Genomic DNA, 72,089 nt, shown 5'->3' on the forward strand with positions numbered 1-72,089 from the left:
CAGAATGAGCAAGATTCCTGCCACGTCCCCAAGATCGTGACATAAATTCCGGAATAGATTTGTAAGAGTTAGTACTAATCCGTACTAGGCGGTTAGACAGCTGTCCCAATAAGATTCTTTACTATAAATAGAAATGTACCTTATTTAGGGTTCCACTATTATATAAAGGGGACCCTAATTATTTGTAAATGACAAAAAAATATACTCTCTTACTTTCTTATTCAGTGTTCATCAGAATTGTCCTTTAACTTGATTATTCTTACTTTATTGTTCTTGACCCACCTCGAGGTCATCTTAGCTCGAGGTCGAGACTGGCTCGCACACTGGTTTGATTTTACTTATTCTCTTTATTTATATGTTAGTTTTTTTGGTTATTAATTAGCATTGAACTAAATCACATATCTTTAAAAACCATAAATCAAGTTTAATTATTACTTGTATTTTCGAGGTAAACAGTTTGGCGCCCACCGTGAGGCTAAAGATAATAATGGTTATTTCAGTACTGATTCTGATAACACACGTTATTTTCACACTTGTTCTTGTCAAGAATTTTTTGTTCTCAGGTTAAAGTATGTCAAACTTAAAAAACATACCTGCACACGACAATGATGGTCTTGGATTTCATGGGGAAAACGACAATATGTCGCTCCAGGGGCCGGTGTACCACCGGTTAACCCTGGGGAAGTGCCAAATGTGGAACCAGTCGATGTTAGTTTGCACATTGCTTTGAATGCAGATTTAGGCGCAGACCCCGGAGAAAGTGTACGTAGGGAAGTCCAATATGGTGGCCAAGGAACACAAGGTATGAGAGATGGGGGAGTTAGCCTCGAACTAATATTCGAGATGCTACAAGATCAACAGATTGCCATCGCTAAACTTCAAAGTTAGAATAAAACTCCAAGTGTGGTCGAACCGGAAAACACTCGCCGTACTGAGCCGGTGCCAGAAAGATCGAACGGTAATGACTCGGGGACTGATCCCATGATTATGAGGATGCTCGAGGAGCTCACCCAAAAGAATCGAGTCCGGGGAGAAGAAGATTGAGGATAATGACAAAAATGTGGAGACCTATAACTCTCGTGTTGATCAAATACTGGGGGCATCCCCAGTCTTAAAAGGTTTGGATGCCAAAAAGTTCATAAAAAAGTCATTCCCTTCGAGTGCGGCTTCGAAACCCATTACTAAAACGTTTCGCATGCCCGATATACCTAAATACAATGGAAAAACTGATCCAAATGAGCATATTACCTCATACATTTGCGGGATTAAAGGAAATGACTTGAATGATGATAAGATCGAGTCGGTATTGTTGAAAGAATTTGGGGAAACTTTGTCAAAAGGAGCCATGTTTTGGTATCACAACTTGCGCTCGAACTCTATCGATTCGTTTGCTATGTTAGAAGATGCCTACATGAAAGAACATGCCGGGGCCATAAAGGTCGCGACAAGCAAATCAGACGTTTTTAAGATAAGGTAAAGGGACAATGAGATGCTGAAAGAGTTCGTATCTGATAAGTAGGATTTTAACATGTTTTATACCCATACTTGCCTGCGCTTTGAGTGTAAATTGCTACAAAATAGTCCCAAAAAGCTTATAGATTGCGCTTGATTGCAGGTTTGAGCTATAAAGTGATAAATCATCAAAGATAGGCTCAAATTGGAGTGAAACCTGCTCAAGTGCCAAAGATCAGTAGAGTGAAGACATTCAGAACTTGGTGCGGACCGCACCATCATGTCATGCGGCCGCACCATAGAAGTTCGGAGACTATGAACTTACAAGCCATTCCCCATGTGGCGGCGTCCCAATTCATGCGGCCCGCATCTCCCTCATGTGGCCGCACAATTTTGCTATGCAGTCGCGTCCAAGAAGTTCAGGGAGTATTATATTCCAGAAGCAAAACACGCGGCCGCGTCCAACTTCATGCGGCCCGCGCTTCCCCCCATGCGGCCGCACTCTATGGTCACGCGGCCCGCATCAGTGAAGTTCAGAGAAGGTGCAAAACCTTTCATGCGGCCGCACAACAACTTTGTGCGGTCCGCGCCAATTTTCATGTGGCCGCACCCCAACTTTGTGCGGTCCGCGCCAGTTTTCATGCGGCCTCACCCCAACTTTGTGCGGTCCGCATCACCATTTTCAGAGAGCAAGATTCAGAGGTCAAGCAACCCAGTGTGGCCGCGTGCCATCTTTGTGCAGTCCTCACTAACCCGCACGGGCATTTTTGTCCAGTTTTTCCAGCCCACTATAAATAGAATATTTTACCATTTTTAGGTTAAGTTTTGTACAACTGATAGTTGTTGCACTCGTGAGACTTATGTTTTGGCCTATCTTGGGCATTTTTAGCTTAGTTTCATCATAGATTATTGTAGTTTAGCATTAGCAATTAATTAATATGGTTGTTTCATCTTCTATTTCTTCATTTTCTGCTTTAATTATGTCTAGCTAAACCCATTAGCTAGGGTTGTGGCTTAACCCTAGTGTGGGTAATTAATGGGTGTTGTTTCTTACTGATAGATTGATATTGAGTGTTTGTTATTTGGGTTAATTTTATGGTTTAATTAAGGATTGATGGTTGCAAACATTGATTCTAGCTTAGTGGGTCTTGACCTTTCTTGAGAAAGAGAGTCTATGACCCCAGAATTGACCCAACAAGGGATTGGGGTGGATCCATGAGAAATGGTAGTCCCAATTAACGGGTTAAACCTCGAGAGAGTAATCACCCTACTTGAACCCTAGTTGCTTGGTCTAATTGGCCTACCTAATTGAGCTCGAGAGAGTCAATTGGGCAAAATCGCTCTCTCTACCGAGAGGTGTGAGAGTAAGTACAAATGTGCACGGTTATAGCATTGATCCCAAATATGTCAATCTATTATTAGTAACCTCTACCCGTTAGTTAACCACCTAGGTGATGCCACGACCCTAGTGCCTTTCTCTATATTAATCACAACTTAGAACATACCCTTTTAGCATAAATTAGCTTAAACTTGTAGTTGATAATAGTAGTGATTAAACAAAAACCCAAAAAATGGTAGAAGTACAATTAGGAGCAAACACGCATTCCTAGTCTAAACAAATACGCAACTCCATTCCAAGCTCCCTGTGGAAATTGACCCCGATACCACTATTCGGGTAAAAGTATTAGCGCCCGCTCCTCCTACCGTTGTGTAAGGTTGAGTTTGCCGCGATCAACTTTTTGGCGCCGTTGCCGGGGAGCTTACGGTGTTGACTATTTGTGTAGCTAGAATTGTGTTTTGCTTCTCTTTCCTTCTTGTTTACTAATTTTGTTTGTGTCGATCAATCAGGTACAATGGCTCTTAATGCAAATGACCTTCTCGGTAATGTGATAGAGGGGGAGGAGGTAGAGGATCTAGAACAAGATGAGGTCTTACCTCAACTTCCACGGAGAGGCCGACATGTCAATATAAATGCAAATGAGAACAACAACATTCCAGACCCTCCTCCGATACCGCCGAGAGTGGCTCCCAGAGTTTAACCAAATCAAGGATACGCCAGTGCTATTGTTCCTCCCCGAATCCGGGCGGGGAACTTTCAAATCACAAATGTTATGCTGACCTTGCTCGAGCAAAGAGGTTTTCTCACGGGTGCCTCTGATCAAAATGCCTACAAGCACTTTAAGGGGTTTGTGGATACATGTTGGGGTAGCAAGCAGACAAACGTGTTCGAGGATGCGTTGAGATTGAGGCTTTTCCCATTTTCTCTTTGGCGTAAAGCATTGGATTGGTTAGAAAGGCTCCCCAATCATTCTATTACAACATGGGATGAATTGGCAGACAAATTTATTGCCAAGTTCTTCTCTCCAAGTCATATGGAAGCTCTTCGGGATGAAATTCTAGCTTTCAAGCAAGAGCCAACGGAACCTTTGCATGACATATGGGAAAGATATAGAACAATGGTGAAAGAGTGTCCTAATAACGATATGACCGAGGCTATGATTCAACAAACCTTTTTCGGGACATTAACACCACAAATCAATGCATCGTGAACCAATTGGCCGGAGGGAACTTTATGAAACTTTCTTACCAAGAGGCATGTGATGTACTTGATGAAATGGCCGACACCTCTTCGGCATGGCAAAGCCGAGCAAACGTGCCCCAAGGTGACCCCACGGTCATCCATTTGCACAAGGAGTTGCATGGTCATGGCCAAGCTATTGCCGAGCTTACAACAACTATGAATCAATTGGCAAAGGCGCAATTGCAACAAGTCCAAAACCCGCGCCAAGTCAACGCAATGGAAGGTGTTTCTATGTTGAAAAGGAGGCAAAGAGGACAACAACCTCAAGCTAATTGTGAACAATATGACAACAACAATTATGGTGGTGGTTATTCAAATGAGTGCTATGATGATCAAAGCGAAGAGGTCCAATATGTCAACAACTATCAAGGGAATAAAGGTAACTCCTCAAACCAACAATGGCGTCCTCAAGGTAATTGGGGCAACCAACAACAAGGCGGAGGTAATTGGAATAACAACAACCAAAACAAAAATTGGGGTAATCAAGGCAACCAAGGAAATTGGCATGATAATAACAATAATTGGGGCAACAACAACAATCAAGGAGGGTGGAACAATGGCGGGAACCAAGGCAACCGGGGTCAAGGTTTTCAAAGGCCCCCATGTACCAACAACCGAACAATCCACCCCCCTTTTCTTCTCAAGGTCCAAGTTCGTCCGGAAGCGAGATGGGGAGAATTGAAAGCATGTTCGAGCAAATAATGAAAAAGAACCAAGATTCCGAGGCCCAATTAGCTTCGCATAACACATCTATCCGGAACTTGGAAGTGCAATTAGGCCAAATCTCTCAGTCTTTAAATACTCGCCCAAAGGGTGCTCTACCAAGTGATACGGTAGTAAACCCCAAGGGTGGGCACAATAATCATGTGATGCCAGTGACAACGGGAAGTGGAAGAGGCGGTGATATGCATGCCTCAAGAGGAAACCAAGTTATGGTGGATGAAGATGAGTTACGAGATAATGAAATACCTTTGGTGGTTGAAGATGTAGTTGAACCAAGTGTGAGAGATGATGTGCGGATTGATGTTCATGAGGTTGAGGAAGAAACACAAGAAGCTGCGAACCCGTCTAGGGAACACATGATTGATATGCCCGAGCCGGTGGTGCCCAAATCTCGAGCACCCTTACCTCGACCTCCACCGCCCTATCCTCAATGGTTGGCCAAGCAAAAGGGTGACAACCAATTTAAGAAATTCATTGAGATGATGAAGAGTTTGACTATCAACGTGCTTTTGGTGGAGGCACTTGAACAAATGCCGTGATACGCAAAGTTCATGAAAGATTTGGTTACAAAAAAGAGATCAATGGAGTGTGAGACAATCAAGATGACCCATCAAGGGAGCGCAATTGTACATTCTATGGCTCCGAAACTTGAGGACCTCGGTGCATTCACTATCCCATGTACCATTGGAAGTGCTGACTTTGCAAAAGCCCTTTGTAACTTGGGGGCAAGTATCAATTTAATGCCATATTCGGTCTTCAAGACCTTGGGAATCGGACAACCTTGTCCAACTTCTATGAGGCTTCAAATGGCGGACCGGTCAATGAAGCGACCTTTGGGGATTATTGATGACGTCCCTGTTCGTGTTGATAAGTTCATATTGCCAGTCGATTTTGTTATCTTGGATTGTGAGGTGGATTTTGAGGTTCCAATTATCCTTGGAAGACCTTTCCTAGCTACTGGGAAGGCTTTGGTAGATGTCTAGGTGGGAGAGTTGACCTTACGTGTTGGTGATGAAAAGGTGGTGTTCCATGTATGCAAATCTATGAGGCAACCAAATAGCACCGAGGTGTGCTCGTTTGTTGACATTGTCACAGCGGTGATAGTGGATGACACAAGTGCAATGGTGAATGTTGAAGACCCACTTGAAGCCGTTCTCTTGAACATGGATGTTGATGATGATGCTAAGAGAGTTGAATATGTAAACGCTTTGCATGGTATGGGCTTGTATTCTTATGAGCCTAGGAAGTTATCTTTGGATCTTGAGAATCGCAAAACTCCCCCAACCAATCCATCTATTGAGGAGCCGCCGGTGTTGGAGTTGAAACCACTTCCTCCTCACCTCAGGTATGAATACTTGGGCCCTAATTTCACTTTGCCTGTTATTCTTTTGTCTTGTTTGACTAACGTGCAGGTTGACGCCACTTTGGCGGTTCTACAAAAGCGCAAGAGGGAAATTGGATGGACATTGGCGGATATACGGGGCATAAGCCCCGCCTTTTGCATGCATAAGATCATATTGGAGGAGGATGTGAGGCCCTCACTTGAACACCAAAGGAGACTCAACGAAGCTATGCAAGAAGTGGTCAAAAAGGAAGTTATCAAGTGGCTTGATGCCGGTGTGGTGTATCCTATTTCTGACAGCTCATGGACTTCTCCGGTGCAATGCGTACCGAAGAAGGGAGGGATGACTGTGGTAACCAATGCCAACAATGAGATGATTCCTATTCGGACGGTGATAGGATGGAGAGTTTTTATGGACTATAGAAAGCTTAACAAGGTGACTCGAAAGGATCATTTCCTGTTACCATTCCTCGACCAAATGCTTGATCGTCTTGCGGGTCGGTCGTTCTATTGCTTTTTAGATGGGTATTCGGGGTACAATCAAATTCTCATTGCCCAAGAAGATCAAGAAAAGACGACCTTTACATGTCCCTACGGCACATTCGCATTTTCGAGGATGCCGTTTGGATTGTGTAATGCCCCAGCGACCTTTCAACGATGTATGATGGCAATTTTCACCGACATGGTGGAAGATATATTGGAGGCCTTTATGGATGATTTTAGCGTGGTCGGAAACTCCTTTGAGGAATGTTTGACAAATTTGGACCGAGTGTTGGCCCGATGTGAAGATACAAACCTAGTCCTCAATTGGGAAAAATGCCATTTTATGGTAGAAGAGGGTATTGTGTTGGGTCATAAGATTTCGAAGAAAGGTATTGAAGTTGACAAAGCCAAGATTGAAGTCATTTCAAGGTTACCTCACCTTACTTCTGTCAAAGGGGTAAGGAGCTTTTTGGGGCATGCGGGTTTCTACCGAAGGTTCATCAAAGATTTCTCTAAGGTAGTTAATCCGTTGTGCAAGTTGTTAGAGAAGGAGGCCAAATTTGTTTTTGATGAGAAGTGCATGAAGGCTTTCGAGCTACTAAAACACAAGTTGACAACAACCCCGATCATTACCGCACCCAATTGGAGCTTGCCATTTGAGCTCATGTGTGACGCTAGTGATATTGCGGTAGGGGCGGTCTTGGGCCAAAGAATCAACAAGATGTTCCATCCGGTATACTACTCAAGCAAGACGATGAATGAAGCTCAAAGAAACTATACAGTCACCGAGAAGGAATTGCTAGCTATTGTGTTTTCCATGGAAACATTCCGACCGTACCTTATAGGGGCCAAAGTAATTATCCATACCGATCATGCCGCCCTTAGGTATTTGATGACCAAGAAAGATTCAAAAGCAAGGTTGATGAGATGGGTGCTTCTTCTTCAAGAGTTTGATCTCGAAATTGTGGACCGAAAAGGAAGTGAAAATCAAGTGGCGGACCACTTGTCCCGCTTGGAAGAAGAGGGAGGCCTTCTGACGGCCTTGAAATCAATGATGTGTTCCCGGATGAACAACTCCTTGCGGTATCTATGCATGATATGCCGTGGTTTACTGATGTGGCAAATTATCTTATGACCGGTATAATCCCGTATGAGCTCTCTTCTAACCAAAGGAAAAAGCTCAAGCGGGATAGATTGGATTATTATTGGGATGAGCCATATTTGTTCAAGATTTGCACCGATGGTGTGATTCGTCGGTGTGTCCCGGAAGAAGAACAATTGAGTATTTTGGAGGCTTGTCATTCCTCTCCCTATGGTGGCCATCATGGCGGGGTGAGGACGGCTTCTAAGGTGCTTAGTTGCGGTTTTTATTGGCCTTCCTTGTTTAAAAATGTCGGTGATTTTGTCAAGAGATGTGATGAATGCCAACGAACCGGTGGGATTTCTAAAAAGGATGAGATGCCTCTCAACACAATTCTAGAGGTAGATATTTTTGATGTGTGGGATATCGACTTTATGAGGCCGTTCGTGAGTTCTTGTGGGAACACCTATATCTTGGTAGCAGTTGATTATGTGTCGAAATGGGTTGAAGCCGTTGCTTTGCCCAACAACGAAGCTCGAAGTGTGGTGGCATTTTTGAAAAAGAGTATCTTCACAAGGTTTGGCACTCCACGTGCTATCATTAGTGATGGTGGCTCTCATTTTTGCAACCGGGCTTTTGATTCATTGCTTGCCAAGTATGGTGTAAATCACAAGGTGACCACTTCTTATCATCCTCAAGCGTGTGGCCAAGTTGAGGTTTCCAACCGAGAGATCAAGAATATACTGTCAAAAACTGTCAATGCCAATAGGACCGATTGGTCGAAGAAACTAGATGACGCTCTTTGGGCCTATCGGACAGCTTACTAGACCCCGATTGGTATGTCTCCGTACTGGTTGGTGTTTGGGAAAGCTTGTCATCTTCCGATGGAATTGGAGCATAAGGCTATGTGGGCCTTGAGAAAATTGAACTTAGAATGGGATGTCGCTGCGAATCTCCGGGTTGAGCAACTCAATGAGCTAGACGAGTTTAGATTTCATGCCTACTCCAGCTCGTCCTTGTCCAAGGACAAGATGAAGTATCTTCACGATAAGTATGCCCGGGGGAAGGAATTTAAAGTTGGTGACATGGTTCTTCTTTTCAACTCCCGATTGCGGTTATTTCCGGGAAAGCTTAAGTCTAAGTGGAGTGGTCCATTTGAAGTTGTCGGTGTAACACCATTTGGTGCTATTGATCTCAAAAACACAAATGGTGAAGTTTTCCAGGTCAATGGGTATCGTGTCAAGAATTACTTAGGAAAGTTTGATGACAGTACCGTGGTGGCACTCATTCATTTGAAGTGACTTTGATGGTAACATGCGTCGTGCCGCGACGTTAAATCAGGCGCTTCTTGGGAGGCAACCCATGTCTTTGTTTTTCTTTTTGATTTTTGTGGTAGATTAGTATTTTTGAGCTAATGGTTTGTGAGATGTTGCAGGAATTGCGATTGAACCAGTGCAAAAACAACTGTGTAAAACAACAGTCTCTGAATAGTGACCCATGCGGCCGCAATCCCACTTTGCGCGGTCCGCACCGACCAAAGAAATTATTGCCAAGTCTCTGAACTGTTTTCACGCGGTCGCATTCCACTTGTGCGGCCCCCGTAGTACTCATGTGGCCGCATCCCATTTCATGCGGTCCGCGAGCGTTCGCTGCAGTTTCAGGTAAAAAGGTTGAACCCCAGTGCGGCCCGCGGTCGTGTTTGCGCGTCCGCACTGGATGGTAAGTGATGGGTCCCCCCTTGTTTCCTATAAGTAGACCATTAAGGTCTTCAGTAGAACTTTTCGCAAAAATTCACTCCTGAGCCCTAAAAATTACTGTTCACCTTCACATCCTTCTTAGTGTTAATATCAACGGAATTTCTTTGCTTTCCTGGTAACATATCTCTCACATTACTCTTTACTTAGCATTAATTTAAACTTTATACATGTTCCCCTAGTCATAACTTCTTCAATTTTTCTTTTTTGATTTTCATTTTTTTTTCATGATTAGAATAGTTCTATAGTGTTCTTGTTGCTCTTTGAAATGATGGGCATGTTATAAATAAGTAGGGACAAAGTAGGATGCTAAAACATGAAAGATTTGAGCCCAGTAATTAAAGCCCTAGTTGCCCCTGTATTTTCAGCTCAGCGCGGCCGCGCACCCTGTTTGTGCCATCCGCGCCATACCCCACGCGGTCGCATCAGTCTGTTACGCGGTCCGCGAAAACCTTGAGCCCAAAGGATGATTCTCTCAGTGCGTCCACATGCCGAGTTTGTGCGGTCCGCGCCATGCTCCATGCGGCCGCATGCCATGTTTGCGCTGTCCGCATGGGTGAGGTTCAGAGGGCACCACTTTTCAATATTATGGCCAATGCGACCGCATGAGTAGTTTGTGCGGACCGCGTTGGCTCCTGTGCGGCCGCGCACCCTGTTCATACGGTCTGCATGATCCCTAATCAGAGAGGTGTTGAATTCCAAAGTTGGTCAGTGCGGTCCGCATGCCTAGTTTGTGCGGTTTGCACTACTGTCAGCTATTCTCTACCTGTGCTTCTATTCTGTACTTATATTCTGCGACTGCCTGAACTAACAATGTTAGAATTATTTGTGTGCAGAAAATGGTTAAACAACGAAGTCGTGGAGCTCAACAACCTGGACGAGGAGGTGACCCCTCCCGGGGAGGTAAAGCTAAATTGAAGAAACTCACTCCCCAATCAAAACTATAAACAAGAAAGCAGGTGGTAAGTGTGAAGAGCAGTCGGGGAGTGAGTACCTCCCCTCCCAGATTTCTCAACGGGTTCGTGGAAAGCCCCCGCAGGCCCTGCTAAAGCTCCAATTGTTTTACAACCTGAGTCGTCTGAGGGCTCAGAAGCAGGCAGTACCAAATACTCCACCTTCCCCACAGCTTCAGAATCCGGGGAAAGTGCAGAAGACAAAAACAAGAATGATGAGGAGGTCCCGGACAGTGGGGTACCTAGAGTTGGGGGAATTGAAAAAAGCAGAAACCCAGCTATATGGCATGACAAATATGTCAACGAGGTAGCCTTTCATAAATTTCGGGAAGTGTGGCCAAAGAAGAAGCTGATTCCAGAAAGAAGAATAGTCACCCGGGATTTGTTACCCTACCTTCCCAGAGTCTATGATCAATTTCTTACTAGAGTGGGGCGGGATTTCTTTAAAGATGTGTTGACCGATGCAAATGAACATATGGTGAAGGAATTCTACTGCAATGTAGCCCACACCAAAGAAGGGTCAATTGCAACCAAAGTGCGGGATAAGACAATAGTGTTTTCAGCAGAGGCGTTGAATGAATATTTGGGTTTCAACGAGGAGGATGACGCTTTGTACAGGGAGAAATTAGCGTTGAACGAGGAAGCTCGTCCTTGGGTGGCACAGGTCTTAGCTCAGCCGGGTACCATTCCGGAATGGATTCAGGTGGGTAAGAAAATACTGAGAAATGACCTTAATTTTGAGGCGAGTGGATGGTTAACTTTTGTATGCAACAGGTTGGACCCTTCGTCCCATGACCAAACCATTCCAATCGCCCGAGCGGTTCTCATTGCGTCCATCATGGCAGGTTTCCCCATCAATGTGCGAAATGTTATGTACAGTGTGATCACATCCATTGGCATTGATACAGACAGAAACTACCCCTACCCGAACACCCTCACAATGTACTTTAAAGATACAAAGGTAAAAAAATACCCCTTCGATGTTGAAGTCCGGCCGGTGTCCCCGTTCTCATGGTTTAATATTCAGGGGCCGGACAACCCGAAAGGGGATAAGAAGGGAAAAGCATCCACCTCTGCCCCGACTGGCCAGTCTGAAGAGCCAGTTACGGTAGAAGCCTCTATTGAGCCACCCACTCCCCGCTGCCACTACTGCTCCGGACATCCCATCCTCCTCTGCGGGTCCCAGTTCTTCAACTGGCCCAGTGGTTCCCACCTCCAGATCCAACCCCCTCACGGCCCAGCAATTAGTAAAGACATTGGCTAGTTTAAACAACTGGATGTCCGTCTCGACATCCAAGTTGTCCACTTTGGCTACCACAGTTGCGGCCCAGTCTGTTCTAGCCACAGTTGAGATTCCTCAGACCATTGAGGAGACATTGGAGACACTTCTGGCCAACTAGGAGAAGATTTTGGCTACCCAGGCTGCCTTGACAAAGGCAAGGATACTTCCAGTGCTCCACCAGATGTTCAGTCGGTCCATGACCCGGCCCCTGTCCCAGCAGCAAAGCAGCAGCAGGCCGAAAACCAGTCTGAGGTTCCCGCCAGTACAGAGGACCAGGGGACCACTGATCAGCCCATGACGACGGATCAGGCTTGAGGAGCCACTCTATATCCTTTCTCTGTTTCTATGCTTATTTTGGTAGTTGGCATTGGGGACAATGCCAGCTTTTATTCGTGGGGGTGCACCCTACTATTTTGTATTTTGATGGTTGATACATTTGGGATGACTGTACATATTTATTTGATTCTTAGCTTATGTTGCTAGTTGATAGTTGGCCTGTATATAACTTTTCATTCTAGTTACTTTTCTACTTTATGTACATATTCATTCCCCCCGTGGTATATTCTACTCTCATATTGTACATATTCATTCGTTTTTTTTTATTTTCGTTATTTTTTTTCGTTTGTAGCTTCATAGCAAGCTCGTAGCCTTTTTGTTTTGTTTTGGAATTTGCAATAAGCCCTTGGTTTTCTTAATGCCACGGTTCTTTCCAAGGGTAGAGTGTTGTGCAAACCGGGTGGCTCTTCCTAATGATAGATGGCGTGACAACCTTCTTAAGGGTTTGAGTCCGTTTTTGATTTTTCGTTTTTTTTTTATTTTCAAGTTTTGCAGTCAAGGATATCTCAGGAAAAGCTTCACTTGGGCCTAACACATTTGCCTTTGATCCCATGGTCAAAGACATAATGTTGTGCTTAGGATGGTGAAAGTCGTGGCCTTGAGACTCTTGTGTTGACCAAACAGTCATCATGTGGTCGTATTGAACCATTGTGCGCTTGAATCGTAACTAAGGTCGTTGTGGGCCCTTGACTCGACATCTTTAGCAATCCTTGAGTGTGTGTGGTGAGAATTCGATTTGCGAGTCCAGGTCCCAAGCCGATGGTCTAGAACTTGCCCCGAATATTTGTTGAGGCGTAATCCTAGGTGAAATTTGGCTTGAGAAGTGATTGTAGGCTCTCCTTGATCCAAAATGCTAAGATTGAAAAATTCCATGACCTACCAATGAAATGATCCCTAGTTAACCCTTTTGAGCCTTAAACCTTCTTCTTTCAAAAATCGAAGCTACAAGCCTATACCCGTTTTTAACGATACCCTCTCGTGGCACCCAAATCTTCCCTTGAGTAGATGGCAAATGTCTAAGTTTGGGGGGGAGACAAGAAAGAAAACAATGTGGTAAAAAGGTACAAAAGCAAAAAAAAGAAAAAGAAAAATAAAAGATAATACAAAAAGAAAGACCCAATTGAATAAGGTCAAAAAGGGGATTCAAAGAAAACAAAAGTAAAAAAGGAGAAATGTGTTGAATTGCATGAAAAAGGGTGACAATGTGTCTCTCTAACCCCTTGAAAAAGAAGTGAATACTCAAATGAGTCAAGAAAGTGTGCCGAAATGAATCGAAAGAAGTGCTTAAGGGAAGATTGAACCCACTTGAAAAAAAACTATGTCCTACCCTTACCCAAAAGCCTTCACAGTGACTCCATAAAAGGCCTACATGATTTTGAGTTGAAGGAAACCTACATTAGTGGATACTTACATAAGGGGCAAGCATATGGTACTTAGAACCGGACTTGTGGCCTCTTCCTTAAGAGAGATGAGTGAAAATCCATCAACCTCGGTTTGTGCGATAATACTCAAAAAGGTGAGGTTCGCTTAGAGAGAGTTGAGGGTGTTTGAGTTAGGGTTCCACAATGGCCAAGGTAATTGAGAAAATTTCTTTGATGAAATGTGCCAACTCTTGAAGCTCTTGTGTCACACTTGATCCACAGGCTTTCAAAGTTTAAATGTGTTAATGATGTATTCGCATTGAGGGCAATTGTTAGTCCCAATTGACGCTTGTTGAGGTTACTTTAGGATAAGCTGAAATTGCTTGGATGTTGCCTTTGAGGGGTGGGTTTTATTTTGTTCGTTTGAGGACAAGCAAAGGTTTAAGTTTGGGGGAGTTGATAAGTAGGATTTTAACATGTTTTATACCCATACTTGCCTGCGCTTTGAGTGTAAATTGCTACAAAATAGTCCCAAAAAGCTTACATATTGTGCTTGATTGTAGGTTTGAGCTATAAAGTGACAAATCATCAAAGATCGGCTCAAATTAGAGTGAAACCTGCTCAAGTGCCAAAGATCAGTAGAGTTCGACATTCAGAACTTGGTGTGGACCGCACCATCATGTCATGCGGCCGCACCATAGAAGTTCGGAGACTATGAACTTACAAGCCATGCCCCATGCGGCCACATCCCAATTCATGCGGCCCGCGTCTCACTCATACGGCCGCACAATTTTGCTATGCGGTCGCGTCCAAGAAGTTCAGAGAGTATTATATTACAGAAGCAAAACACGCGGCCGCGTCCAACTTCATGCGGCCCGCACTTCCCCCCATGCGGCCGCACTCTATGGTCACACGGCCCACATCAGTGAAGTTCAGAGAAGGTGCAAAACCTTTCATACGGCCGCACAACAACTTTGTGCGGTCCGCGCCAGTTTTCATGCGGCTGCACCCCAACTTTGTGTGGTTCGCGCCAGTTTCCATGCGACCGCACCCCAACTTTGTGCGGTCCGCATCACCATTTTTAGAGAGCAAGATTCAGAGGTCAAGAAACCCAGTGCGGCCGTGTGCCATCTTTGTGCGGTCCGCACTAACCCCGCAGGGGCATTTTTGTCCAGTTTTCTAGCCCACTATAAATAGAATATTTTACCATTTTTAGGTTAAGTTTTGTACAACTGATAGCTGCTGCACTCGTGAGACTTATGTTTTGGCCTATCCTAGGCATTTTTAGCTTAGTTTCATCATAGATTATTGTAGTTTAGCATTAGCAATTAATTAATATGGTTGTTTCATCTTCTATTTCTTCATTTTCTGCTTTAATTATGTCTAGCTAAACCCATTAGCTAGGGTTGTGGCTTAACCCTAGTGTGGGTAATTAATGGGTGTTGTTTCTTACTAATAGATTGATATTGGGGGTTTGTTATTTGGGTTAATTTTATGGTTTAATTAAGGATTGATGGTTGCAAACATTGATTCTAGCTTAGTGGGTCTTGACCTTTCTTGAGAAAGAGAGTCTATGACCCCAGAATTGACCCAACAAGGGATTGGGGTGGATCCATGAGAAATGGTAGTCCCAATTAACGGGTTAAACCTCGAGAGAGTAATCACCCTACTTGAACCCTAGTTGCTTGGTCTAATTGCCCTACCCAATTGAGCTCGAGAGAGTCAATTGGACAAAATCGCTCTCTCTACCGAGCGGTGTGAGAGTGAGTACAAATGTGCACGGTTATAGCATTGATCCCAAATATGTCAATCTATTATTAGTAACCTCTACCCGTTAGTTAACCACCTAGGTGATGCCACGACCCTAGTGCCTTTCTCTATATTAATCACAACTTAGAACATACCCTTTTAGCATAAATTAGCTTAAACTTGTAGTTGGTAATAGTAGTGATTAAACAAAAACCCAAAAAATGGTAGAAGTACAATTAGGAGCAAACACACATTCCTAGTCTAAACAAATACGCAACTCCATTTCAAGCTCCCTGTGGAAATTGACCCCGATACCACTATTCGGGTAAAAGTATTAGCGCCCGATCCTCCTACCGTTGTGTAAGGTTGAGTTTGCCGCGATCAGTATCCCAGTTTCAAATGGAGCGAATGGAATTACCACCGGTCTCGGACGATTGGGTAGTAGAAGCTTTTATGCAGAGTCTGAACGAGCAAAGTTCGATCGCATCACGACAATTGAAGAAAAATTTGATCGAGTACCCAACTGTAACTTGGTCAAACGTACATAATCTTACCAGTCAAAGAACAGGGTCGAGGACGACCAGTTAGGAGCCCCCTCGAGTTCAGTTCATCCTAATAGATTGATAGTTAAGGCCTCGAGAGATAAAGACAGTGAACCAAGATCAAACAAGCAACAGTATCAACCATATGTCGATCGGAGAAATAACTGTTCGGGATATAACGTTCCTCGGAATGATCAAGGTCAAAACTCTTGGGGACTTATGAGTAAGAATGTTTCTGATAAACATACCGACCCCGCTAAAGCACCTCGATTGTCGGAGTATAATTTTAGCGTAGATGCATCGGGGATCGTGTCAGCTATTGGGAGAATCAAAGATACTAGGTGGCCCAGGCCGATAAAAACTGATCCTTCTCAAAAGAATCCAAACTTGATGTGTAAATATCATGGCACACATGACCATAGGACTGAAGACTGCAGGCAGCTGAGAGAGGAAGCAACTCGATTGTTCAACGAGGGTCACCTTCGAGAGTTTCTCAGTGATCGAGCAAAGATCCTTTTCAGGGAAAGAGATGCAACAGTAAAAACGAGCAGGAAGAACTGCAACATGTGATTCATATGATCGTTGGCAGTGTCGATGTTCCTTAAGGGCCTATATTCAAACACACCAAGGTGTCGATCAACAGAGAAAAAGGACTCGGATCTATGTGTCCGAAGGCATCTTATCATTCAATAACGAGAAAGCGGAAGGCATATCTCAGCCGCACAATGACACCCTGGTAATTTCTATTTTGTTAAATAAAATTCAAGTTAAACGTGTTCTATTAGATCTAGGTAGCTCAACAAACATAATCATATCAAGGGTCGTAGAGCAGCTCGGCCTACAAGACCAAATTGTACTTGTATCTCGAGTCCTAAATGGATTCAACATGGGAAGCAAAATAATTAAGGGGTAGATAATCCTACCAGTAAATGTGGCCAGGACCATCCAAGATACAAAATTCCATGCCATCGAAGGCGGCATGAGATATAATGCACTACTCGAGAGGCCATGGATTGACAACATGAGGGCAGTACCTTCAACCCTTCATCAGATGATGAAATTCCTAACAATGGATGGTGTGAAAATAGTTTACGGAGAACAACACACTGCAAAGGAAATATTTGCAGTTGATAAGGTGAAACCGATACTAGTGCCTCCAACCTCGGAAACATCAAGCACCAAAGATAAGCAGATGGCCAAGTAGCAACCACCAACCCCAGCCTTAACCGAACCAGAGGAACAAGTATTTAAAGAAGAATAAGAGAATTTCCTTACTCCTCGAACTTTCATTGTTCCCGAAGAGTCAGATGCAACCAAGTCAATGGTCGAGGAAGTGGAACAGTTCATACTGATCGAGCACATGCCCGAGAAAAAGGTATACTGGTAATGGGGTTAACTCCCAAACTCAGGAAAAAACTCATTCAATTTCTTATCGATAACATGGATTGTTTTGCTTGTTCCCATTTATACATGACAGGGATCCACAAGAAATAACAACACACCAGCTAAGCATCGACCACAAATTCAAAACTGGTGAAGCAAAAGAGAAGGCCCCAGTCCGAGGTGAAGCATGCATTCATAAAGGATGAGGTTACCAAACTTCTTCAAATAGGATCCTTTCGGGAGGTAAAATACCCCGAGTGGTTAGCAAATGTAGTTGTAGTCCCTAAAAAGGGGAACAAACTTAGGATGTGTGTAGATTATAAGGATTTAAACAAGGCGTGCCCTAAAGACTCTTTTTCACTGCCTAACATCGATTGCATGATCGATGCCATGGCCGACCGCGAGATCCTTACCTTTCTCGATGCCTACTCCAGGTACAATCAAATTCGGATGAACCCGGGGGACCAGGAGAAGACCTTATTTATCACTAAGTTTGGAGCGTACTGTTACAATGTAATGCCTTTCGGGCTAAAAAATGCTGGAGCAACATACCAACGCTTAGTTAACAGAATGTTCGAGGAACATATAGGGAAATCAATAAATGTTTACATTGACGATATGTTGGTTAAGTCCCTGCGAGCAGAGGACCATTTAACTCATTTGCTGGAAACATTCAAAATATTGAAAAAGTACAACATGAAGCTTAACCCAGAAAAATTTGCCTTCGGGGTTGCCTCGAGCAAGTTCGTCGGCTTCATGGTATCAAATCGAGAGATCGAAATCAACACCGACAAGATCAAGGCCATCGAAGATATCACTATTGTAGATAGTGTGAAAGTCGTACAAAGGTTAACAATATGGATAGACACCATAGGTCGATTCATTTTGAGGTCTTCGGATCGAAGCCACGGGTTCTTTTCCTTGCTCAAAAAGAAAAAAGATTTCGCATGGACCCCGGAATGCCAACAAGCATTAGAGGGATTGAAGCGATATTTGTTGATCCCACCTCTGCTTCACACTCTGAATGTAGATGAAAAGCTTTACTTATATATGGCGCTGTCCGAGATAGCGGTAAGTGGGGTACTAGTTCGAGAAGAGCAAGGTACGCAATTCCCTGTTTATTATGTAAGTCGGACTCTAGGAGATGCTGAAACAAGATACCCTCACTTAGAAAAATTAGCACTTGCATTAATCAGCACATCTAGAGAGCTAAATCCATATTTCCAGTGTCATCCAATATGCGTGCTAACTACTTATCCTCTCTAGAATGTTTTACATAAGCCCGAGTTATCAGGCCGATTGGCCAAATTGGCAGTCGAACTTGGAGGGTACGATATCGAATATCAACCCCGAATGGCCATCAAGTCTCAAATCTTGGCTGACTTCATGGCCGATTTTATGCCGACCCTCGTACCCGAAGTGGAAAAAAATGTTCTGCTAAAATCGGGTACATCATCGGGGATATGGGCCCTTTTCACGGACGGTGCCTCGAATGTGAAAGTGTATGGGCTCGGCATCGTTCTGAAGCCACCAACAGGTAGTACTATTGGACAATCTATCGAAACTTCTAGATTGACTAATAATGAGGCCGAGTATAAGGCCATGATTGCATGTCTCGAGCTAGGTAAAAGCCTAGGGGTAGAAGTCATCGAAGCCAAGTGCGATTCCTTGTTGGTCGTAAATCAAGTAAACAAAAGCTTTGAAGTTCAAGAAGATAGGATGCAAAGATATTTGGACAAGCTACAGGTAACTTTGCACCGCTTCAAGGAGTGGACTCTAGATCATGTGCCTCGAGAACAAAATAGTGAGGCCGATGCACTTGCTAATTTGGGGTCATCGGTTGAAGAAGATGATATTGTCCCGAGGACTGTCGTCCAATTATCGAGCTTTGTGGTTGAAGAGGGTCATGCCGAGATAAATTCTACAAGTTTGACTTGGGATTGGAGGAATAAGTATATCGAGTATTTGAAAAATGGAAAACTCCCATCAGATCATAAAGAGTTAAGGGCCCTATGAACCAAGGCTACTAGGTTTACATTAGACGAAGATGGAACATTGTACAGGAGGACATATTGACGGACCATTAGCGGTATGTTTGGGGTCGGGGGACACCAATCATGTTCTACGAGAAATCCATGAAGGTACTTGTGGGAATCACTGCGCCGAGTCTTTGATTCGTAAAATTATTAGAGCAAGGGTATTACTGGGATAGCATGGAAAAAGATACTAAGGAGTTTGTTAAAAAAGGTGATAAGTGCCAATGGTTTAAACCGATGATTCACCAGCCCGGAGAGCAACTTCACTCAGTTCTGTCCCCGTGGCCTTTCATAAAATGGGGAATGGACATTGTTGGCCCTCTACCAACAGCCCTAGGTAAAGCTAAATTCATTTAATTTATGACTGATTACTTTTCTAAATGGGTGGAAGCACAGGACTTTGAGAAGGTTAGAGAAAAAGAAGTTATTGACTTTATTTGGGACCACATCGTGTGTCGATTCGGGATACCTGCCGAAATCGTATGCGACAACTGCAAGCAATTCAACGGTAGCAAGGAAACAGAGTTCTTCGAAGCACACAAAATAAAAAGGATTTTGTCAACGCCATATCATCCAACTGGGAACGATCAGGCTGAATCAACAAATAAAACTACATTCAAAACTTGAATAGAAGGTTGAACGATGCTAAAAGGAAATGGAGAGAAGTTCTACCCAAGGTTCTTTGGGCGTATTGAACGACATCGAAGTCCAGTACAGGGGCGACCCCGTTCTCATTAGTATATGGTCACAAGGCCTTGATCAAGGTCGGGGAACCCAGCGCTAGATTTTGACATGCATCAGAGGAGTCAAATCACAAGACTATGAATACCAGCCTCGAACTACTAGATGAAAAACGAGAAGTTGCACTTGTTCGAATGGCAGCACAGAAACAAAAAATTGAGAGATATTATAATAGAAGAACTAACCTTCGACACTTCAGGATCGGGGACTTAGTTCTACAGAAAGTCACCCTCAATACTTTAGACCCGAATGAAGGGAAACTAGGTCCGAATTGGGAAGGACCCTACCGAGTCATCGGAGTTGTCGGCAAAGGATCTTACAAACTTGGCACTATGGAAGGCGAGCAATTGTCAAACAATTGGAATGTATCACTACTCAAACGATATTACTGCTAAGGTATGACCTTCTCCTTTTTTCATTTGAATTTAAGACTAACTCATTGCAGGTGTTCGATCGATGCCGAGGGAACCTTTCTACACAAAGACCTTGGGTTTTAAAGCACGCGTTGCACTCTTTTTCCCTTAGATTGGATTTTTGTCCCAAATGGATTTTCCCTGCAAGGTTTTAAACGAGGCAACGACTATGTGCTACCTAAGGAGAATTCAACAGTATCTAATGTTTCTTTTCAATCAACCTCGAATACTGGGGGGCATCACACTCAGAGGTTATATTTTTGAGTAAAATACTTCATGCCAAAGAGGGCCTCGATAGGAAAACTTTGTAATGGACCAAACAGTTGGATGAATCGTGTCCATATAGGACAGTCGAACCCCAATAGAAATTTTTTTACTCATGTATCGAATTATTCAAAGAAGCATTCTTTCTATATCAAAACATTTTGTGTCTCAACGAAGTCTACTATTATACGAGCTTCATACTTGTAATTATGCGAGAAGCGACTCAAGGTACAAAACACAAATACACCCTGAATACTCGGGGAATGTCATTGACAGTCAACACATTTGAGTTATCTAAACTCGAATTCATAAGACCTCAAAGAGGCATCCCCTCGACATAAAGGCCAAGGCCATCATACTTGGGGACTAACCTTTCGAACAAGTTTTAAAGGTTATCGGGAAACAAGTCCAAGAGACATACCCGATGGCTACGACCATATTAAAGACCACGGCCATATTAAAGACTACGATCATATAAAAAGGCTACGGCCAAAATAATACGGCCCGGAGACGTCCGAATTTCACCATAGGTTAAAGGCCTTCTAATACTTTGAAAAACCCCAATTAAATCAGGCTACCCTCAGTAAAAGCAAATAAAAAAAGGCTTCGATAAAACCAGCCCTCGAATAATTTAAAGGCTTCAATAACATCAACCTTTGAAAAAGCCTCAAGAGGTATTCAATTATCGTAACACAAATTGATTACGAATGAGGTTCCAATCGATCGAACCTTCGGAAAATCCAACGGGTACAAAAAACACATGCTAAGTCATAAAGAAATTTTCACTAAGTCTTTTAGCCAAAAAAAGGAAAAAATTATAGCCAATTTAGAGGCCGAATTGGCCCAACTTAAATAGCCTAAGGGACAACCTAAAAGAGCCTAAGGGCCGACCTAAAAGAGCCTAAGGGCCAATATAAAGAGCCTAAGGGCCAAAACATGTAGAGTTCGAGACCTCGCTCTCACTCAACTCGGACTCAAGAGTCCCATCATCCCGAGCTTGCATCAAATTGACTTAAGCATAGCTCGAGGATTAACAAAACACCTTAAGAGTATTCTATTATAAGTTCAAAGATCACCCACTGATCACTAAAAAACCTAAGAGTTTATTCTGAGTCCGATCCAATTGATCATTGAAGTTGTAACATCAAAAATTTTCACAAATAAAGACGAAGAAGAGTTCAATGCAAAACGGAGATAATGTGAAAAGGAAAGGAATTCCTTATATTCATAAAATGTATTTACAATTCCCACTAAGGGGTTTAGATAGAAAACAAGAACAAAAAGAACCTAATCTACTTTGGGAGATGCATCCTCGGGAACCATATCCTTGGGAGCCGTATCCTCTGAAACTGTATCCTCGGGAGCTACATCTTTAAGAGCCGCTTCTTCGGGAACTTTCTCCTCGGGGACTCCATACTCATCTCCCCCGCTCTCAGAACCACTAACAACATCTTCATCATCAGAATAAATGAGAAACCTGGCATCGGTTTCTAGCGCCTTTGCTTGGTCTATCTTTTCAGTAAGGTCAAATCCTCGGGCATGGATTTCTTCAAGGGTCTCCCTTCGGGATTGACACTTGGCCAAATTGTTACTCCATTTTTTGCAGTCATAGGCCTCCCTTAGTTCTGCTTGAACAGCCTCGGCATCCCTTAAGTACACAGTGATGGTTTTATCAGCTGTGGCCCTCGTCCTCTCCACTTCAGCAACCTCGACCCCGGCTTCAGCAAGTTTCTCCTCGAGCTCCCCCATCTTCTTGGCTGGGCTAGATTTTTCACTTTAACACCTTGGAGCTGAGTCTTAGCCGATGCCAGTTGGGTTAGAGCAGCCTCTTTATCAGTAACGAGCCGATCCATGATCTCTTTCTATCGGTGGAAGTCAATCTTAACCTGATCGACCTCATCCCGAAGCTGCCTGATCATCTCCAACTTTTGCTGCAGCTGAGACATTGAAGTGTTATCCCCCACAATAATGCCAAGAAGACCTAATTCTTTCAAAATCATGGTTACCTGCTTGTCTAGCTCGGCCTCATTTTTATGGGCTTTGGCCAAATTAGCCCGAAGGTCCTTGAGCTCCTCCTTTTTTTACTACAAAGGAGCCTTAGGGCCTTCTCCTCATCCGAAGACTTCCTAAGCTCGGACTCACATTGGCTTAGCTCGGCCCTGAACTTGATGATGGCCTACACAAAAAAAACAAAAAACAAAGAGATATCAGTCAAGAGAAGGGGGGAAGAAAAAATTACAACAATAAAAGTTAATGCTTGCCCGTAAGAAAAGACGATGAGGCTCTTCAAAGAGGGTGGATGCGTCATTAAGGTCGGTGGCATCATCAACCCTAGTAAAACAATCTTGAAAGGGATCTTCTTTGAGGACCTTGCTCGGATTGGGCGTTCGCAGAGCTCGAGCGTCCTTTATCGCCTCCACAGAATAAGATAGTAGAGAAAGGGAGTGACCTACTGTCACGGCCCAGAGCTCCTCACTAGAGGTGCTCTGATTAGCTTTGGCGGGGGAATGATCTTGATCTCAGGGGACTTGAGGTCTTTGCCCGAGTATTTCATTGAAGTTTCCTCACCACGAGGCAAGGTCTCCAGTTCTGAGGGCTTGGCGGCCTCGACCGATTTCCTAGTTCGGGGCACCAGCGCCGATTCTTCGCCCTTGCTTTCTTAATCATCAAGAAATTGGAGGGTCGAATCTACATCCACATGAATAAGTTTCCTCGTTGGCTTTCGAGTAGGGGCCCTCTCATCCTGGGGGTCTTCGGGCTTAGAAGCCCTTTTTTACTTGTTGTCTTTCCCCGATTTTGGAATCGGGGACTCAGTCTCTTCCTCGGGGGGGGGGGGGAGGGCTGACCTCATTTCAGAGACATCTCCAATGCCTGCATAGATAAGCATAAGTGTGGAAAACATCTCCAGTAAAAGAAAAGCATCAGAAAACCTGGGTGAAGAACTAACCGTGGTCCTTGGTCTCCCATTTGCCCCTCAATAAGTTACACCATTTGCGCTCATCATACGAGGAGGTTGTAGCTAATTTTCGGACCCAGTCCTCGAGGTCGGGGATCGCATAGGGCATCCAAGCAATAGCTGCAAAAAAGGTAAAGGCATTACGAAACTCGAAAATGGAATATGAGAGGGTATTTGGAAAAGGACTTCACTTACATTTGAAGTTCCATTTCTCCGGGAATGGCATTTTTTTCCTAGGGATGACGTCCGAGGTCCTCACTTTGATGAATCGGCTCATCCAGTCTCGGTCTTTATCCTCATCGTTACTAGCAAACAAGACTTTGCTTGATCAACGTTGAAGCTTGATCAGCCCTTGAAAAAGCTGAGGCCGATACAGCCAAATGAGATGGTTGAGGGTAAACTCTAATCCCTTGGCCTTGATAGAGAAATAGCGTAGCATAATCACGATGCGCCAAAAGGAGGGATGAATCTGGCCGAGAGTAACCTCGTACCTTTTTGCAAAAGTCAATCACAACTGTATCAAGGGAACCCAGTGTGAAGGGGTAAGCGTAAACACTTAAGAACCCCTCCACGTCGTAGTGATGCTCTCCTCGGGGTCGGGGACCTGTACCACGACCTCGTCTCCTCAGCCGCAGTCCTTCTTTATAGCCTTGAGATGCTTCTTCGATATCTAACTAATATATCGAGATACATGTTCGCATCGACCTGGGATATTTGGGGGGAATTATCAATGTTGAAATCTTTCTTTATCACAAAGGGTCGGGAATGATCTCGTGAAGGGCCGGTGCCACAACTTTGGCCGGCTGGGAAGAGGAAGAAGAAGCCTTCTCATTTTAAGGAACTATTTTAGAGGTTTTTGTCATGGTTTTAAGTTAAGAGATGAGGGAGGTGGCGGAGCTTGGTGTTTTTCGCCACTTAAAGGGCGGTGGAAGCAGGTAATGAGAGAAAGAGATAGAGAGAAGAAGGGATCAGAGAGAATGCAAAGAAGAAGTAAAGTTCTTAATTCACAAAAGGAGCCCCGTATTAATAGATAAGCGGCGACGGTTCGGTAGCGCTGGTGGCCGACCATTACTGGCACACATTTAATATTTTGGGGAAGCAAACTGACGGGACGTTTCGGTCACTTTGAGCGCCTACGTCACGGGAATGATGTCATCACGAGAGACTCCAGAAAATCGAGGTTTAAATCATTTCTTATCATTTTACTCTAAGATACGCGGGGACTATCTGTATACGGTAAAATCAGGTGCCCCCAATTTTGTAGGCTCGAAGGTTCATATCGAGGAACAGGAGGCTCGCATCTAGGAATAGACTCATTATGGACCGAGTTCGAGCTTGAGGACAGAATACGAGGCTCGAAGAACTAAGTGTTCGAGGAATGTTGGAGCCTAATATGACCAACCTCGAGATAATGCCGTTATGGATTCGTAACAGAATGAGCAAGATTCCTGCCACGTCCCCAAGATCGCAACGTAAATTCCAGAATAGATTTGTACGAGTTAGTACTAATCCGTACTAGTCAGTTAGACAGATGTCCTAATAAGATTCTTTACTGTAAATAGAAATGTACTTATTTATGGTTTCCCTATTATATAAAGGGGACTCCAATCATTTGTAAGGATCATCAATCATTGGCAAAAGAATATACTCTCTTATTTTCTTGTTCAGTGTTCATCAGAACTGTCCTTTAACTTGATTATTCTTACTTTACTATTCTTGACCCACCTCGAGGTCATCTTAGCTCGAGGTCGAGACTGGCTCGCACACTGGTTTGATTTTACTTAGTCTCTTCATTTATACGTTAGTTTTCTTGGTTATTAATTAGTATTGAACTAAATCACATATCTTTAAAATCATAAATCAAGTTTAATTGTTACTCGTATTTTCGAGGTAAACATACCGATTGGGATCTCGTAGATACGACTTACACCTTGACATTACGCTTTAATTGCTGGTTTTCACTCCTGTCGATAGAACACTCTTTCTTCACTGCTGCTATCAGTTTCCAATTTCTCCATTACTACTTATTTCTGCCAGCTTCAAATCAAGGCTTTGGAAAAAACTAAGTTTATATTAAAGATGATGTGGCATGACACGTGGATTAGTTAAATGGTCAAAGTGCAACAATTGACTAAGAGGCACGGATGGAGACAGCCACGGGAAGAAGAATTTAAATGGGCACGAGATGACGTATAGATACGAGTCTCGTACCAATTTAAATTATTTACAGCCAGCGAATTAGAATGTATTGAAGACAAAGATCTAATGACAGAAAGGAGTCCAAATTCATTATTAAATACTTGATACGTTACAAAATTGGTATTTAATAGGAATGATTGCATAACGGTTTATTTAATGTCATTTATTACTCATAATTATATCATTAAAGCTGAGGCTTCATTCCTTTACCTAGAATTATCTATAAAAGGAAGAAGTATCATCATTTGTAAGGATAGGGAATACTATTGAGAATTCATTGAAATACACAACTATTTGCTTTTTTACCATCATTCTCAAAAGTATTTTATTTTGTCTCCTGATTATCAGTAACCCGAAATTCTTTTTAGTTTTGACCAAAGACTCAGATTTTTGGTTAAACAAATTGGTTCCGTTATCGGGAATCTGATAATCTTTCCTTTTAAGCTATATCTTATCTATTGTCGTCACCATGTCAAACAACAACGCCGACAACAATAGTAATAACACATTGGGAAACCATGAGAATCAAATACATCAAAATCAAGATGACGTGGTTCCCTCTCCTCTAAATTCACCACGTCAATCTCGTGAAGGCACTCCTGTTACTGAATCCCGTGCTGATCAACAAGAGCAATCTGAACATTTTGAAGGAGTTACAACTGAAAGCTTTACAAAAGCTAATTGATGCACAGGTCGGCAAAGCTCTTCAGGCACTTGTTAGTCGATTGCCTGCTGCACCACCCACACCAACTCCTAATAATAATACATTGGAGAATCCCCGTTCTAGTCTTGATAATTCTGGAAACGGAGCAACCCCCAGTGAACCATAGGAAGGGGGACCAGGTAATTTAAATAATTCATATTTGCAAAATTTAGTACTAACCTTGCAGAAACAGCTTAAGGAACAAAATGAGCGTATTGAACAAATCCCTGGAGTTCCGCCTGTAATAAAAGGAGTAGACATGGACAAATACTCACAACAACCATGGAAGCCTAGTGCTGCTCCCCTTCCAATTCCGAAAAAGTTCAAAATGCCTGACATCCCAAAATATGATGGTACTACAGACCCACGTGACCACGTGACTGCATTTACAACAGGCGTAAAAGGCAACGACTTGACCAAACAAGAAATTGAATCAGTATTGGTCAAGAAATTTGGAGAAACACTCACCAAGGGTGCATTAACCTGGTATTCTCTTTTATCTGAAAATTCTATTAATTCTTTTGCTGAGCTTGCAGATTCTTTTATTAAAGCACATTCGGGAGCACAAAAGGTTGAGAAAAGAATGGAAGATATTTTCAAAATCAAACAAGGGGATTCGGAGCTGCTTAGAAACTTTGTTGATAGATTCCAGCGTGAAAGAATGACTCTACCTCGTGTGCCTGACAATTGGGCTGCTATAGCCTTTGCAAGTAATTTAAATGACAAAAGTTCTGAAGCCACGAGACGACTCAAAGAAAGCCTTCGAGAATTTCCTGCAACCACATGGAATGATGTTTACAACAGGTATAGCACGAAGCTGCGAATCGAAGAAGATACCGTACCTAAGCTTCATCATGAAGAAAGGGGCGGTACCCGAAGGTTAGAAATCGAAAAAAGATCAGGTAAAAACAGGTACGATCCATATATGGGACCTGCAGGAAAAGACCCACGGTCGAAACAAGATAGCCAGTAATATGATCAAAAATCAAGGAATCGGGATTCTGGTTCTTCTTCAAAGTTCAGGAATGATCGGAACAGACAAGAATCACGAGATGATGACAGGAGTTTAAAGGCACGATTCGGTGGATATAATTTTAATGTCTCTACCTCCGAGCTCGTAGCTGTTTTAAGAAGCATGGGAGATAAGGTACGGTGGCCAAAAGAGATGCGGTCAAATCCAAGTAGACGCAATCCGGATCATTGGTGCGAATTTCACAACGATCACGGGCACAAAACTTCAGAATGTAGATTCCTGCAGAGTGAAGTAGATCATTTATTGAAGCAAGGGTACCTCACCGAGTTATTTAGTGAGAAAGGAAAACAAGCTTATATGAAAAACAGACAAGAGCCACCACAACCTCCTTCACCCAAGAGGATAGTGAATGTCATAAGAGGAGGAGAAGATATTCACGGCATAACCTACACAGCCTCCAACAAGGTTTCTAAGGTAACGATTACACACGGGAAACGGGTGCGGCAGGTCCTTGAAAATGAAAGTATTTCGTTCGATGACGCAGATACCGAAGGAGTGACAACTCCACATAATGACGCACTGGTAATATCTTTACTTGTACATGATACTAATGTAAAACGAGTTTTGATTGATCCAGGGAGTTCTGTAAATATTATATTACTAAGGGTACTACGAGAAATGCAAGCTGAAGACAAAATGATACCCAAGGCGCACACCTTGTCAGGCTTCGACAATTCAAGTGTAGTAACAAAAGGTGAGGTATTTCTAACAACTTTTGCTATGGGTGTTGTGAAGGAAACTAAATTTCAGGTAGTTGATATGGAAATGGCCTACAATATGATCATGGGGAGACCATGGATACACGATATGGACGTTGTCCCATCAACTCTACATCAGGTTATTAAATTCCCATCACCATGGGGAATTTGCCAAATTCGTGGGGATCAGCAGATGGCTAAAAGTGTCAACGCTGTAACAAGTACGAGCGCCGAAAATAAAGAAAAGTAGCAATTACAGGAAACAGTTGAAGGTAAAAAAGATCAAACTTCAACTGAACAGGAAAAGACGGATTTGGACTCAAGACCTGACACAATTCAAGAACCTGAAGAAAATGAAAGCATCAAAACGACAATTGAAGAGCTTGAGGCAGTGATGTTATTTGATCAATGGCCTGAACGGAAGGTTTATGTCGGGGCCAATTTAAGCACGAACATGCGAGGTATGATAATCGAATTTTTAAAAGCTAACTTAGACTGCTTTGCTTGGTCCCACGCTGATATGACAGGGATACCACCAAATGTGATGACTCACAAACTCAATGAGGACCCTTCTTTCACACCAATAAAGCAAAAGAAACGGAAGCAAGGTGCTTTCAAGAACCAGGTGATTCAGGATGAAGTCCAAAAATTATTAAAAATCGGATCAATCCGTGAGGTAAAATATCCTACTTGGTTAGCTAACACGGTGGTTGTACTCAAGAAAAATGGTAAGTGGCGTGTTTGTGTAGATTATACCGATTTAAATAAAGCCTGTCCAAAAGATTCCTTTCCCTTACCGCATATAGACCAACTAATTGATGCAACCGCAGGTCATGAACTTTTAAGTTTTTTAGATGCATACTCGGGATATAATCAAATTAAAATGGATCCTGGTGATGAAGAAAAAACTTCTTTCATCACAGACAGGGGGACTTACTGTTATAAAGTAATGCCCTTTGGCCTCAAAAATGCTGGGGCAACCTATCAAAGGTTGGTCACCAAAATGTTCCAAGAACATTTAGGGAAAACAATGGAGGTATATATAGACGATATGCTCGTCAAAACCCAGCAATCTCATGATCATATTTCTCATCTATCTATTACTTTTGAAATTTTGCGAAAATTTAATATGAAACTCAACCCAGAAAAATGTGCATTTGGAGTTGCATCAGGTAAGTTTTTGGGTTTTCTTGTTTCTAACCGTGGTATTGAAGTGAATCCTTCTCAGATCAAAGCAATAGAAGAAATCCCTGATATCCTTACTAATAAAAAGGAAGTACAAAGATTAACGGGAAGAATTGCAGCTTTGGGGAGATTTATTTCCAAATCCTCAGAAAGGTGTTTTAAGTTTTTCTCTGCACTTAAAAAGCAAGATCATTTTGAATGGAATGAAGATTGTCAACAAGCCCTTAGAAATTTGAAATCTTATTTGTCAAAACCACCTTTGTTGGCAAAACAAAGGTGGGGGAAAAACTTCTCATTTATCTGGCCGTATCTGAAGTTGCAGTGAGTGCTATTTTAGTCCGCGAGGACCAAGGTAAACAATCTCCTATTTATTATGTAAGTAAGTCCTTATTGGAAGCTGAGACATGATACCCACAGCTAGAAAAATTAGCATTAGCTTTGATCATGGCATCTAGAAAATTAAGACCTTATTTTCAATGTCATCCCATTGTTGTAGTTACTGCTTTTCCGCTTCGAAATATTTTGCATAAACACGAACTTTCAGGAAGATTAGCAAAATGGGCTATAGAACTAAGTGAATATGAAGTTATTTATCAACCCAGGACCGCTATAAAGTCTCAAGTACTAGCTGATTTCGTGGCTGATTTTAGCCAGGGGATGCATTTAGAAGCAGAAAAAGAATTATTAGTTTTTAATGGTGCGAACCCGGGGACTTGGGTTTTATACACTGACGGTTCATCTAATGTAAAAGGGGCAGGCTTAGGAATAGTCCTCGTACCACCTGCGGGTGAGACCATTAGACAGGCTATAAAATGTCATTCTATAACTAACAATGAAGCAGAGTATGAGGCTGTAATTGCAGGTTTAGAATTGGCACGAGAACTCGGCATAACACAGATTATAATCAAGAGTGATTCTCAACTCGTGGTTAATCAGATGCTGGGGACTTATACAGCCAGAGAGTCACGAATGCAAGAATACCTCGCAAAGGTACGGGAGTTAATAAAGCAATTCCAAACTTGGAAAGTAGTGCAGATCCCAAGAGATGAGAATGTAGAGGCAGATGCTTTAGCAAATCTCGCATCCGCAGCAGACGTGGCAAACAATACAGATGCTTCAGCCATACATCTATTTCATTCCGTTCTTGAATCTGATAAAAACGAGGTAAATTTTAATCATCTAACATGGGATTGGAGAAACGAAATTGTTGCCTTTTTACAGCACGGTGCTGTGCCTAATGACAAAGGAAAGGCTCACGCGCTTCGCAAAAAAGCTGCACGATATTGTTTATATCAAGGAAATCTTTATCGAAAGATGTTCGGCGGACCACTAGCAAGGTGTCTCGGACCCTCTCAAACCGAATATGTCATGAGAGAAGTACATGAAGGACATTGTGGGAATCACGCAGGAGGACGGTCACTGGTAAGAACGTTAATTTGCACAGGATATTATTGGCCTAAGATGGAAGAAGAGGCAACTAGTTTCGTGTCCAAATGTGATAAATGTCAAAGGTACGACAATAATATGCACAGACCAGCTGAGTTACTATATCCTGTTATAGCCCCATGGCCCTTTATGAAATGGGGAATGGATATCGTAGGTCCACTTCCACAAGCAAAAGGTCAGGTAAAATTTCTACTTGTACTTACAGATTATTTCACTAAATGGGTAGAAGCAGGGGCATTTAAACAGGTACGAGAAAAAGAAGTTAAAGACTTCATATGGCGAAATATAATATGCCGCTTTGGAGTACCAAAGGAGATCGTGTGTGACAATGGACCACAATTTATTGGAGCACAAGTTACAGAATTTCTTCGAAGTTGGCAGATCAAAAGAATAACGTCTACGCCATATCATCCAGTGGGGAATGGACAAGCAGAATCAACTAACAAAGTTATTATCAATAACTTGAAAAAGAGGTTACAAGATTCAAAAGGTAATTGGCCTGAGGTGTTACCTGGAGTATTATGGGCTTATCGTACAACGACCAAAACAGGCACTGGAGAAACACCATTTTCAATGGTTTATGGTACGGAAGCCTTAATTCCAGTTGAAATAGGTGAGCCAAGCACACGATACGATCAGGCAACGGAGGAATCTAATAATGAAGAGATGCGGGTTAGCCTAGATTTACTTGAAGGAAGAAGAGAAGCTGCTTTGATAAGGATGGCAGCACAAAAGCAAGTAATAGAACGATATTACAATAGGAAAGCACGCATCAGATTTTTCAAAATTGGGGACTTCGTGCTTAAAAAGGTGTTCCAATTTGCAAAGGCTGCTAACTCAGGAAAGCTAAGTCCAACATGGGAAGGACCGTACAAAGTCCGTGGCATTGCGGGAAAAGGAGCATACCAGTTGGAGACAATGGATGGTAAAGTTTTACCCTCACATTGGAATGCTGTCCACTTAAAAAGATATTACTTTTGAGAAAGTACCTACGGTCAGGTATCATCATGTTCAAATTTCTCTCTTGGTTTATTAATATTTTACTAATGATTTTAGATGCTAGGCAAAATATCCTAACTCGTGCCAAATGATGAGTCACAACCTGCAAGGCAAAATGGAGTATTCTTAAATTCCTAGCCCAGGGTTACAATTAATTTGATGGAAATACACACGAGTTAGGCGGTCTTTATTTATAATCGCACCTTCGGGTCCCGCATATCTTTCTGTTTCAGGAAAAAGGGCCAAAGTAAAAGAAATAAACAAGTGCTCGAGGCTTCATACTTCACCGCTCAAACACTTGGGGGACTACAATACTGTACACAGATACGTGTAGAAATGCAGATACGCAGATACGAATATCGAACGATAGAAGTCAAGTGTTGAGAAAAAATTACGAAGTCTTTAGCATTCATGAGAACAACAGAGTCATCTCTCAAACTCATAAACAAAGTCACCTCTCAAACCCTTCTTAATATGTAAAGATAGGGTCATGACTATGTACTGAAACAGGTTATGAAGAAAAACCTTGTTTATTTTATGTTATGTACAAATCTGTTACAAGAAAAACAGTTACGAGAAAGTTGTAGATGTATTGTAATACATGTAACAGTCAAACACTTGTTAAAAGTTTATGAATAAAAACTTGCCAAAGTTGTTTCATACAAAACGTGTGTTTTCCTATTTCTTTCATCGTATTATAACACCATTATGAAGTTGAGACGTCTTCTTCATTAAGTGTCGATAAAATAAAAGGGCCCTCTTTTATAAGCCTCATGTTGATATTCCATGAGAAGAATCGTAAAGCATTTTAAAAGGATAAAAATGCTAAGCTATTCCATGAGTCCTAGATAAATAGGCAAGAATAGAATATGCAAAAGTACCGATAAAACTTTTTTTTAAACAAAAAACTAAGTACAAACTTAGTCAACTAAGCATTTGTTTTTTTACAAATGCCCCATTATGTTAACTGGGGACTTCATCAAAAGATCCTTTACAGCAATTTCATTTTTAGCTAGTCACTGAAGGGTTTGGAGCATCAGAAGTTTCACCCTCGGAAGCAGGAATTGTAATCCCAATTGCTGCAGTAGTCACTTCTTCATTTAAAAGTTCTTCCGTTCCAGGAACTTCAAGTGCAAGAGAAGGAGTATCAGTAGACTGTTGGCTTTTTTCGATGGTATCTACGACTTTGGCCAGTTCAGACTGCAAGTCAAAACCTTCTTGAGCAGCTTCCGTCAAAGCATCACGGCGAGATTTCAGGAAAGCCCAACTCACCTCTATGTTGAAGTTTTCCTCCAGAAGTCCATATTCCTTTTCCCACATAGCAAGATCGTTTTTTAAGATTTGGTGCTCAGCTAAATGGGAATCAAGGGAAGCTTCAAGAGAGGCATGAGAACTCTTCAAGGCATGAATCTCGTCAGAAGAGGTCTGTAAGTCAGCCTGAGCTTGAGTCAAGCTTTGCACTAACTCTCCTGCATACTCTTCCTTCTTAGCCAAAAGTGCCTTCAGCTCCCTAACTTCTTCACTAGCCTTGGATAATTGTTCTGACAAAGAGCATTCCAAAAGCTCTTTGTCTCTTTTCAATTGGCTTGAAGAAGCTTTGGCAGTTGCCAGTTCAGAAGTTAAACCACGGTTTTGCTGCTCCAGGAGATTTTTATTTTCTTGCAACTCCTCTATGGTCCCTTGAGCATTCTCAAACTGTTCCTTCCAATTGGTTGCTTCAAGCTGGGCTCCCCTAGCTATTTCTTCGGCCTCGTGGACAGTCTTTTCAGACTCACGGGCTTTTCTTTACAGAAGGGAAATTCTTCCCATTAATTTCGTGCCAATAAGGTTAGCCTACAAAGACAACTCATAGAAATGAGAGATTGAAGATAATTAAAAAAAAAGAAAAACTTGTTGGTAAGAAGAAAAAATACCTTCAAAGTAGAATGAACTATGTCATTCATCAGAGTTAAGCAGCTATGGCTCTCCATCTTCTTCTTTTCGATATCTCTAATTAGGGGCTCGAGCCAAACATCGGCTCTACCAGTCTTCCTCAAGAGGCTATGATTGGCAGGAACTTCCAGAGCAACACTTCTCATAGTCATACTTCCACTGCTAGAACCCGTCTCTGTACGATGAACAGAGGGAAGAGGAGCAATGGAAGGAATGGAAGGAGAAGATGTAGAAACAGGAATGGAAGGAGAAGATGTAGAAACCAACGCAGGAACGGACATAGGAGCGGTAGAAACTGGCAAAAGAACGGAAGTCGTCAAAACTGGTAAAGAAATACTTACGGTTGGCAGAGGAATGGAGGAAATAGGAACAAATGAGAAAAGAGGAGCTTAATCAAAAACAGGGCCGAGCTCGCCACTCCCGAAACCACTGTCAAAAAGATGCTAAATTGACTCATTATTATCTCTTGGTTCGGTGTCCTCGTCAGAATGAATCAAAACATGCTCGGTGGTGGAGGTTCGAGCAGGAGTGTTTTCAATTTCATCATCAATGATTATTCGCCTCCTGACCCTTGGCCTGGTAATTAGGGAGGTACCCTCCTCTTCTTCTTCAGAACTTTCCTTTATAGCTTTCCTTTTTGGCAGCAAGGCTCGAGCCTTATCCAAATCAAGAGCAGCATTCGCAGACATGCGAATGGCCATAGCTACTTCAGTCGTCATTCCTCTAATGCCAAATCCTGATTAAAGGATGGATATACATGATCAAAGTTGAGGAAAAATGCTTAACATGTAAAAAAACATATAAAAAGGGGGATACCATGTGTTTTGACCTTCCAGCCATGTAAGGAAGAAATTGATTTCCAAGTTCTTTGCTCCCTATAAGCAATCTTCAAAAGTGAGTCTACCCAACCACGAAAGTTGGGAATAGGTTCCACATCTCCCATGGTTGCTACAAAAAACCAAGAAGAGACGAGGTTAAAAACAAAATTTCTTTTGAAATTCTCAAAAGTAGGTACGGTAAATAAAAGGAAACCTACGTTCAAAATTCCACTTCTCAGGGAAGGGAATATTTGTTTCGCCAATCAAGTCCACCGTACGAACAACAACGTAACGGATATACCATCCACGATCTTTGTCATCTTCAGGATTTACCAAACCTTTTTGGCTCATTGCAGTTAAGGTAAAAACCCCATGGCGTATTAAGTTAGGATGGTACAGATGAATGAGGTGAGAAAAAGTGAAATTGACATTGGCTTTGGAGGATAAATATCTCAAACAAGCCACTGTTCTCCACACTAATGGACCGATTTGGGCCAAACAAATTGTAAAGAAACGACAAAAATCGAGAATAACTGGGTCAATCGGAGGATTAAAACCTAAAGTGAAGGGGTAAGTATAAACAGAAGAATACCCACTTCTAAAGGAGGAAATTCTTTGATTTGGGGAAGGAGTTGACATTCGGAGACTATCCTTCTAGTTACAATCTTTTCATATGGTTGGGATTGTAAGCTCGGTTACTATTGTGGGGTAAGTATCGGCTTTTTCTAAATTTGCAATTTATTTTTGAAGAGACGTTTTGTCACTTTCAAAAGACAAATCGCTGGGAACTATTTCATCAACTGAGGGTTCTTGAGAAGAATCAAGAATTTCCCTACTTTTAGAAGAAGGGGCCTTTGGGATAGAACTCCTTGAAGAAGAACCAGAGGAGCCGCCTCGAGTAGATTCTAACCTTGTTCGAAGCCTACCTCCTCCGCATCTTCTGTGTCTAACAGGGGCGTTGGGGAATTGATTTAGAATTGGAACTTTTTTACGGTTAGGGTTTGAAGAAGACATTGTTAAGAAGGAAGTGTATGCTGAAGATTTGTGAAGAAGACAAAGGAAGAAAAAGTTATGTGTAAAATGGGAACCGTCAACCTTAGAAGTGTAATGATGGAAAGCCTATAATAAAGGCAACTATCACTTCGTAAATAGTGAGAATGAAGAAGTCTCGAAAAAGGGTGTGAATAGCGGAATCAATTAGAAAATAACACATGGGCAGAACATTAAATGGAAAAAACTACTGAGACGTTAATGCTGTCATGAGCATTAATTGTGGCAAAAATTCCTTTTTCATGAAGATCCACTTCCCAATTATTTAATTGATAAATAAATGGAAAGTGGGGGGACTATCTGTATTGGGAAAAAACTGAGTTTATATTAAAGATGATGTGGCATGACACGTGGATTAGTTAAATGGTCAAAGCGCAACAATTGACTAAGAGGCACGGATGGAGACAGCCACGGGAAGAAGAATTTAAATAGGCACGAGACGACGTATAGATACGAGTCTCGTACCAATTTAAATTATTTACAGCCAACGAATTAGAAGGTATTGAATACAAAGATCTGATGACAGAAAGGAGTCCAAATTCATTATTAAATACTTGATACGTTACAAAATTGGTATTTAATAGGAATGATTGTATAATGGCTTATTTAATGTCATTTATTACTCATAATTATATCATTAAAGTTGAGGCTTCATTCCTTTACCTAGAATTATCTATAAAAGGAAGAAGTATCATCATTTGTAAGGACAGAGAATACTATTGAGAATTCATTGAAATACACAACTATTTGCTTTTTTACCATCATTCTCAAAAGTATTTTATTTTGTCTCCTGATTATCAGTAACCCGAAATTCTTTTTAGCTTTGACCAAAGACTCAGATTTTTGGTTAAACAAAGGCCAAAACGCGGGGCATTGTTAATTTATTGCAAGCTAATATTCATTCTTCATTGAGGAAGTATTACTGTGCTTGGTTATTACTCGTTCGTCGCATTGGATTTTCTGGTTTTCTTATTTCGTTACTAACTCTGATAATCAAACTGGTTAGTCTCATAAACGACGTATTACGATTCTTTATGTGTTAAACATTTTGGTAGAATAGATTAATTTTTTTTTTCCTTCCAATTTACTATTTCGCTTCTTTTTACTTTCTTTGCGCGTTTTGTTTGCACTTGGCTATGTTCAGTGGCGGACCCAGGATTTTGTGCAACCGGGTTCAATCTTAGAAATACATAACTTTAGTCGTAAAATAGTAGTTGTGAAGTGGGTTCAAATAAAATATTTATACAAAATTTATGCAACTTTAATCATAATTTATACATATACACAATATTATTTTTTGATGAAACGGGTTCAGTTGAACCCGCTGGCCACCACTTGAGTTCCCACTGGCTATGCTTAATGCCGCACGGCATTCTATTCAAAGCATGCCAAGTTTAAAAGCCAGGTACATCTCTTGAACCTCAGTATGTGCTTAAATCTATCCGTGGGTTGTAGTTTTTGCGTGCTAGAGAACCTAACTATAGGATTATCATTTTTTTGATCCGTGCGAGTTTGTTCAAATCATTCTGTTCACTAGAAACTATGACTTAAGAGTTGCCAAATAAGTAAAACTATGTATATGCGCAGATCCTGTCTACACTTTTAGCCTATATTTGAATTACTGTCTCACTTAAACGCTGTGCCTTCAGGACCAAAAAGAATAATTTGATATTTCTTAATTGAAAAGGCTACGCCTAAAAGTTATATGCTTGATCTCGGTGATTTTATATTGTGACGAGAATACGTTTGCCGCCAAAATTATTGCTTAGAATCTTCGTGCTACTTTAAAATCTCTACCACCTGAACATGTCTCAATGTATAACTAAGCCTAGGTGTCATGTCATTGGGATTCTTATTCACTTAAGAGTGGCTTATTTATTTTTACTAGTGTCTTGAGAATCAGTAATTATAAGTCGATACTACATTTGTGTTCAGCAAGTGATTTAAGCTCAATTTCGTTAGGTATCATGCTTTTAGGGAATGATCAGTTAAGAATCTAATTTCCTGTGGTGAACCTCTCTGTGTTGTTTGTTTTGGTACTCTGTGTCCTTGTATAATTTGCAATTTCCATGAGCCTTAACTAAAGGACATTTAGCCGGAGTTTAATTTGACTCTCGCGCCTAGTGGAAGTTGCCTGGGAAGGGGGAGTTTTAACAGTTGCTTTGTCAAAGTTCATTTAGAGACTAAGCTCATTTAGCCTAACTTATGTCGTATCCTGTCCAGTGGTATTATAATGACGCTTGTAATGATGTAAAAAGGTTTATTAGAGATAGGACTTGGGTGCTAATTGATGTTCATATGCTCACATAGTTGCTTTGAATTTTAATAGCATGTTTATTTGTTTTGTTGAGCCTTCTAAGCAGTAGTATCCATTCCTATAGGAAATGGTTAGTCTCAGTCATATTTGGACTCTTTGTGCGCATGATAATAATTTTGACAGTGTATTTGGCTTTTAAAAATACATTGGGCAGTCTAATATTTTTTTTCAAGTCTTTGGAATATATGGGTCTATCTGAACTCTGAGGAAAAACAGTTAGTCTATCAAAAAAAATTTCAAGGCCCGTATTTGTCATGGAATCTCTCTATTTAAACGTGTGTCCCAGGTGCCTAATTTAATGGTTTACTTACTCATTTTGGTATGCCATTGTCTTTAAAACTTTTCTGGATTCATTAAAGTTTATCTTTTACATGCTTTCAGAAGTGAATGTGTCTTTCTCTTTAGACTTGGCTCATTATAAGTCATATGGCAGGAGTTCTCTTTTTATGGTTATTTTTATTTTTTTTAGTTGGACTTATTTAATTAAAGTTTCTTCAGTTTTTTAAAAAATGTCGCTTTCCATCCTTTCTTCAAGGTAATTTGAGTCTTTACCCGATCTTTGGTAACGTAGACTAGTCAAACTGAGTTTATTCACAAATAGGTGCCCCTAACGCACTTTAAAATCGTTAGGTGCCGACTCTTCTTTTTTAATACCCATTTAAAAGAGTTTTCACATGTCGAAGCCCTCTTTTGCGAGAAAACGTTGCTCGACAAGTACGATCGACCATTTGCAATTTCATAGAGGTGGGTATTGGTTGCCCAATTCCCAAAGTCTTGAAAACCGAATAAGGCATCAAATTGATACTTGCCTCAAGATCATAAAGAGCTTTAGAAAACTCGGCACTTTCAATTGTACAAGGAATCATGAAAGCACCGGGATCCTCCAACTTAGGAGCCATTAAATGTACAATTACACTCACTTGACGAGTGAGTTTGATGGTTTCAAAATTCATTGACCGCTTCTTTGTCACAAGATCCTTCATAAACTTTGCATAACCGGGCATTTGTTCCAAAGCTTCAACTAATGACGCATTAATTGGGAGACTCTTCATTATTTGAATGAACTTCTTGAATTAATTCTCACCATTTTGCTTGGTAAGTTTTTGAGGGTATGTGTCACGACCCAAACCGATGGGCCATGAGAGTGCCGGAGTTCTACTTATCGAACACCCCTAAGCATACGTCTAAGATATAAGCATGAAATAAGTGTAGGTCATGCATAACGTTTGACATATAAACTACAATATATATATATATATATATATATATATATATATATATATATATATATATATATATATATATATATATATATTGTAGGGAGAGCCGACAATGCCACACACTATCTAACTATACATGATTGTCTATAGATCTCTAATAGAGTGTATAACTGCATAAAGGACGGGATTGGGCCCCGTCATACCCAATATCTATACAAAAGTGTCGTACCAAAAGCCAATAGTAACTCCGGATCAAATGAAGTACACCAACTCTCGCTGAGCAAGGATCATATATATATATATATATATGCACAGGGTTTTTATAGGTGTCTTGCCATAGCCTCGTCACAATCTCGTCGGGGTTAGGCTCGACACTTACGGGGTACATTGGTCGGTTGTACTCATGCTACACTTCCAAACTTCTCGTGCAGGTACTGGCATGGCAGGGCGTGGCTATGTCACGGCGCAGGACATGTCAGGACGTCGCAGGATATGGCCATGGCACAAGGGGGACTGTCAGCCTATCTACCTGCACCCGCGGGCATGAAACGCAGGCCCCCAGGAAATAAGGGCGTCAGTACGAATAATGTACCGAGCATTTAAGGCATAAAAAACGGTATATAAAAGATATGAAAGAAGCATGGAGTAAAGGACTCAACCTGTAAGTCTGAATAGCTATGTGAATCATGAAATATTTATAATGTCATGCATATGCATATAAATGCCATATCATGCATAGGTATATGTGTACATAACATCATAAAGACTCTGAGGGCATCCCATCATATCATCTCGACCTCAGTGGGCAAATTCAAACGACATATACCAACTGATCAGGTGGTGGTGCGTATATAATATCGTAACCTTTCCCAACACCCATATACATATAACATATGCATATATAATACCATCTGGTTATGGGTCAATGTACATGTATAAATGAATGCAATGCAAAATAAGTAAGTCAATAAGATCTCTCGGAATGTCATAAGATCAATATGCCTTCGGTTAATATCATGAAATAAACTTTATCAACATACATATTTTCCTGAGACCCATGAATAGACGATATAATTATAGGACATATGGGGAATAAAGAACATAGGCAACCGTAGTACTTATAAGAATAAAGTCGTTTATGAACGTTGCGTGTTTGCTCGTTTTGTTTGTATCATATGGATCATGCCAAAGGAATGAAGGAATAGCCTTAACATACCTTATAGAAATCTGTCCAACAACAATGCTAAACTCAGCTCACTGCACCTTAATTTACAACAACGGCAGTGAAGCTCTTGTCAAGTTACGAATGACTCTCATTTGTATACCGAAAGTAACTTAATATGTAACAAAAAAACGGACAACATTTCCCCTGATTTTACTGCTACCTCAAGCCTATTCCAGGCGTGACAACAACACAATACAATCATCTACTCAAAACAGCCTAACTACAATTCGGGACCTTTAATACAATAGAAAACCCAAATATACCATAACACAGCAATGAACAAGTTTTCAATTTTCCTGAAATTGCAACAGCGAGCGACTAGACCACTACCCTACCACATGTGGCATTTCTCCATGCCCTTTATCCTTAAAAACTCCATAAATCAGCAACACAAGAGTCCAACATGAGTGGACTACAAAACAGTCGACTAAAATTGGAATAAATCGAACTCACGGCTTTCGATCACCGTCCCATGAGTTCTAACTATTAGGAAATGAATTTATCAACCTTCCTTGATGTTTCAAAACTTAAATACAGAAATTAGGCCTTTTCTCAACTATTAAGTACCTTCCAAAACTCAAACTACAAGGAAAAAGAGAGGCGGTATAATGATACTTACATCGTAGGAATTGTTGTAATGTTATCACTTCTTGATTTCGTACTCGGGATGTTAATCCTTTTTGAAACCCTTGTAAAAAGCTTAAGGGTAAGTTTATGGTCTTATTTTGGTCGTGGTTTGTGGAAAAATGAAGAAAATTACGACATAAGGCGCGCGCGCGCGCACACACACACACACACACACACACACACATATATATATATATATATATATAAAATATCCATTTTTGAAAAGTCAAAGAGGTGCTAGCTTGGCACCCTAGCATTGGCCCTTCTTTCGACGCTTATATCTTTTTATCCGGATGTCGTATGAATAAATGGTTAAGAGTGTTGGAAACTACATTCCAAGATGTTCCATTTTATTTATTATATGTCCCAATACGACCTCATATAGAACACAAAATGTATTTCTCAAAAAGCTTCAATACAAGGCAAATCCTTAGTTGGTTTTTCCGCAACTTAAATCCGATTTTCCCAAACTTTATATTTTATATCCAAACATCATATCTAGTAATATTATGACTTTACACTCATTTAAATCATATTTAATAAGTCTCATATTCATTATACGTCACCTTGGGACGCACATGGTGTAACAATCTTCCCCCTTAGAAATATTCGTCTTCAAATGTTAAACTCCCAGAGATCTATAAAAATTTTGGTAGAGTCTCCTCTGTAATGGTACTACTACCAACCTGTCACGCAAAAAACCCAACAATACAAAGCCACACGGGGCCACAATCATCAATAACACCAATGCCCTCATACGACCAATGACAATAACTAACATAAAAATCCAGTACCATATACTTAGCTAAAGGCTGTGATGTCTCAGTCCGATCCTCCTCTGGAAGCGGAAACAAGTGAGGATACATAGACTTCATGTCTTCTTCAGCTTTTCAAGTCATCTCCTCCATATTCTTGTTTCTCTAAAGTACTTTAACCGAAGCTATGTCCTTAGTTCTCAATCTCCGAACTTGTCTATCTAGTATAGCAATGGGAGATTCCTCAAATGTTAGCTGCTCTCTGACCTGAACATCGTCAACTAGAATGACTCTAGAAGGATCTTCGATACACTTACAAAGCAAAGACACATGAAAGGCTGGATGTACGGACTCCAAGTTGGAAGGCAAGTCTAACTCATATGGTACCTGCCCTAATTTGCGTATGATCTTATAAGGTCCAATGTACCGAGGGATAAGCTTTCCTTTCTTACCAAATCTCGTAATGCCTTTTAATCCATGATACCTTTAGGAATACCCAGTCATCTACCTGAAACTCCAAGTCTTATCGTCGATTATTTACATAGATAGGACTTCTGACGACACCGAGCTTCTAATAGCCTTTCCCTCATAAGCTTAATCTTCTTAACTGCCTGTTATACCAACTCTGGTCCTACTAACTTAGTTTTCCCATCATCGAACCATCCGATAGGTGACCTACACTTTCATCCGTAAAGAGCTTCGTATGGAGTCATCTGAATGCTAGAATGATAGATATTATTATATGCGAACTCAATAAGCAGAAGATGATAATCCCAGCCACCCTTGAAGTTTATCACACAAGCTTGTAGCATATCCTTAAGTGTCTGAATAGTACGCTCAGCCTGACCATCTTTTTGGAGATGAAATGTTGTACTAAGACTTACCTGAGTCCCCAATCCTTTTTGGAAGGACCTCCAGAAATTAGCTGCAAACTGAGCACCTCTATATGAGATAATAGATATAGGGACACCATGAAGTCGTACTATCTCCTTAATGTAAAGCCTTGCATAATCCTCTCTGGAATACGTAGTCCTGATAGGTAGAAAATGGGATAATTTTGTAAGTCTATAAACAATCACCCATATAGAATCGAACTTACGCTGGGTACGATTTAAGCCTATGATAAAATCCATATTAATTACTTCCAATTTCTAAGTCGGAATCTCTATAGCCCGCAACAATCTGTCGGGTTTCTGATACTCAATCTTAACTTGCTGACAATTAGGGTACCAACCAACAAACCCTACTATATCCTTCTTTATTTCGTCCCAACAATATATTTCTCTGATATCATGATACATCTTTGTCGCTCCTGGGTGAAAAGAATAACGAGAATAGTGAGTTTCTCCCATAACCTACTGGCGCAACCCTACCATATTAGGAACACATGATTGACCTTGATATCTGAGGACTCCATCTCTTGTAATCTCGTATTGTGTATTCTCCTTTTTAGGGGTTGTATCTCTATAATAAGCTAGCACAGGATCCGCATACCAGCGTTCCTTCACTTCAGTTACTAAAGAGGATGTCGTCGTGTCCTGAATAGTAATTCGGTATCACCTGAATCTAGTAATCGAACTCCAAGACTAGCTAGCTGATGAATCTCATGGGCTATCTCACACTTCTCTAGTTGTAAATATGATAGGCTACCCATAGATCTATGACTGAGGGCGCCGACTACTATATTCGCTTTCCCTGGATAGTATAAAGTATCAGCATCATAGTCTTTCAGTAGCTCCAACCATCGCCTCTAAAGTAAATTCAATTCCCTTAGCTTGATATGCTGAAGGCTCTTATGATCCGTATAGATATAAACATGAATGCCATACAAATAGTGCCTCCACATCTTTAGTGCTTGAATCACTGCGACTAACTCTAAATCATGGGTCGGGTAATTTTTCTCGTGGTTTCTTAGTTGTCTAGAAGCATAAGTGACAACCTTACCTTGTTGCATCGATACACAACCCAATCCAATGCCCAAAGCATCACAATAGATAGCATAACTATCGGTTCTCTCTGGGAGTGTCAGAACTGGTGTTGAAGTTAATCTGTCCTTCAATGCCTGGAAACTCCGCTCGCAAGCATCAGTCTACTAAAACGTAGTTGCCTTCTGAGTCAACTTTGTCAATGGTGCTGAAAGATAAGAAAAGCACTCTACAAATCTTCTGTAATAACCTGCCAAACCTTGGAAGCTACGAACCTCCGTCGGTGTCGTGGGTCTAGGCCAAGTCTTCACTGCCTCAATCTTCTGTGTATCAGCCCGGATACCCTCAATTGAAATAATATGCCCAAGGAAAGTTACAGAATTCAACCTGAATTCGCATTTAGAGAGTTTTGCGTACAATTTCCTTTCTTGTAGAACTCTGAGCACAGTACGCAAATGATCTGCATGCTCAGCCTCTGAAAAGTAATAAACCAAAATATCATCTATAAATACAATCACGAATAAATCTAGAAATGTTCTGAACACACGATTCATCAAGTCCATGAAGACTACTTGGGCATTGGTCAAACCGAACAACATAAGACCAAACTCAAAGTGCCCGTATTTGGTCCTGAATGCTGTCTTTGGAATATCTTTCTCTTTAACCCTTACATGATGGTATCTTCGAGAAACACTTGGCACCCTGCAACTTATCAAATAAATCATCAATCCTCGGGAGTGGGGTACTTATTCTTGATCATTGCCTTATTCAACTGCATGTAATCAATACACATCCACAAGGAACCATCTTTCTTTCTCACAAATAACATAGGTGCTCTCCACGGTGATGTACTGGGTCTGATAAAGCCTTTTTCAAGCAAATCCCTAAGTTGTTCTTTCAACTCTCTCATCTCTGCAGGTGCCATTCTATAAGGAGGAATATATATAAGCTGATTATCTGGTAATATACCAATAGCAAACTCAATCTCCTGCTTTGGCGGAAGGCCTATAAGCTCATCAGGAAAAACATCGGGAAACTCATTAACCACCGGGATAGACTAAAGGGTCGGTGACTCTACTTGCACATCCTATACCCAAACTAAGTGATAAATATAGCCCTTTTTGATCATCTTCATTGCCTTGAGATAGGAAATAAACCTACCTCTCAGCGATGCAGTATTACCTTTCCACTCTAGAACTATCTCCCCTAGAAACTGGAAGCGAACCATCTTTGATCTATAATCAACGTTAGCATAAAAAGAAGTCAACCAATCCATACCCATTATAACATCAAATTCTACCATATCTAACTCGATCAGGTCTGCTACTGTAGAATGACTATGAACTACTACTACACAATCTCTATATACCCGTCTAGCTATCACTGGATCTCCAACCGGTGTAGATACCTCAAAAGGTTCAATCAACTCAGGTTATATCCCAAACTTACTAGCAACAAACGGAGTGATGTACGATAAGGTGAAACCTGGATCAATTAACATACATCATATGAGGAGATTAATAATATACCTATAACAATATCAAGTGATGACTCCTGATCCCATCGATCTGCTAATGCATAAATGCGGTTCTGAGGACCGCTCTAGCTAGATGCTCCACTTGTTCCTCTACCACAACCGAATGGTGCTTGTAAAACTTGCCCAGGGGGCGTACTGATAATGACGAACCAACTACAGATCCCGCTAGCTGAACTATACATGCACCACCTCTCATCGGACAATCTCTCATAACGTGGCCTGGATAACCACAAATAAAACAAACACCCAACCTCACAAAGCACTGCCCGACATGCTGCTTACCACACTGAGCACATCGTGGCAAGGGCAGCCTCATCTTACTTGACTCGCCCCTATATTGAGAACTAGAGGCCTTGAAACTCTGACTAGGCCCTGAATATGTGGAACGATCAAATCTCCTACCGATAAACTGAGGGGTGCACTAGCTGACGGCTGGGCTAGATACCTCGGATACTGCTATCTCTGACCACCTTGAAACTCACTAGAAGGTTCTAAATATCTTGTTCTCTTAATCTGGCCCCTACTTCTACTTACGCTCCTCTACACCCTGGGCGTATGCCTAAATACGAGAAATATCAATGCCTGGATAAAGTGAGACCGACATACAGCCATTAAGTAAGTGTGGCTCCAACCCCATCACGAACCGGTGAATCGAATCCCAAATCTTAGCTATAATAGTGGGAGCATTCTTAGCCAAAGAATCAAACTGAAGGTTGTACTCCCGAACACTCATATTACCCTGCCGAAGGGTTATGAACCTATCAACTCTGGACCGTCTAAGCAAATGACAAAGAAAAGCCTTTGTAAACACTTGCCATATTATTGGAAGGGCATCCTCACCTCTGGACAACTCCCAAGACTCGTACCAATTAACTGAAACACCCTGAAGTCTATAGTAAGCTAGCTCAACTGACTCAATTGTAGTGGCCTTCATTACCCTCAAAGTCCTCTGCATTCTATCAATAAATACCAGAGAGTCCTCATTTGGATCTGATCTAGTGAATATCAGAGGGTCTAAATTAATGAAATCACAACCCCTTGCACTGATGACCTTATCTGCATGACTAATACCTACTTCCTGGCGCCGAGCCTGTGCAACCACTAATCGAGCCAATAGCTGAATAACATCTCTCATCTCCTGACCTGGTGCATTTGGATGAGGAGCTATGGGTACTGGGGCGGGCGCTGGAGTTGGTACCCCTCAGATCTCTTCTAGAGAGGGCGGGGTATGTGAATTCTAATAGGGAATCTCACTTTGAGACTCGCCCCGAGCCCTAGTAACTCATAGCGCTCGACTCGTAGTCCTATTAGCCATGGACTTGCCCTTCTGGGTGGTTGTGTCCTTCTTAGGCATTACTGAAAACATGACATATCGTTAGGAAAATGAATCCTTATATCGCCCGATATAAGATAAGAAGGGAGGATAACATCATATATGCCCTGCAGCCTCATGTTTATAAGCGTGGTGCATAACACACTCAAAAATAAGACTCTACTAGACACGGTCCGCAGACAACTTGTTGGCCCAAGAACATGTGAAGTTTTGAAGAATGACAAAAAAACTCAATCATGGACCAGGTCTATCTTGTGAAGCACAACCATGATCAACCTATACATGTGAGATGCATGTGAAGAAGATAAGTCCTACTGATCAAGAAGAAATATCTCCTAATCTGATCAAAAAGGTTGAATATTGGATAAGGGGAGAAAGTCTCCTTATATGAAAAGAACACAATCTAGGATGAAGATAGTGTTAGAGTTTGAGATCATCATGAACTCTTCTATGATAGGAGAGCAGCAATTGTGTTCCAATCAAACTCTGATTACTAACTTATTAAATATCAATGTTGTTCTCTTTTACAGGTAATGCACGTACGCAGAAGTTAACTAAATTGAGAGCAAAAGAGCAAGGCAATTTTGCAAGCAATTTATGTGTGATTTGAGTGTGCACTCCTGAAGCTACTTGAACGAGATAGAAGAACCAGTTCCATTGTGTCTATCTTTTATTCTAGTTCAATTGTAGTAGGTGGTTTAAAGTTGTACCTTTCAGCTATCATAGAAGAAATTGTATTAGGTACCTAGAGTGTTCAAGTTATAGCTAACTTGAAGTTGTCGCAACAGTTGAGGCTGTGTTCTACAACAGGATTAGAGTTAATCTTTAGGTTTACAAAGAGTTTTTGTAAATACTGTTTTGGCTCAGTGATTTTAGTGGAAGTTTGGGAAAATCCTACTGAGTAGTAGGTCGTGGTTTTTTTCACCTTTTGAGCCAGTTATTTTTCACGTAAAAATCTCTGTGTTCCTTAGTTTCTGTATTTATTATTCCGCAAACAGCAGTAGTTGGAACACATAGAAGAACCAGGTTCTTCTATAGTTCAGTTAAGCGAAAATTGGGTACTACACAAATCATCCCCCTCTTGTGTAGTATTAACGCTTAAAACATCAATTGATATCAGAGCTGGTTGTCCTTGAAGAGGATAAAACCTTAGGAAAAGATCAAAATGAGTGCACCACCTTGGAACTGGGAAGGGCAATCCACTGCTAGGCCTCCACTCTTTAATGGTCAGTACTATTCTTGGTGGAAGAATAGGATGAGAGATCACATCATAGGAGAAGACTATGAACTCTAGGACATAGTCACATATGGTCCTCTGGCAACTACAAGGAAGAATGCTAAAGGAGTGGATGTGCCAAAGACAAGAGCTGACTGCAATTCTAAAGATTTAAAGAAATGGGAGAAGAATGCTAAGGCCAAGAAATGGCTTGTGTGTGGACTTGATCCAGATGAGTACAACAGGATTCAAAGTTGTACTACTGCAAAGGAAATATAGGACACTTTATAAGTGGCTCATGAAGGAACTCCTCAAGTAAAGAGATCAAGAGGAACACTGCTATATTCTCAATATGAGAATTTCAATATGAAGGAAGGAGAATCTATCCAGGAGATGTACACAAGGTTCACAACATTAACAAATGAACTTAAATCTCTTGGGAGAATTGTCCTTGAAGAAGACAAGGTTGAGAAAATCTTGACAAGGGTTTTACCAGTGACTTGGGAAAGCAAAATCACTGCTATTCAGGAATCAAAGAATATTGCTACCCTCAAGCTGGATAAACTGATTGGAAACCTCACTGCCTATGAACTGAGAAGGCAAATCATGAAAATAGATGCACCCAAGAAGGAAAGAAGTCTGGATCTCAGAATAGCTGAAGGTTTAGATTTGGAAGATGATGAAATGGCCATGATCACAAGAGATTTAAAAAAGTACCTGATGAGAGGAAAGAGTTCTTCAAGAGGTACAACCTTCATCAAACCAAGGGTTCTTGAGAAACAGACCAACGAGGGTTGATACAAATGTGGTAAGACTGACCACATGATCAAGAACTATCCTCAATGGGAAATTAAGTGGAACAAGGAAAGGGCGGAACGAAGGAACAAGTTCAACCAAAAAGGAACAAAGGATCAACAAAGGCTATGGTTGCTGCTTAGGAAGAAACATCAGATGAGGACTCAGAAGATGAAGCTGGAGATGAACAAGCACTTATGGCCATCGGAGAATCAGATTATAAACAAGAAGTAAGTATCCTTCATCTCAAAGACAAGATTAAATTCATGTCTAAAGAAAGGTTGTCTGAGCTATTGTTAGACTTCATTGATGAGTCTGAAATAATTAACAGTGAGAAGGAAGATCTATCTAGGGAATGTGTGATCTTAAAAACCAAGTGCAAAAATCTAGAGTCTAGGGCTAATGAGAGTGATAGTAAAAATTCTGAGTTGAAGAACCAGGTTCTTGAACTTGAAACCAGTCTCCTAGAACTTAGGTCTGAGAACTTAAAACTGAAACTAGGAATAGGTAAAAAGAAAGCTGACCACACACATCTCACCCTAGAAGAAAACTTAGGAAAAATGAAGGATGAGTTGTACAGGAAGGATGAGCAGATAAAAGTCTTAAAAGAAGATCTAGGGAAGGTAAAACATGAACTAAACAGAACTTGCAAAAGGAACAATGCTTCTGATGCACTTTTCTTGCTACAAGAACATCACAGTAGCAACAAAAGAGGAATTGGATATGGGACTCAAGCATCTAAGTGGGATCCTAAAATCAAGTACCTTACTCTCTCTGAGAACAAAATCTGAAATACACTGTGGTAAGACTGGCCATTACAAAAATGAATGTAACGCAAAAGAAAAGGCTAGTCAAAAGAACAAAGCTTTTGTTCAAGAGAAAAATATGATGCCTAGGTGGGATAAAAGGAATTTGATTTATCCCTTTGTCTGTAGAAAGGGACCCAAACTAGTTTGGGTTCCTAAGACTAACCCTTTATTTCTTTTTGTAGGTCCAAGTGAAGAGAAGTAGCCAAATATGGTACATGGATAGTGGCTGCTCAAAACATATGACTGGAAGTAAGAACCAGTTCCTTTCACTTGAGGACTTAAAGGGAGGTAATGTCTCCTTTGAAATGGGAAGAAAGGTGAGATTGTTGGGGTTGGAAAGATAGGTAAGACAGACTCTCACTCCATTGAGAATGTCTACTTGATAGATGGCTTTAAATACAGCTCGATCAATGTGTCACAACTGTATGACAAAGGTAACCTTGTAGCATTCACCACTATTAAATGCTTTGTGATTAACCTTACCACTGACAAGATTATTTTGCAGGGAAAAAGAGTTAACAATATTTACATTGTAGATTTGTCTACTCTTTCGGAAAATGAACTCACTTGCCTAAGTGTGTCGGATAATGATCCCCTCCTGTGGCACAAAAGACTTGGTCATGCTAGTCTGAATCAGCTAAACAATTTAGTCTCTAAGGACTTGGTGATAGGGTTACCTAACATCAAGTTCAAGGAAGACAAAGTTTGTGAGGCCTGTGCAAGGGGGAAACATGTAAGATCATCCTTCAAAAGCAAGAAAATGGTAAGCACAACCAAGACGTTGGAACTGGTCCATATGGATCTCTGTGGTCCAATGAGAACCATGAGCAGAGGTGGAAAGAAATATGTAATGGTACTTGTTGATGATTATTCTAGATTTACCTGGGTACTATTTTTAACATCTAAAGATGAAGCATTTGACATGTTTACTGGTTTGTTAGAAAAACTCAGAAATAACTAGGTAATCAACTTGCATCCATTAGGTCTGTTCATGGAACTGAATTTGAGAATGCTAAGTTTGCTGAATACTGTGATGAGCATGGTATAGATCATAACTTCTCTTCCCCTAGGACTCCTCAACAAAATGGAGTAGTTGAAAGAAAGAACAGGACTCTTGAAGACATGACTAGGACTATGCTTCTTTCTAGTAAACTGCCCCATAGCTTCTGGGCAGAGGCTGTAAACACTGCATGTTACATTATCAATAGATGCATGACTAGACCTCTTGTAGAGAAGACTCCTTACTTAAAGGGAGAAAACCAAATATATCCCATCTTAGAGCATTTGGATACACGTTCTTTGTGCACAATAATGGAAAAGACTCCCTAGGTAAGTTTGATCCCAGAAGTGATGAGGGAGTATTCTTGGGATATTCTTCACATAGCAAAGCATATAAAGTGTTTAATAAAAGAATTTTGTATGTAGAAGAAAGTGTGCATGTAGTGTTTGATGAAACTAACATTCTCTCTGAGAGACAGGAACATGAAGATGAAGCCATTGGATTGGTGAAGGATTTGACTAAAGTCTCAACACAAGTTAAAGTGGCACCAAAAGAAGGAACAAGTGATGGAACAAGTTCATCCATTTAGGGCAACCTGACAGGGGGAACTAATCAAATATGAATTGAAAAAAATCCCCTAAAAGAACCTATTCATGACCCTGTTCCTCGGCAAAAAAAACATGGGAGAAACATCTAGCAGACATCAGTTGGTTGTGAAACCTCACAAGTATCAAAGTTCTCATCTTATTGAGAACATAATCACTGATACAACATCTGGAGTCAAAACTAGATCACAATTAAAGAATCTGTGTGCTTTTGATTCTTTCTTATCTCTTATTGAACCTAAAAATGTTGTTGAGGCTTTACAGGATGCAGATTGGGTGAATGCAATGCAAGATTAACTCAATCAGTTCGAGAGAAGTCAAGTCTGACATCTAGTTCCAAGACCCAAGGACATATCAGTTATTGGTACAAAATGGGTCTTTAGAAATAAACTTGATGAAGATAGAACAATTATAAGAAACAAGGCAAAGACTTGTGGTCCAAGGTTACAGCCAAGAGGAGGGTATAGATTATGATGAGACTTTTTCTCCAGTTGCAAGACTAGAGGCAATAAGAGTCCTCATAGCTTTTGCTGCACACATGGAATTCACTCTCCATCAGATGGATGTCAAAAGTGCCTTCCTAAATGGCTACCTGAAAGAAGAAGTGTTTGTGAAACAACCTCAAGGGTTTGAGAGCAAGGAATGTCCTGAGCATGTGTACAAATTAGACAAGGCTCTCTATGGACTCAAGCAGGCTCCTAGAGCACGGTATGAACGACTGTCCAAATTTCTGCTTGAACATGGCTACAAAAGAGGTAAAATTGACAGTACCCTATTCTTAAGGGAAAAAGGTAAGGATCTCCTTATGGTACAAATATATATTGATGACATAATCTTTGGGGCCACGACTGATAAACTAAGTAAGAATTTTGCCAAATTAATGGGGAGTTCATTTGAAATGAGTATGATGGGTGAGCTTAACTTTTTCTTAGGCTTACAGATCAAACAAAGCCCAAATGGAACCATGATCCATCAGTAGAAATATGCAAAAGAGCTGATCAAAAAGTTTAAAATGGATGAATCAAAGGAAATAGACACCCCCATTGCAACTTCCACTAAATTAGATATAGATGAGCCTGGTTCATCAGTTGATCAGAAGTTGTATAGGGGTATGATTGGTTCACTCTTGTATATTACTGCCAGCAGACCTGACATAGTTTTCAGTGTAGCGCTTTGTGCTCGCTTTCATGCCAATCCAAAAGAGTCTCACTTGACTATTGTCAAGAGGATACTAAGATATTTGAAATGCACCACTAATCTATGTCTTTGGTATTCTAAAGTTAGTAATTTCAATCTAGTAGGATATGCTGATGCTGATTATACAGGTTTTCTTGTGGATAGGAAAAGCACCTCAGGTATGGCTCACTTTCTTGGCTCATGTCTTGTATCCTGGGCCACTAAAAAGCAAAATTCAGTGGCCTTATCCACTGTTGAGGCTGAATATGTTGTTGCTGCTTCTTGTTGTGCTGAATTGTTATGGATCAAACAACAACTGGTAGATTTTGGCATTGAAGTTGGTTGTATTCCTATATTCTGTGATAACACTAGCGCTATAAGTATGGCCAAGAACCCTGTTCATCATAAGAGGACTAAGCACATAGATGTTAGACACCACTTCTTAAGAGATAACTATGAGAAAGGATTGATCTCCATCGAATTTTGTGCTACTGATAAACAAATTGCTGACATCTTCACTAAAGCACTGAGTAGAGAAAACTTTGAGAGGAACAGGTTGGAATTATGGAAGATTAAGATCACCTAATAGGTTCATCTCAGAATGCAAAAAAAATGAAAAAAAAGATTTTTTTTTGCTAGGAATTCTGAACTTGTGTAATTATCTAGATTAATTCTTACTCAGCTTCATACTTAATTAGTATACTCCTATGACATGTGCTTATATGACTCACTAATCTCTTACAAACTTTTCTCTATTATAGCATTTGAGGCATGTTCAAGAGACTTCTAAATAAAGAACCCAGTTCATCAGTATGGGTTCATATGAAAGCTAAGGTATGTTTTCTAAACTCTGCACAATTAGAAAGATTAATAATTCAATCATGAGCAAAAGTCATATACTTGTTAAATTCCTAGAAAATTCTATCTGTTAGCATTGAACTAGTTCCGTCTGCCTAGAACTCTAAACCAAAAATTTTGCCTAAAATCTAGGGAAGATAAATCGATCATTCAAAATCTGGAATTTTAGGTTGATTAGACCTCTATTTGACCACTTCAAAAGGTTGCTGTTACCTATTAAATGTGTATTTCTCTTTAAATACACATCATTTCTCCTGCCATCTTTATAATTCCAAACCGTCAAATTTGTTTTCTTCACTTTCACTTGCCGTCTTCTCCAAAACTCTAAATTCCCAAATTCTCTCAAGAAACCAATGATCATGACTAGCCCGCAAGACAATCCTGGAACTCTTCCACCACTATCTCCCTCAAATTCATCCATACCTCCTCTACTTAGTACATCGCCAAAACCTAGACTGCGTAGGGTAAAAATGCTTGCTCGAAAGACTGTAGAGTCTGGGGCTTTGGGGAAGAAATTAAATGAAAAGTTGACGGCAAGACATACCCAAAACATCAGCTCCAGCTCTGATTCTGAATCATATCAATCCGCTACTAAGGGGGAAGGACCTGGGTCTTCTGACTCTGAAAAGACTCAAGAATCTCCATCTAAGGTAATTTCTTCTGTGTCTGAGAATCTAGAATCTAGGTTTATTATGGTTGGGTTTGTTAAGGTCGTAGAAGTACCAGAGTCACAAAGGAGTGGATGTAAAAAGAATTCTGAAAAAGAAAAAGAGAGAGAGGGTACATGTGATGATGAGAGGGGAAATGGGAAGGGAGCAGTTCTTGCTATCTGTGGGGTTGCACAAGAAAGGGTAGAAGAGAGTGGCATGAAGTTAAGGGGAAGTAGTTTTGGGAAAGATGCTGAGGGGTTGGTTCATCTGAGCACACATAGAGATGAACCTGTTTCATCTACTGAAGAGACCCTAGAAGATCTACTGAAAAAGGTTGGGGCAAGCTATGACCCAAAGAAACATAGAACTCCCAAAACAAAAGCCCCCAATGTTCCTACGCCTTCTAAGAAAAGAAAGGCTTCATCCCCAACACCTACTGCCTCTTCATTGTCAAGGGGTAGAGCCACAAGAAGCAGGGTGAAACAGAGTGAAACTGATCTACAAAGGGCTTTAAAAGAGAGTAAGAAAAAGAAAATGGATAAAGGAAAGGAAAAGATTGCAGAATCCTTAGAGCTTGTCGAGGAAGAGGAGATAGAACTGGTCTATCAAGAAAGGGGTACATCGGTGGAGGTTCCTACCCCCAAGCCTAAAAAGCCCAAGACCTCCTCCAAGAAGTCTTCCTCTGTGTTTGAGGCTGTTGAACCTACACTAGCCAAGAGGACACTATCTGCAGTGAAAACCAAACAATCAAAAATTTCTGAAGTTGATGACTGGAGTGGAGAAGAAGAAGAAAATGATTCTGAGAAGGAACAGGATAAGTTTGCCATGTTTGGCAAAAGAAAGATTTTAAAGGGTAGACTGCTGAAAGACCTGGTGGTACCAGGAATGATGAGATTGGTGGATACTTTAGCTGCTCAGGGATGGAAGGACATGGTCCTTCAGATGAATGGTAGGCTAGCTAGAAATGAGCTAATTGAATTTATGGCCAATGTTGCGGTTAAGGATGACATTGTGAGTAGCCCGGTGCAAGGAGTCCAAGTGCAGTTTGATGCAAAGAAACTGGGAGAGATCTTGGACATACCCTCTGAAGGGTTTGATGACTATACAAGGCACAGGTGGCCCTGTCTGGACTCCCTCCCTACTGCTCTTGCAATCACCAGGAGGTTTTGTGATTCAAAAGAGGTGAATGAATCCAAGGCTGTGCAGAAAAGTGAAATGAGGCCTAAGCACAAGGTCTTGTTTGAATTTTTCAACAAGTGTTTATTGCCCAGATAGGAGGGAAGGCAAATTGCTAATTACATGGATCTAGTTCTTATGGAGTGCGTGGAGAGAGGAAAGCAAATCAACTGGCCTGCCTTTATTATCAAGTTGCTAGACAAGGTCATAAATGGCTCCAAGGCCCATGCTACTCCCTATGGCTTTCTTCTAACCATAGTTCTGGACATGCTCAATGTGCCTCTGAAGAAATGGGAAATGGACTCGAGCAAGGATTACTTTGGCATCAATACTCTTATCGCTTGTGAATATGCAGTCACTGCCATCCTAAATGAACCCGGTTCATCTCAGAAGGCACCCGCCAACAGCAAAGTTAGGACTCTAGTTCAGGAATGTGCAGCCAAGGATGCTGAAATAGCTAGGCTCAAGGCTCGTCTGATTGAAGTGGAAACTGAGAGGGATGGTCTCAGAACTAAGCTTGCCAAAGAAAAGGAGAATAATGATGGAATTCTTCATAGCATGCTGATCGCAGCTGACTCAACCTAAGGAAGAGTGGGCGCTAATACTTTTACCCAATAGCGGTATCGGGGTCAATTTTCCACAGGGAGCTTCAATTTGGAGTTGAGTGTTTGTATGGTCTAGGACTATGTTTTAGCTCCTAATTGATCTTCTAACATTTTTGGTTTTCTTTTGATTATCAACTACAATTTATCAACTACAAGTTTAAAGCTAAGTTAGGCTAAGATATAGATTCTAAGTTGTATGCAATATAGAGAAAGGCACTAGGGTCGTGGCATGTACCTAGGTGGTCAACTAACGGGTAGAGATTCCTAATGCAATAATGATGAATATGGGACTTATGCTATAACCGTTACACTTTTGTACCCACTCTCACACCTCTCGATATAGAGAGTAATTTTGCCTAATTGCCTCTCTCGAGACCAATTGGGTAGGCCAATTTGCCCCAGCAACTTATGGTTCAAGTTGGGTAATTACTCTCTCGAGGTTTAACCCGTTAATTGGGACTACCATTCTCATGGGTCCATCCCAATTCCTTGTTGGAATTAATATTCGGGTCATAGACTCTCTTTCTCAAGAAGAGTCAAAACTCACTAAGCTAGACTTAGTGTTTGCAACCACCAAATCTTAATGAAAACATAAGATTAATCCAAATAACAAATACCCAACATCATTCATGCACTAAACAATCACACCCATTAATTACCCACACTAGGGTTGAGCCACAACCCTACCTAATGGGTTTAGCTAGCCATAATAGAAACAGAATTTGAAGAAATAGTAGATGAAATTGACATAATAATTAACTACAATGTTAATCTACTCAAATCCACGTTAATACTAGAAGAAATTGCCCAAAATAGGTTAAAACCATGAAGTCTCGAGTTCAGCTGCTATCTGATAAAAAACCAAAACTGAAAACTACACCCAAAAAGTAAAATGTTCTATTTATACTACACAGGAAAAACCGGACAAAAATACCCCTGAGGGTCTGGCGCGGACCGCGCACAAATGACGTGCGGCCGCATAGGGGTTTGGGTCTTCATATCTTGCTTCTGACACTTGGGGATGCGGACTGTGCAAATGTGACGCGCGGCCGCGTAGGGCATTTCCACGTGGACCGCACTGATTAGGTGTGCGACCGCGTGGGCTTTTGCCTTGAATGACCGAGTTTCTGACACTCTTGGGCGCGGACCGCGTGGAAAGGAGCGTGGACCGCACATCTTGACTTGAAAATTGCATGGTCTCTGAACTATCATGCGCGGCCGCGTGTCAAAGTAGTGCGGACCGTGCAGGTTGACCTGGAAATTGCCCAGCCTCTGAACTCTCCTGTGCGGTCGCATGACAAATCAGTGCGGACCGCACAGGTCATTTTGTTCCCCACTTTAGTTGTCTTTTGCACTTGGCAGATTTCACTCCTTTTTGAGCCGATCTTTGGTATTTGTCATCTTGTCGCTCAAACCTGCAATCAAGCACAACTTGTAAGCATTTTGGGACTAATTTATGGCAGTTAATGCACAAAGCTTAGGTAAGAATGGGTATAAAACATGTAGAAATCACAGTTATCAACTCCCCCAAACTTAAACCTCTGCTTGCCCTCAAGAAAATAAAATGAGACCTACCCCTCAATGGAAAACACCCAAGTAATTCCTGTTTATCCTAAAGTAACCTCAACAAGCATCAATTGGGACTAACAATTGCCCTCAATGCGAATGCATCATTAACACATTTAAACTTTGAAAACTTGTGGATCAAGTGTGACACAAGAGCATCAAGAGTTGACACATTTCATCAAGGAACCTTTCTCAATTTCTTTGGTCATTGTGGAACCCAAACTCACACATCCTCGACTTTCCCTAAGTGAACCTCACCTTTTTAGAGTATTTGCACACAAATCGAGGTGAATGGACTTCTTTGTCATCTCTCACAAAGAAAAGGCCCTAAGTCCGGCTCTATGTACCATATGCTTGCCCCTTATGTAAGTATCCACTAATGTAGGCTTCCCTCAACTCAAGATCATATAGGGCTTTTGAGGAGTCCTTGTGAAGGCTTTGGGTAAAGGTAGGACATGTTTTTGTTCAAATGGGTTCAATCTTCCCTTAAACACTTCTTTTGATTTATTTTGGCACACTTTCTTGACTCAATTGAGTAATTCACTTCTTTCAAGAGGTTAGAGAGACACATTGTCACTCTTTCTTTTGCAATTTAAACCCTTTCTCCTTTTTACCACTCTTCCACACATTTTTCACTTTTTTGTTGTCCTTGGATTCCCTTTTTGGTTCTTGTTCACTTTTGTCTTTCTTTTTGTCTTTTTCTCTTTTTCATTGCCTTCCTTTTCTTTTGCTTTTGTGACTTTTTACCACATTGATGCCTTTCTTGTCTCCCCCCCAAACTTAGACATTTGTCATTTACTCAAGGGAAGATTTGGGTGCCAAGAGAGGGTTTCATTAAGAACGGGTATAGGCTTGTAGCTTGGTTCATGAAAGAAAAAGGTTTAAGGCTCAAAAGGGGTGAACTAGGGATTATTTCATTGGTAGGTCATGAGAATTGTTCAAAGTTTGCATTTTGGATCAAGGAGAGCCTATAATCACGTCTCAAGTCAAGTTCCACCTATGATTTTGCCTCAACAAACATTCAGGGCAAGTTCTAGACCATCGGCTCGGTACTTGGGCTCACGATTCGAATTCTCACTACACATACTCAAGGATTGCCAAAGACAGAGTCGAGGGCCCACAACGACCTTAGATATGATTCAAGCGCACAATGGCCCAAAATGACCACATGATGATTGTTTGATCAACACAAGAGTCTCAAGGCCACAACTTTCACCATCCTAGACACAACATAATGTCTTTGACCATAGGATCAAAGGCAAATGTGCTAGGCCCAAGTGAAGCTTTGCCTGAGCTACCCTTAACTACAAAAACTTGAAAATCAAAAAGAAAAATCAAAAACAGACTCAAACCCTTAAGAAGGTTGTCACGCCATCTATCATTGGGAAGAGCCACCCGGTTCGCACAATACTCTACCATTGGAAAGAACCATGGCATTAAGAAAACCAAGGGCTTATTTCAAATGCCAAAACAAAACAAAAAGGCTACGAGCCTAACTTTGCAACTAAAACGAAAATTTTTAACGAAAAATAGAAAACCAAAATGAAAACCGAATGAATATGTACAAAAGGGGAGTAGAATATACAACCAGGGGGAATGAATATATACATATATTTTAAGAGCATCTAGAATGAACAGTTATATACAAGCCATCTACAACTACGAATGTGCTGAAAGTAAAAGAATATATACAGTAATCGAACAGTCAATCAAAATAGTAGGGCCACACCCCCACAAATAAAAGCTAGCATTGTCCCCAATGCTAACTATCAAAATAAGCACCAAAATGAAATAAAGGATATAGAAAGGCCCCTTAAGCCTCATCCGTCACCCTGTGCTGGTCAGTGGCTCCTAAGTCCTCTGTACTGGTGGGGACTTCAGATTGGTCCCCGGCCTGCTGCTGCTGTGCTGTTGGGACAGGTGCCTGCTCAAGAACTGGCTCATCAACTGGTGGGGCAGTGGAGTGACTCTCCTGAACCGATGTTACCTCAATCACAACTCCCTTAGTGCTAGGGAGTTTCCTCTTCTTCCTCGGCCTCTGCTCCTCCTCATGTACCTGTGCTACTGCTAGCTCTACAGCCGGATCCCCAAATAGTAGGTCAATTGGCAACTGATCTGCCATGAGATTGTCTACATCCACTCTCAACTGTGTCACTGACTCCTTGGAAGCCTTCTGCTTCCTCAGCTTCTTGTGCTCCTGAGCCAATTTCTCCAATGTTTTGCTATGTGCCCCAACCACCTTAGTCAAGGAATCCTGCGTCGCCATCATTTTTTCCTGGTTGGCCAGGATCTTCTTCAGTGCATCCTCAATGGAGGAAGGAATCTCAACAGTAACTGGTGCTCCCTGTGCCTGTACAACAGTGGTCAATGTAGACAACTTGGATGTCGCAGCTGATATCTAATTGTTCAAACTGGCAAGGGAATGGGTGAGCTGGTTTGCGGTGAACCGGTGAGTCTTTGATGAAGGGACTACCAGGTCAGCTGCAATAGAAGGACCAACTGCTGACGACAGACCTTGAGGCAATGCCTCATCAGTAGCAGGAATGGTGGAAGGCTCACTAGGCTGCTCAATGACCGCTGGCTCCTCAGACTGGCCAGGTGCGGTGGAAGTGGATGCCACATTCTTCTTGCCCCTCTTCGGGTTGTCTGGACCCAACTGACTATACCATGAGTACGGGGCCACCGGAGGTACCTTGACATCATATTTCTTTTTCTTCACTTTCAATTCTCTGAAGTACAAAGAGAGTGTGTTTGGGAAGGGGTAGTTTGTTTGGGTCTCATTACCAACTGTAGAAATCACTCTCGACATAATATTACCCACATTCAGAGGGAAAACCGCCATGATAGATGCTACCAAGACAGCACGAGGAAGGGGAATGGAGTGATTATGTGTAGACGGGTCAAGTCGACTACACACGAAAGTCAACCACCCTTTGGCTTCAAAGTTCAGGGTGTTCCTAAAGATATTTTCTTGTGCTTTCAACCAGACTAGGACTGTACCCGGGGCTTCCAAGTGCTCGGCCAACCAAGGACGAACCTCCTCTTTCATTACTAGCTTTTCTAAATATTGTGATTCATCTTCTTCTTCGAACCCCAGGAATCATTCTACGATTTGCCATCAAACACAACTGTCTTGTCCCTCACTTTAGTTGCTTTTGAGTCCCGAACTACATGGTGAACATTGCTGTAGAACTCCTTTACCATATGCTCATTCTCCATCGCAACACGTTCTTTGAAGAAGCTCCAACCCTCTCTAGTGCGGAATTATGCTTGCACATGAGGGTTGAGAGGGACAAGATCGGCATCTATGAACTTCCTTTCCGGAATCAGTTTCCTTTTGGGCCACCACTCCCGGAATATGTGGAAAGCAACCTCACTAACAAACCTGTCTGCCCATGCCTCCGATTTTCTAGTACGCTCTATCCCCCCGACCTGTGGCTCACCTCCCTCAGCATACCCTCCACTCTCCCTTGATAATGAAGTTGTGGGAGATGTGGAGTATTGCTCTTCTTCTCTTGCTACGGACTCATCAGACAAGTCTGAGATGACATTAATCGGCTTCTTGGAGGACGCTACATTACCATGATCCGGGGAAGGGGAATCATGAAGCTGAAATGAAGTGACATGTGGGTGGGGGAAGACTCCGAGGTAATGCTCCGTGAAGGTGCATACTCACTCCCCGTGGAATGAGATGCAACTCTATCAGCTTCCCGAATTATCTTCCAGGTTTTCTTTATCAATTCCCTGGTTTTTGGAGTGAGTTTCACAATCCTCTTGCTTTTCCCCCCTCGGGAGGAACCACCTCTCCCAGGTTGTTTTTCTTTGCCCGCTCATTTTTGAACCATTGTCTGCAAGGAATACATGTCTAACATTGTTAGTAGAAGCACATAAGGTGAAGTAGACAGTTCGGTTGAATGCAAAGAATGCAGACACAGTGACACAGACAGAGGGGCGCGGACCGCACCAAAAGGCACGCGGTCCGCGCAGTATACTGACACCCATACATACCTTTCTGAATAAACCGACGCGGACCACACAGAAATGGTACGCGGCCGCGTTGTTTCAGCGCGGACCGCACAGAAATGGTACGCGGTCCGCGCAGGTGAAATACCCAAATGTTGACCTCTCTGAACTCGTCACACGCGGTCCGCACTGTTTTGGACCGCGGCCGCGCTGGGCTCACACGGACCGCACACAAATGGCACGCGGACCGCGTAGAGAAGTTCATCATCTCTTAACCAGAGTCACGCGGACCACACAAAAATGCTGCACGGCTGCGTAGGGCTAATTTAACTGAGCCGGGTGTTTGTTCAATTAAATCCAATTTTTGTTCACCTTTGTGGGTCCTAAGTGTCCCTACTCAGTTATTTAACAAGATTCCATGCCCATGATTAAACAAAACACACAAAAATCTAAGCTAATAGTTAAACTAAGAAGAAAAAGACAAAAGTAAGAAGTTACACTAGTAAAAAGCAATTAAACAAAACAAAAATTAGACTATGATTGAAATGAATGAGAGTTGTTACCAAGGATTAATAAGATTTCAGCTATGTGCACAATTTGTCTTGATGAACAGTGAAAATAATAGCTCAGGTGTAAATTTTGCGAAAAGGTTAAAATGAGGCCCAAGGCCTCTATTTATAGAAAAGCCCTGGGACCCAGTACCTACCTACCAGCGTAGCCGCACAAAAAGGGACGCGGACCCCGCTGGATTTTGCATCCTACACATTAGTTGTTCAATCCACGCAGACCGCACTGTTTTGGTGCGCGGCCACGTGGGACTTTGTCAGAGAGCATGTAATTCTGGGTCCTCCAACGTGGACCGCATAGAAATGTCATGCGGCCGCGCTGGGTCTTCTGGGCCTTAACCCTTCAGCTGCTCAGACCACACTATTTTGATGCGCGGCCGCGTAGGCAATATTCAGAGACTGACCATTTTGCACTTTTGCCCTGCACTGGTTCAACATTATCCCTGCAACACTTTACAAGCTATCAGCTCAAAAATCCTACTCTACAACAGAAAAACAAAGAAAAAGAAAAAGACAGGGGTTGCCTCCCAAGAAGCGCCTGATTTAACGTCGCGGCACGACGCATGTTACCATCATAGTCATTTCAAATGAATGAGTGCCACCACATGGCTGTCATCAATCTTGCCCAAATAGTGCTTGACACGATGCCCATTGACCCGGAAAACTTCACCATTCTTATTTTTGAGATTAGTGGCACCAAAAGGAGTTACACCAACCACTTTAAATGGACCTCTCCACTTAGACTTCAGCTTGCCCGGAAATAACCTTAACCGGGAGTTGAAAAGAAGAACCATGTCACCAACTTTGAATTCCTTCCATTGGTCATACTTGTCATGAAGGTACTTCATCTTGTCCTTATACAAGATTTGCAAGTTCATTGGTGAAAGTTCATTCATTAAGCATGAAACCTAAACTCATCAAGTTCATTCAATTGCTCAACCCGGAGATTTGCAGCGACATCCCATTCTAAGTTGAACTTTTTCAGGGCCCACATAGCCTTATGTTCCAATTCTACCGGAAGATGACAAACCTTCCCAAACACCAACCGATACGGCGACATACCAATCGGAGTCTTGAAAGCTGTACGATAAGCCCAAAGAGCATCATCCAATTTCTTCGACCAGTCGGTCCTATTTGCATTGATAGTCTTGGATAAAATACTCTTTATTTCACGATTTGACACCTCAACTTGGCCACTCGCTTGAGGATGATAAGGAGTGGTCACCTTGTGATTTACCCCATACTTGGCTAGCAACGAGTCAAAAGCCCGGTTGAAAAAATGAGAACCCCCGTCACTAATGATAGCACGTGGAGTGCCAAACCTCGTGAATATACTCCTTTTCAAGAACGCCACCACACTTCGAGCTTCATTATTTGGCAAAGCTATGGCCTCGACCCATTTCGACACATAATCAACCGCTAGCAAGATGTAGGTGTTGCCACAAGAACTTACGAATGGTCCCATAAAGTCTATCCCCCAAACATCAAAAATGTCAACCTCTAGAATCGTGTTAAGGGGCATCTCATCTTTCTTCGAAATCCCTCCGGCACGTTGACATTCATCACATCTTTTCACAAAGTCACCGGCATCGTTGAAAAAAGAAGGCCAATAGAAACCACAACTCAACACTTTAGACGCCGTTCTCGCCCCGCCATGATGGCCACCATAGGGTGAAGAGTGACAAGCTTCCACAATACTCAATTACTCTTCTTCGGGAACACACCGGCGAATTACACCATTGGTGCAAATTTTGATAAGATACGGCTCATCCCAATAGTAGTCCAAACAATCCCGCTTGAGCTTCTTCCTTTGGTTAGAAGAGAGCTCATACAGAACCACACCAGTAACAAGATAATTGGCAATGTCGGCAAACCATGGAATGTCTAGCATTGAAACCGAGAGGAGTTGTTCTTCCGGAAAAGCATCATTTATCTCAAGGCCATCCAAAGGCCTCCCTTCCTCCTCCAATCGAGACAAGTGGTCCGCCACTTGATTTTCATTACTCTTTCTATCAACAATCTCCAAATCAAATTCTTGAAGAAGAAGCACCCATCTCATTAACCTCGCTTTTGAATCTTTCTTCGTCATCAAGTACCTAAGGGCGGCGTGATCAGTATGAATAATCACTTTTGCCCCCATAAGGTATGGGCGAAACTTCTCCATGGCAAAAACGATAGTAAGCAATTCCTTTTCGGTGACCGTGTAGTTCCTTTAAGCTTCATTCATTGTCTTACTTGAGTAGTACACCGGATGGAACATTTGTCGATTCTTTGGCCCAAGACCGCCCCCACCGCAATATTACTAGCATCACACATGAGCTCAAAGGGCAAGCTCCAATTTGGTGCAGTAATGATGGGGGTAGTCGTCAACTTTTGCTTTAGAAGCTCGAAAGCCTCCATACATCTCTCATCGAACACATATTTGGAATCTTTCTCTAGCAATTTACACAACGGGTTAACTACCTTAGAAAAGTCTTTGATGAATCTTCGGTAAAAACCCGCGTGTCCAAGAAAACTCCTCACCCCTTTGAAATAAGTAGGGGGAGGGAGCCTTGAGATAACCTCAATTTTTGCCTTATAAACCTCAATCCCTCTTTTTTAAATTTTGTGACCCAACACAATTCCTTCTTCTACCATAAAATGGTATTTCTCCCAATTGAGAACCAAGTTTGTGTCTTCGCATTGGGCCAACACACGATCCAAGTTTTGCAAGCATTCACCAAATGAGTCCCCAACCACACTAAAATCATCCATGAAGACCTCCAATATGTCCTCCACCATGTCGGAGAAGATTGCCATCATACATCATTGGAAGGTCGTCGGTGCATTACATAATCCAAATGGTATTCGAGAGAAGGCAAATGTGCCATAAGGACATGTGAAGGTTGTCTTTTCTTGGTCTTCTGGTGCAATGAGAATTTGGTTATAGCCTGAATACCCATCCAGAAAACAATAGAAAGCCCGGCCCGCAAGATGATCAAGCATTTGGTCCAAGAACGGCAATGGGAAATGATCCTTTCTAGTCACCTTGTTCAACTTCCGGTAGTCCATGCATACCTTCCAACCCGTCACAGTACGAGTCAGAATAAGTTCATTGTTGTCATTGGTCACCACCATCGTTCCTCCCTTCTTTGGCACACATTGTACCAGAGAAGTCCACGAACTGTCAGAAATTGGATACACCACACAGGCATCAAGCCACTTGATGACTTCCTTTTTGACTACCTCTTGCATGGCCTCATTGAGTCTCCTTTGATGTTCAATAGAAGGCCTAGCATCCTCCTCCAATATTATCTTATGCATGCAAAATGCGGGGCTAATACCCCGAATATCCGCCAAGGTCCATCCAATCGTCCGTTTGCACTTTTGAAGAACCGCCAAAGTGGCGTCAACCTGCACGTTAGTCAAGCAAGAAGAACGAACAACCGGTAAAGTGAAATTAGGACCAAGAAATTCATACCTGAGGTGAGGAGGAAGTGGTTTCAACTCCAACACCGGTGGCTCCTTAATAGATGGCTTGGTGGGTAGAGTTTTGTGATTTTCAAGATCAAAAGATAACTTCCTCGGTTCATAAGAATATGAGCCCATGCCATGTAATGCGTTCACACACTCCACCCTTCTAGCATCATCATCAACATCCATGTTCAATAGCACGGCCTCAAGTGGGTCCTCAACATTTGCCATTGCGCTTGTGTCATCCACTGTCACCGCCGTGACAATGTCAACAAATGAACATACCTCGGTGCTATCCGGTTGCCTCATTGATTTGCACACGTGGAACACCACCTTTTTATCTCCAACACGGAAGGTCAATTCTCCCACTTCCACATCAACCAAGGCCTTCCCCGTAGCTAGGAAGGGCCTTCCAAGAATGATAGGCACCTCGAAATCCACTTCGCAATCCAAGATCACGAAATCGGCCGGCAATATGAACTTATCAACACGAACAAGGACATCATCAATAATCCCCAAAGGCCGCTTCATTGACTGGTCCGCCATTTGAAGCCTCATAGAAGTTGGACGAGGTTGTCCGATACCCAAGGTCTTGAAGACCGAATATGGCATGAGATTGATACTTTCCCCCAAGTCACATAGAGCTTTTGCGAAATCGGCACTTCCAATGGTACATGGTATTGTGAATGCTCCGGGATCCTCAAGTTTCGGAGCCATAGAATGCACAATTGCGCTCACTAGATGGGTCATCTTGATTGTCTCACACTCCATTGATCTCTTTTTTGTAACCAAATCTTTCATGAACTTTGTGTATCCCGGCATTTGCTCGAGTGCCTCCACCAAAGGCATGTTGATAGTCAAACTCTTCATCATTTCAATGAATTTTGTAAATTGGTTGTCACCCTTTTTCTTGGCCAACCTTTGAGGATATGGCGGAGGAGGTCTAGGCAAGTGTGCCTTGGCTTTTGGCACGACCGGTTCGGGCATATCAATGACGTGTTCCCTAGACGTGTTCACGGCCTCTTGAGTCTCCTCCTCACCCTCATCAATTTCAATTCTCACATTATCACTTGCACTTTGTTCAACAACATCATCAACTACCAACGAGATCTCATCATTTCGTAACTCATCTTCATCTACCTTAACTTGGTTTCCTCATGAGGCATGCACATCACCGCCTCTTCCACTTCACGTTGTCACTGACATCACATAATTATTGTGCCCACCCTTGGGGTTTACTACCGTATCACTTGGAAGAGCACCCTTTGGGCGAGTATTTAACGACAGAGAGATTTGGCCTAATTGCACTTCCAAGTTCCGGATAGATGTGTTATGCGAAGCTAATTGGGCCTCGGAATCTTGGTTCTTTTTCATCATCTGCAAGATTGGGCCTAATTGCATGCTTTCAATTCTCCCCATCTCGCTTCCAGACGAACTCGGACCTTGAGAAGGAAAGGGGGTGGATTGTTCGGTTGTTGGTACATGGGGCCCTTTTGAAAACCTTGCCCCCGGTTGCCTTGGTTCCCGCCATTGTTCCACCCTCCTTGATTGTTGTTGTTGCCCCAATTATTGTTATTACCATGCCAATTTCCTTGGTTTCCTTGATTACCCCAATTGTTGTTTTGGTTGTTGTTATTCCAATTACCTCCGCCTTATTGTTGATTTCCCCAATTACCTTGAGGACGCTATTGTTTGTTTGAGGAGTTACCTCTATTCCTTTGATAGTTGTTGACATATTGTACCTCTTCGCTTTGGTCCTCATAGCACTCATTTGAATAACCACCACCATCATTGTTGTTGTCATATTGTTCACAATTACCTTGAGGTTGTTGCCCTCTTTGCCTCCTTTTCAACATAGAAACACCTTCCATTGCGTTGACTTGGCACGGGTTTTGGACTTGTTTCAATTGCGCCTTTCCCAATTGATTCATAGTTGTTGTAAGCTCGGCTATAGCTTGGCCATGATCGTGCAATTCCTTGTGCAAATGGATGACCGTGGGGTCACCTTGGGGCACGTTTGCTCGGCTTTGCCATGCCGAAGAGGTGTCGGCCATTTCATCAAGTACATCACATGCCTCTTGGTAAGAAAGTTTCATAAAGTTCCCTCCGGCCAATTGGTTCACAATGCATTGATTTGTGGTGTTGATGCCCCGATAAAAGGTTTGTTGAATCATAGCCTCGGTCATGTCGTTATTAGGGCACTCTTTCACCATTGTTCTATATCTTTCCCATATCTCATGCAAAGGTTCCGTTGGCTCTTGCTTGAAAGCTAGAATTTCATCCCGAAGAGCTGCCATATGACTTGGAGAGAAGAACTTGGCAATATATTTGTCCGCCAATTCATCCCATGTTGTAATAGAATGATTGGGGAGCCTTTCTAACCAATTCAATGCTTTACCCCGAAGAGAAAACGGGAAAAGCCTCAATCTCAACGCATCCTCGGACACGTTTGTCTGCTTGCTACCCCAACATGTATCCCTGAACCCCTTCAAGTGCTTGTAGGCATTTTGATCGGAGGCACCCGTGAAATAACCTCTTTGCTCGAGCAAGGTCAGCATAACATTTGTGATTTGAAAGTTCCCCGCCCGAATTCGAGGAGGAACAATAGCACTGGCGTATCCTTGATTCGGTAGAACTCTGGGAGCCACTCTCGGCAGTGCCGGAGGACGGTCTGGAATGTTGTTGTTCTCATTTGCATTTATATTGACATGTCGGCCTCTCTGTGGAAGTTGAGGTAAGACCTCATCTTGTTCTAGATCCTCTACCTCCTCCCCCGCTATCACATTGCCGAGAGGGTCATTTGCATTAAGAGCCATTGTACCTGATTGATCGACACAAACAAAGTCAGTAAATAAGAAGGAAAGAGAAGCAAAACACAATACTAGCTACACAAATAGTCAACACCGTAAAGCTCCCCAGCAATGGCGCCAAAAAGTGATCACAACGGACTCAACTTAAGGAAGATTGGGCGCTAATACTTTTACCCAATAGCGGTATCGGGGTCAATTTTCCACAGGGAGCTTCAATTTGGAGTTGAGTGTTTGTATGGTCTAGGACTATGTTTTAGCTCCTAATTGATCTTCTAACATTTTTGGTTTTCTTTTGATTATCAACTACAATTTATCAACTACAAGTTTAAAGCTAAGTTAGGCTAAGATATAGATTCTAAGTTGTATGCAATATAGAGAAAGGCACTAGGGTCGTGGCATGTACCTAGGTGGTCAACTAACGGGTAGAGATTCCTAATGCAAGAATGATGAATATGGGACTTATGCTATAACCGTTGCACTTTTGTACCCACTCTCACACCTCTCGGTAGAGAGAGTGATTTTGCCCAATTGCCTCTCTCGAGACCAATTGGGTAGGCCAATTTGCTCAAGCAACTTATGGTTCAAGTTGGGTAATTACTCTCTCGAGGTTTAACCCATTAATTGGGACTACCATTCTCATGGATCCATCCCAATTCCTTGTTGGAATTAATCTTGGGGTCATAGACTCTCTTTCTCAAGAAGAGTCAAAACTCACTAAGCTAGACTTAGTGTTTGCAACCACCAAATCTTAATGAAAACATAAGATTAATCCAAATAACAAATACCCAACATCATTCATGCACTAAACAATCACACCCATTAATTACCCACACTAGGGTTGAGCCACAACCCTAGCTAATAGGTTTAGCTAGCCATAATAGAAATAGAAATTGAAGAAATAGTAGATAAAATTGACATAATAATTAACTACAATGTTAATCTACTCAAATCCACGTTAATACTAGAAGAAATTGCCCAAAATAGGCTAAAACCATGAAGTCTCGAGTTCAGCTGCTATCTGATAAAAAACCAAAACTGAAAACTACACCTAAAAAGTAAAATGTTCTATTTATACTACACAGGAAAAACCGGACAAAAATACCCTTGAGGGTCTGGCGCGGACCGCGCACAAATGACGCGCGGCCGCGTAAGGGTTTGGGTCTTCATATCTTGCTTCTGACTCTTGGGGACCGCACAAATGCGATGCGTGGCCGCGTAGGGTGTTTCCATGCGGACCACACTGATTAGGTGTGCGGTCGTGTGGGCTTTTGCCTTGAATGACCGAGTTTCTGACACTCTTGGGCGCGGACCGCATGGAAAAGAGCGCGGACCGCGCATCTTGACTTGAAAATTGCATGGTCTCTGAACTATCCTGCGCGGCCGCGTGGCAAAGCAGTGCGGACCGTGCAGGTTGACATGGAAATTGCCCAGCCTCTGAACTCTCCTGTGCGGCCGCGTGACAAATCAGTGCGGACCGCACAAGTCATTTTGTTCCCCACTTCAGTTGTCTTTTGACACTTGGCAGATTTCACTCCTTTTTGAGCCGATCTTTGGTATTTTTCATCTTGTCACTCAAACCTGCAATCAAACGCAACTTGTAAGCATTTTGGGACTAATTTATTGCAGTTAATGCACAAAGCTTAGGTAAGAATGGGTATAAAACATGTAGAAATCACAGTTATCACATGCTGAGTCTTTTCCAAACACAAACCCAACCCTCTAGTTCCTCCAAGTCTTAGGACTCCTGAACTTGTTCAGTACCTCAGTGACCCAGATTAGGGATGTTTCTATCTTCTTCTTTTTTTATCATGGTTTGAATGTTTTTCTTTCTTTTTGTGGATTGTTGGTGGAAACATAGATCTATCAATGATAACTACTGTTTTGCTCTTATTCAATGTTTAATATTACCTTGATAGTTTAAATATGTTTGCTTGATTACTGATGATTGCACCATGATTGCACTTGCAGTTGCCCCAGTGGCCATGAGTACTTATTAAAATCTAGGTATCACACTTTGTATGCAACCTTTCGATGATGCCATAAGGGGGAAGAGACATTATGCTTTACACATTCTGAAAATAAGTGATATTTATAACCTAATTAACCCGGTTCTTGATGATAAGTGAATTTTCTAAGTTTAGTATTGATGGTTAAGCTGAGTTCTTATAGGTTCCAAATCAATAAAAAGCACAGAGTTTGTCATCATCAAAAAGGGGGAATTTGTTGGCCCAAGAACATGTGAAGTTTTGAAAAATGACAAAAAAAACTCAGTCATGGACCAGGTCCATCTTGTGAAGCACATTCATGATCAACCTATACATGTGAGATGTACGTGAAGGAGATAAGTCCTATTGATCAGGCAGCAATATCTCCTGTTATGATCGAAAAGGTTGCATATTGGATAAGGGGAGAAAGTCTCCTTATATGAAGAGAACACAATCTAGGATGAAGATATTGTTAGAGTTTGAGATCATCATGAACTCTTCTACGATAGGAAAGCAGCAATTGAGTTCCAATCAAACTCTGATTACTAACCTATTAAATGTCAGTATTGTTCTCTTTTATACGTAATGCACATACACAGAAGTCAACAAAATTGAGATCAAAAGAGCAAGGCGATTTTGAAGCAATTTATGTGTGATTTGAGTGTGCACTCCTAAAGCTACTTGAACGAGATAGAAGAACCAGTTCCATTGTGTCTATCTTTTATTCTAGTTCAATTGTAGTAGGTGGTTTAAAGTTGTACCTTTCAGCTTTCATAGAAGAAATTGTATTAGCTACCTAGAGTGTTCAAGTTATAGCTAACTTGAAGTTGTCGCAACAGTTGAGGTTGTGTGCCACAACGAGATTAGAGTTAATCCTTAGGTTTACAAAGAGTTTTTGTAAATGCTGTTTTGGCTCAGTGATTATAGTGGAAGTTTGGGAGAATCCTACTGAGTAGTAGGTCGTAGTTTTTTTCACCTTTTGAGCCAGGTGTTTTCCACGTAAAAATCTCTCTGTTCCTTATTTTCTGTATTTATTATTTTGCAAACATTAGTAGTTGGAATATATAGAAGAACTAGGTTCTTCTATAGTTTAGTTAAGCGAAAATTGGGTACTACACAAATCCCCCCCCCCTCTTGTGTAGTATTGACGCTTAAAACATCACAACCCTAGGATGGAACTGCTTTGATACCACTTTTGTCACGACCCAAAGCAATGGGCCATGACGAGTGCCCGAGTTTTACCTGTCGAACACCCCTAAGCATACGTCTAAAATATAAGCATGAAATAACTATAGGTCATGTATAACATTAGGCATTAAACTACTACATCATGTGAATGATATACACGAGAAAACATGCCCAAAAGACATATATACAGATATATACAGAATATGATAGGGTGAGCCGACAAGGCCACATACTATCTAACTATACATGACTGTTTACATACATCTAATAGAGTGTACAACTGTATAAAGGATGGGACTAGGCCCCGTCATACCCATATATGTATACCAAAATGTTGTACCAAAACCCAATAGCAGCTCCGAATCAAATGGAGCATACCAACTCTCGTTAGGTAAGGATCCTAAGAAGGGGGACCGTCAGCCTGTCTACATGCACCTGCAGGCATGAAGCGCTGGCCCCCAATAAATAGGGGCGTTAGTATGAATAATGTACCGAGTATGTAAGGCATAAAAATTAGTATATAAAAGACATAAAAGAAACATGAAGTAAAGGACTCAACCCATAAGTCTGAATAGCTCTATGAATCATGAAACATTTATAATGTTATTTATATGCATATAAATATCATATCATGCAAAGGTATATGCGTACATAACATCGTCAAGCCTTTAAGGGCATCCCATCATATCATCTCGACCTCAGTGAGCAAATTCATCAACGTATACCAACTGATCAGGTGGTGGTGCATATATACCACCGTAACCTTTACCCATACCTATATACATATAATATATATGTATATAACACCATCTGGTCATGAGTCAATGTACATGTATAAATTAATGCAATGCATAAGAAGTAAGTCAATAAGATCTCTCATAATGTCATAAGATCAATATGTCTTCGGTTAATATCACGAAATAAACTTTATCAACTTACGTATTTCCTGAAACCCTTGAACAGACGATATAATAATAGGACATATGGGGAATAAAGAACATAGGCAACCCTAGTACTTATAAGAATAGAGTCATTTATGAATGTTGCACATTTTCTCGTTTCGTTTGTATTATATGGATCATGCCAAAAGGAAAGAAATGATAGCCTTAACATACCTTATAGAAATATGTCCAACAACAATGCTAAACTCAGCTCACTGTATAGAAAGTAGGTGTTTTATTAACTATGAAGTACCTTCCAAAACTCAAACTACCAAGAAAAAGAGAGGCGGTAT

At 41.6% G+C, this 72,089-nt stretch overlaps 1 protein-coding gene across 1 annotated transcript; it reads right to left on the minus strand.

The window, feature by feature from the left end:
* Window positions 1-41,804: 41,804 nt before the first annotated feature.
* LOC138883528 (uncharacterized) lies at window positions 41,805-46,236 on the minus strand. Its single transcript, XM_070164222.1, has 6 exons — window positions 45,746-46,236; window positions 44,726-44,799; window positions 44,328-44,569; window positions 42,999-43,177; window positions 42,524-42,671; window positions 41,805-41,951 (listed from the first exon to the last, which is right to left on the minus strand). The coding sequence occupies exons 1-6, from the start codon at window positions 46,234-46,236 to the stop codon at window positions 41,805-41,807; spliced, it is 1,281 nt and encodes a 426-aa protein (XP_070020323.1).
* Between the last annotated feature and the right edge of the window lie 25,853 nt (window positions 46,237-72,089).

This window comes from Nicotiana sylvestris, chromosome 12, assembly GCF_000393655.2.
Source record: "Nicotiana sylvestris chromosome 12, ASM39365v2, whole genome shotgun sequence".
NCBI lineage: Eukaryota > Viridiplantae > Streptophyta > Magnoliopsida > Solanales > Solanaceae > Nicotiana > Nicotiana sylvestris.

Excerpts from the sequence above, each read along its gene's own strand:
- LOC138883528 (XM_070164222.1), bottom strand. The coding sequence starts at position 46,236 with ATGAGAGATGTTATTCAGCTATTGGCTCGATTAGTGGTTGCACAGGCT. Across the intron at positions 43,178-44,327 it reads ATTACATGCAGTTGAATAAG|GACACGACGACATCCTCTTT; the intron begins GCAATGATCAAG and ends ATTACTATTCAG. Across the intron at positions 42,672-42,998 it reads AATATGGTAGGGTTGCGCCA|GACTACGTATTCCAGAGAGG; the intron begins GTAGGTTATGGG and ends TCTACCTATCAG.